The 72,089-nt window shown below is 32.2% G+C and overlaps 3 protein-coding genes and 1 long non-coding RNA gene across 14 annotated transcripts in view; 1 reads left to right on the top strand and 3 right to left on the bottom strand.

Annotated features, from left to right (window-relative positions):
* The first annotated feature begins 22,715 nt into the window (after window positions 1–22,715).
* Window positions 22,716–32,079, top strand: LOC115722765 (probable monoterpene synthase MTS1, chloroplastic). The gene is made up of 8 exons (XM_030652072.2): window positions 22,716–22,835; window positions 23,562–23,677; window positions 23,747–24,014; window positions 24,096–24,510; window positions 26,032–26,250; window positions 27,121–27,259; window positions 30,881–31,129; window positions 31,540–32,079. Exons 1-8 carry the CDS (start codon window positions 22,823–22,825, stop codon window positions 31,840–31,842), a joined length of 1,722 nt encoding a protein of 573 aa, XP_030507932.2. The 5' UTR covers window positions 22,716–22,822; the 3' UTR covers window positions 31,843–32,079.
* LOC115722766 (uncharacterized) lies at window positions 28,466–30,071 on the bottom strand. Of its 2 annotated transcripts, none has more exons than XR_004012846.2 (2): window positions 29,611–30,071; window positions 28,466–29,274 (listed from the first exon to the last, which is right to left on the bottom strand). It is a non-coding gene; the product is annotated as an uncharacterized LOC115722766 (long non-coding RNA). The 2 variants fall into 2 exon arrangements; XR_004012845.2 differs by having other exon boundaries at window positions 29,624–30,071.
* Window positions 32,080–37,376: 5,297 nt separating the features above from the next.
* On the bottom strand, window positions 37,377–41,338 carry LOC115723258 (delta(24)-sterol reductase). 8 transcript variants are annotated; one of them, XM_030652700.2, is made up of 3 exons: window positions 41,224–41,338; window positions 38,177–39,449; window positions 37,377–38,071 (listed from the first exon to the last, which is right to left on the bottom strand). In XM_030652700.2, exons 2-3 carry the CDS (start codon window positions 39,422–39,424, stop codon window positions 37,616–37,618), a joined length of 1,704 nt encoding a protein of 567 aa, XP_030508560.2. In that variant the 5' UTR covers window positions 39,425–39,449; window positions 41,224–41,338; the 3' UTR covers window positions 37,377–37,615. The 8 variants fall into 8 exon arrangements, with proteins under 8 accessions (XP_030508560.2, XP_060960124.1, XP_060960122.1 ...); XM_061104141.1 differs by lacking the exon at window positions 41,224–41,338 and adding an exon at window positions 41,102–41,206; XM_061104139.1 differs by lacking the exon at window positions 41,224–41,338 and adding an exon at window positions 41,041–41,198.
* Window positions 41,339–70,028: 28,690 nt separating this feature from the next.
* Window positions 70,029–72,089, bottom strand: part of LOC115722536 (uncharacterized) — a 7,856-nt gene continuing 5,795 nt past the window's right edge. For 2 of the 3 annotated variants that reach the window (XM_030651772.2, XM_030651771.2), the window contains exons 6-8: window positions 71,049–71,110; window positions 70,829–70,925; window positions 70,029–70,446 (exon numbers count right to left, since the gene is read on the bottom strand). In XM_030651772.2, the coding sequence (XP_030507632.2) occupies window positions 70,829–70,925; window positions 71,049–71,110 (159 nt within the window). In that variant the 3' untranslated portion in view covers window positions 70,029–70,446. Of the gene's footprint in view, window positions 70,926–71,048; window positions 71,111–72,089 lie in introns of all 3 variants that reach the window. The other variant, XM_030651770.2, reaches the window with a different exon arrangement.

The following is a 72,089-nucleotide window of genomic DNA, read 5'->3' as shown; positions in this document are numbered from 1 at the left end:
GGGTTCGGCCAAAGATAGGGAGAGAGAGAGAGGCTCAGTTTTTTTTTTTCTGAATCAGAAGTGTAGAAATTTAAGTGTAATTTTTCTGAAGCTTTCACTATCTATTTATAGCATTCCACTAGGGTTAGGTTTGAATTATTTGGCATTAAAATAATGAAAATATCAGTTTAAATTGCCTACAAAAGTGGCCGGCCCTATACAAGTGGATTTGGGCCTCACTTTTTGCAATTTTGCAGTTTTATCTTTTCTGCATCTAATTTTCTCAAAAACGCCAATTTTCAAATTCAACCATTTAAATGCCAATTCTAACTATTTAATAACTATAAATAATTATTAAATAATATTGTCATTTATCATATTTATTAATTGAACCATAAAAAGTATCATAATAAACAAATATGCCCCTAAAACTCTTTTTTTTACAATTTCGCCCTTACTTAGTGAAAAATTCACAAATAGACATAGTCTAATTTGAGAATTATAATTGATTAATCAAAACCAATTATATGAGTCTTACAAGCAATATTATCTCAACTAGTGCGGGGACCATGGGTCTATATAACCGAGCTTCCAATAAGTAGATCAAGAATTTATTACTAAAATTCACTAACTTATTAATTCTTCGTTGAATCCACGCATAGAACTTAGAATTGCACTCTCAGTTATATAGAATGCTCTATATGTTCCACCATATAGACACATCATTAGTTATCCATTGTTATAATCCTAATGTGATCAATGATCCTCTATATGAATGATCTACACTGTAAAGGGATTAGATTACCGTAACACCCTACTATGTATTTTATCCTTAAAACCCTTGACCCCGTATAAATGATATTTCAGCTTATGTGAAATGAGTACTCCACCATTTATGTTCGTTTGGTCAAGCTCGAAGGAGATCATCCTTTGCTTACTATTCGCCAGATAGAAGCTATAGATTCCATGTTTATGCTAGCGCTCCCACTCAATTGTACTACCGTGTTCCCAAAATGTACGTATCACCCTGACCTAAAAGTAGGCTTAACTAACAAATCAAAGAACACGAATAGCCTTTCAATATTGAGCCTAATCATAACAGGATTAAGAACATTTGATCTAGGATCAACTAGGCGATATTGACTTGAATAGATATTACGGTAAGTTTAATAAATCTAAGTCAAAGTTCAATATCGGTCCCTTCCGATGCATACTCCATGAATCCAACCTGAGCTTTACTTTAACCAATGCTCTGGAAAGAACATAGCATTTCTCCAAATGTAAGTAAACTCTTGTTGTAGATTATCATATCAGTAAAACCCTGTGTTTGATAAATCTAGGAAACTTTATTCACATAGTCATGTTTACTTTCCAATGTGTTGACAGCACAATAAACAAGATCAAGTATGTGAAAAGGGTTTCAGATGAATTCATACATTATGTACGTATAATCATGAAATAAATCATGTGAACCATGCAACATTAAATGTTTTTTCTGGTCTATATTAATAAGTAAATCTGATTATATTGAAATGAGTTTTATTTAGGGCATAAAACCCAACAGTTCCTGCAATTCCCTCAGCAAGTTCTCGACCCGTGGGCTGGGCCATCAGCTTCGAATCCAGAGGACTCCGAGTAGAGGGAGTTTCCTAATACCTAAGCTAATTTCTATTTTTCTGTTATGTGTCGTTTTTAGTTTGTATTGTGCTAATTGTGTGTTGTCTTTTGTGTTTGAAACTTTTATTTTATGTCATTTATGTGGTTGTTAGTTTGACATTGAGAGATTTAAGAGTTGTTATGTGGCCTAGTGTTCTGCTCGATGATGATATTTTTCGCTCATTCCATTCATGTTGTTGCCTAATTTTATATGTTGCATTTGCATGTTGAAATTGTTAGATATCATGGATGTTTCTCCTTAGTCTCTGCTCAATAGTGCATACTTTTATTTTCCCACCATGCTTTGTATTTTTCATACGATTGCTGCATATATACTTTTAGCATCTAGAATTGGTTAGTGCATCTCCTTGAAGCGAAATCCTAGTTAGACTTGTCCCTCAGACATGATTTAGGCCATTTTTGGACGTTTGAGCTTTTCTAACCTTCCCTATAAAATAAATTTTTCTCTAGTCACCCAAGTTTGAGCCGTTTAGCCTATTCTTGTTGTGCAACCCGATCATACATATCACATCAATCCTAATTTGCATTCCACACATGTCCTAACTTAAATGCTCACTTGTCAAGAGCCAAGTTTCACATTAAGTTTGGGGTGAGTGCGGTGAGTGTAACTTCTGGCGAGCTAATTCAAGATTATACTTTTAGCCACATTGGGGACAATGTTGGGTTGTAAGTTTGGGGTGGGGGAATTAGCTCACAAAGTATTTTAGTATGCACTTTCAATTAACCTTCTCTTGCTATCTATTATATAAGTATACTATAGTAATAAATTTCTTTCTAATATATATATATATATATATATAAAAAAGTGTGCTTGCAACTAAGTTTGGGGTGTTACCCCCATTTTAGTTCAAAAAAAAAAAGAATAAACATAGCAAGAGAAGTTTATTCCAATACCAAGTACTTGTGAGTATAATGAATTAGGGAAGTGAGTCCAAAAAAAAAAAATCTTAAGGAAGAGGCTTGGTTTTTGACAAGTGAAGTGGATAGGTGTTGAGCTAGCTTAAATACGTCATTTACCATACCCTAACCCAAGCCTAACATTACAAGCCTAGTAAGTCCTATTGATCAAGGGGATAAGTTTAGACTACATTAGTGGAGAGGAGTTCACTAATCCAACTTATGGAGCTGAAATGAATGAAAAAAAAAGTTTAAGGTAGTTGTAGGAAAGTTCAAAGTTTTGGTGGGACATACTTGTATAAATTGTTGAGTAGGTGACTTTGGGGAAGTACTAATGTTATCCAATGAGAAAACTTTACAGGGGCAGCTTATAAAGTTACGGCAAACACATCTTTTCCATTCCATTTTTTCTGAGAGCATCAATGTTCGCTAGGCCAACTTGAATTTCTATGGAATCTCTCATTTGTCTTGTGTGTGAGACTTTATGTAAAATTTGTTGTTGTGTTTTATTTTGTTTATTTTCTATTGTCATTGCTCGAGGACGAGCAAGATTCTAAGTTTGGGGTGTTGATAACTCTAAGATTTAGAGTTATTTTGATATCTTTAAACTTGAATTTCAAGTTATATAATAGAGTAATTAGTGTCTATATTATGTAATTGTGTTTAGTTTGTTGTGTCTTTGTAATAAATGGAAGTGTGTGTGTTAGTAAGTGTTAAATAGACTTATGTTGTTGTTTTTATGTGTATTAAGCAGAACAAAAATGCAAGAATAGGTATTTGGAAATGTTTGGGAAAGGAGGAAAAGGAGCTGAAAAAGGCTTATTGCTGACTGGCATTGCTATAGCAATCCTCGCGTAGCAATTGCCAGCCCAGTAATTGTATTTTGGCAGAAAGTCCAGCTGGCGTTAATGAAGGAAAAAAGGAGCTAAGGTGGCGAAAATGTGACCAATGACTCAACTAATAGTTGGAAAATGAAGGGCAAGTGGACCATGACTTGGATTTCCAATTAGGGTAAACTTTAGTACCCTAATTGGGGAGCAAAAGAGGAAGAGAGATTATGTAATACCCGGAATTAAGAAAAGGATTAGCAAAACCCTAATTAGATAATTATGAGTTAATTGAGGAATTATATTATTATATAATTCAATATATGTGAAATTATATGAAATTTAACATGTTAAAGACCCCGTTGGTGAGTCAGGGGCATTTTGGTAATTATGACCTGAGAAGGGTAAATTGTTGAGATTAATTTAATTACGTGCTTAATAGAACTATATTATTATATAGTATGCCTGTGTTGTCTTTTCAGGTGTGTTCTGATAGGCTGGCGCGGTATAGTCACACCCGAGAATTTCGAGCCGAACCGGGTTCGGGTTCGGGCCCGAAATGTAGATTGGATTGATTATTTGGCATGTTATTTGACATGTGATAATCTGAAATTCTTTTGGCAATATTTGAGTGTGAAATGGCATTTATCCCCTTGAAATTGAGTATGTATGTTATTTAGCCCTAAGGGCAAAATGGTCATTTGACCATAAGGGATTTACTTTGAATTAAATGATTTTTGAAAGGAAAAAGGAATTATTTTTCTGGATTTATCTCTCTCTCACCCGAACCCTCCCTTTCCCTAAAGCCTTTTGATTTTCAAAGTTGATTGTTGAGAATTGCTTGGAGTTGGGTGTGAATTGGAGCTTTGGAATTGTGGATTCTTGAGCTTGGAGTTTAGGTAACTTCTTGCTGAGTTTTTGTAGAATTTTAATGGTGGTATCTTGCTGAAATTATTATGGAAAAGCATGATTTTAATGGTATCTTGCTCTTATGATTGCATGTTCTTAGGTGTTGCTATAATCTTAATGAATTGAGTGTGTTAATCTTTGGATTTGAGTTCTTGAGCATGGATTTTGATTATAGGGTATTTTCTAGTATTGAATTATGTGTTACAGTGATGTTTTCATGGCTGGAAAATTGTATAAATGGTTGAAGGTGATGCTCTTGTTCAAAGAGTTGGATGTGCCATGTTTATGCTTGATTTTGAGATGGCTTTTGCAATCTGAATTCTGGAATTTTAATGCATGTAATATGTTAAAATAAGTATCTATTATGTGTTAATAATTCTATAGGTCAATTTGTGATTTGGTTGAGAATTGTGAGTGAAAAGATTGGGTTTTGGGCTGAAAATTCAAAGAAGGGCTGCTGGTTTTCTGGGTTCTGCACCCAGATGCCGCGACATGCTCTAAGCATGCCGCGGCCCGCCCCTTGTTGGTGGAACATGGGTTTTGTCCCAGGTGGCGCGGCATGGTTTGGGCATGCCGCGGCCCGCCCTCGTGTTTTGGGCAGTTTTCAGTTGATTTTCGAAAGTTCGTAACTTTTGATTTCGAACTCCGATTTGGGAGTTCTTTATATCGTTGGAAAGCTTGTTCCAAGCTCTGTATGATTACCTGAATTGTAAATGCCATGCTTGAATTTTATTGAGTTAAAAGTTAGGGGTTAACCCTAAGTATGAATTATCCCGAATTTGTGTGATTAGGATTACCGGCACCTGATCAGGAGCACCCGGGGATTCAGATTCTCCTTCTATTGCTGGACAACAGGTAAGACAGTAGTTTGCACGTAGAGTATGCGCAGTGGCGCTTATGTTGAATATGATATATGTGAGTTATTGTAACCGGGATTAGGGTTATTACCCTAATGGGAACAGTTTGTTAGCCTAGGGTTATTACCCTAGTGAAATATGTGTATAAATGTCATGCCATGCTAATTGAAATGATTTTTATGGATTATGCGCTCAAGGCATAATCAGGTGTGACTCGGTACACATAACCGAGATGAACCACTTCTAAGGCCTTAATGTATTTAGACGTGTGAGAGCAACGCGTGGGTCTACGACACGTAGATTTAATTGGATGTGTGAGCGCAACACATAGGTCTACGCCACGTAGACATAAATGGGCATGCTGATATAGTGATCAGGTCTGTGCTATACAGACATATATGTGAATGAGCATATTATATTTGTTATGATTTATATACTGTTTTGATGTGCTTGGCTCACGGGTGCTCTACTGTGCAGGAAAGGGTAAGGCATTAGCTGATCAGCCATGAGTTTTAGGAGCAGGACGAAGAATGTACATGTTCATGCCACTTCAGACCAAGCGGGTTATGGGTCTAACAGTGTTGACTTTCATATTTTGTTTTGCCGCTTAGGTCAGCTAGTAAGAAAGAACTTGTAATAAGTTTGTAAATATTTTTGGGATCCCAACTATTTTGAAAAGTTTAAGTATATTACAAGTTTATTTTCAGTCTGTTTAATATAAAAGTTTAAATTCTATGCTATTTTAATTAGTAATCCCGATTAGGGGATTAGGGTTTCATAAGTATTTTTGGATAGCGTGCCTAATTATTTAGGGCGTTACAATTTGGTATCAGAGCGCCAAGGTTTTTTTTTAAACTTCCTGTAGACCGGCTGAACATGTACATTTGTCGTCAGAAATAAGCTCAACTCATGGTGCAGTAAGTATTGAGAGTAAATACTTGACTGTATGTGTGGTCATCTGTTTACCGCTTTCCATTTTAGACAGTATGCAAGCATCTAGAGTGTGTATGTGTTATGTGATGCCATGCTATAAATGTTAATTGTTTATGTAAATATGTATGAGGTAAATAGATGAGTTAGGGTTTAAGGCAATAGGTGCGTAAGTGTGGTATTGGTTCTTAACTCGCTGGGGTTGTTGATTACAGGGGTACTAGTAATGGACCCTCCGCAATCATCCAGACCACAGGGCAAGCAAGTAGAGCCCGGGGCTACCCGAACTGATCCACCAGCACCGCCTCCACCTCCGCAAAATCCGGGGGATAATGCGGGGGTTGATAATGCTAATCCTCCTGTTGACTGGCATCAGATGTTTCATGAAATGCGGAGTGTCATACTTCGTCAAGAAGAAGAGTTGCAACGTTTGAGGCAACAAGCTGTCCCAGCTAACTGAGGGTTACCACCAGCTCCTGTGCCAGTGGTGGGTAACCAAGGGTATGTTTTGGCGCATCGGGACTGTGTTCGAGCGGTTTGTGAAGCTGCAACCTCCAGTTTTTCTGGGAGGTATTGACATTATTAAGGCCAATCAGTGGATGAGCATTGTTACCCGTATCCTCAATAATATGGGGGTGACGGGAACTGAGAGGGTAAATTGTGCGACCTTTATGTTTCAAGATCATGCCCGCGTCTGGTGGGACATAGTGAATCAAACTCGGGATGTCAGTATGATGACATGGGATGAGTTTAAGAAACTTTTTGAGGAAAAATTCTATAATGTGGCTGTAAGAACTTCACATCAGAAAGAATTTGTAAAATTGACTCAAGGGAAGATGTCTGTGGCTGAATATACTCTGGAGTTTGATCGGTTATCTAAATTTTCTGGTGATTTGGTGGCTACTGATTTTACCAGAAAATAGATGTATGTTCGAGGACTGAATGCTACAATCAGTCGAGACTTGAAAATTACCACATCCCATGACACTCTGTATAAGAGAGTGGTAGACTTGGCCTTAATTGCCGAAGAGGCCGAGCAGCAAGTGATGAAAGAGCAGGTCGCAAAGGATGTTGCCATGGCATCAAATCCTCCTGCTGGTGGTAATGTCAGTAATGGGATCGACAGTAGCAACCCTGAGCACAAGCGGAAGGCTGAAGCTTCCGGAGCTTCAGGAGGAAATAGAAAGTTTCGGGGAAACAAAGGTGGCCGTCAAGGTCGCGGGTCCTCATTCCGGTCATACCTCGAGTGCCCTAAATGTAAGAAGCATCATCCTGGTGAGTGCCGAGCCAAGGCATGTTTCCAATGTGGCGTGGTGGGCCACTTTATCAGGGATTGTCCCCAAGCTAAGAAAGCAGAGCCGAAGAAGAATGTTGCTCAGAACCCGGGGCGACTTTTTACTATAACTCAGGCAGATGCTGATGCTAGTCCGTCAGTTGTGACAGGTCAGTTATCTATTAATGGTTGTGCTTATACTGTGTTATTTGATTCGGGAGCTACTCATTCATATGTATCGAGTAAAGTGATAGAAAGTTTACATAAGCCATGTGATATTTATGCTTCGGGGTTCGGAACACTGTTACCCTCGGGAGACCTGATAGTATCCGCAAGATGGATTCGGTCCTTGTCTTTTTGGATTGACGGTTGTGAGTTGGCCGTCAATTTAATTGAACTACAATTGTCTGATTTTGACATAATCATGGGAATGGATTTTTCTGTCTAAGTATGGAGCGATGATTGACTGTAAACGGAAGATGGTGGTGTTTGAGCCCGATAGTGCTAACCAAGCAGTGTTCTTGGGTAAAGTTCAGGGGGCACGCATACCAAGAATATCATTGTTGAAAGCTAAAGACCTGATGGGTAGAGGTTGTCTAGGGTTCATAGTTACCACAGTGGACACTAGCCAACCCGTGACATCAGGGCCTGAGAATACGAGATTGGTGTGTGAGTTCCTCGATGTCTTTCCAGAAGATTTGCCGGGATTTCCACCTGTTTGGGAAATTGAATTTGTTATTGAACTGGCCTCGGGAGTGGATCCAGTATCTAAGGCACCGTACCGAATGGCTCCAGCTGAGTTGAAGGAATTGAAGATACAGTTGCAAGAGTTACTGAATCTGGGATTCATTAGACCGAGCTACTCACCTTGGGGTGCTCCGGTTCTATTTGTGAAGAAGAAAGATGGAACCCTGCGAATGTGTATTGACTACCGAGAGTTGAACAAGCTTACCATTAAAAACAAGTATCCTTTACCTCGAATAGATGATCTGTTTGATCAATTGAAGGGGAAGACGGTCTTCTCTAAGATCGATCTTCGTTCAGGCTATCATCAGCTGAGAATTCAAGAGGAAGATATCCCGAAAACTGCGTTCCGTACTCGGTATGGGCACTATGAATTTCTTGTGATGTCTTTTGGACTCACTAATGCCCGGCGGCATTCATGGATTTGATGAACTGAGTGTTTAAGGATTATCTGTATAGGTTCGTGATTGTATTTATTGATGATATTTTAGTGTACTCTGAGACGGAAGAAGAGCACGAGTTGCATCTCAGAGCGGTTTTACAAAGGTTACGGGATCACAAGATTTATGCCAAGTTTAAAAAGTGTGAGTTCTCGTTATCTCGTGTCTCATTTTTGGGGCACATAGTGGATAAAGATGGGATCATAGTGGATCCAGCCAAAATTGAAGCTGTTCGGGATTGGCCAGCACTGAAATCAGCTACAGAGGTTAGAAGTTTTCTGGGTTTGGCTGGTTATTATCGTCGGTTCGTTGAGGGTTTTTCAAAGATTGTTGTACCCTTAACGGAGCTGACTCGAAAGAACCAAAAGTTTGTTTGGACTGATCGGTGTGAGAAAAGTTTCCTGGAGTTAAAGCAACGCTTGATTACTGCTCTTGTACTAACTCTTCCTTCAGATAAGGAAAAGTTTGTGGTATATTGTGATGCCTCGAGGCAGGGTCTCGGCTGTGTGCTTATGTAGGCTGGGAGGGTAATCGCTTATGCTTCTCGGCAGTTAAAGGAGTACGAGCAGAGGTACCCTACTCACGATTTAGAACTCGCAATAGTGGTATTTGCGCTAAAGATTTGGCGGCATTACCTTTATGGCGAGAAATGTGAGATATACACTGATCATAAAAGTCTGAAATATTTTTTTCACCCAGAAAGACTTGAATATGAGGCAGAGGCGTTGGCTAGAATTGGTGAAGGATTATGATTGTGAGATCCTTTATCACCCTGGTAAAGCCAACGTGGTTTCTGATGCCCTGAGTAGAAAAGGTCAGAGTCAGTTGAATTCTATGAAGCAAATCTCCCAACAGTTGGCAAATGAAATGACTCGAGCTCAGATTGAGTTGGTTGTGGGGCAATTGGCTAATATTACCCTGCAATCCACTCTTCTTGAGAGAATTAAAGAAGCACAAAAGCAAGATTCGGAATTGATAAAGACCCAAGCTACGGTTTCGGCTGGGAAGGCTAGTGATTTCTCAGTGGATGAAACGGGAATGTTGAGATTTGGGAATCAAATTTGTGTGCCTATGGATGAGAATATCAAGAAAGAGATCATGGATGAGTCTCACACGACTCCTTATTCAATCCATCCAGGGTCGACAAAGATGTATCAAGACCTGAAAGCCATGTTTTGGTGGCCAGGCATGAAGAATGACATTGCTGGATATGTTGCGAAGTGCCTTACGTGTCAGCAAGTGAAAGCTGAGCACCAGCGACCTGCAGGGTTGCTACAACCACTAAAAATACCAGAATGGAAATGGGAAGATATAGCTATGGACTTCGTGGTAGGTATGCCTAGAACCACGGGACAGTTTGACTCTGTGTGGGTCATAGTGGACAGGTTTACAAAGTCTGCTCACTTTTTACCTGTTCGGACGAATTTCTCCATTGATCAGTATGCTGAGTTGTATGTTAGAGAAATGGTTCGTCTGCATGGTGTCCCAAAGTCCATTGTGTCGCATAGGGATCCGAAGTTTACATCAAGATTCTGGGAAAGTTTGCATCGAGCTATGGGAACTCAGTTAAAGTTCAGCACAGCTTTTCATCCTCAGACGGATCGACAATCCGAGAGAACTATTCAGATTTTAGAGGACATGCTACAGGCATGTGTGCTTGACTTTGAAGGATCATGGGTAAAGTACCTTCCCCTGATCGAGTTTTTTTATAATAACAGCTATCAGGCAACAATCGGGATGGCTCCTTATGAACTTTTGTATGGAAGGAAATGTAGATCGCCCATTCACTGGGATGAAGTGGGTGAAAGAAATTTCTTGGGTCCTGAAGCTGTTCAGAAAACAAGTGAGGCAGTCGACAAAATTAAAGCGCGAATGCTTGCGGCTCAGAGTAGGCAGAAGAGTTATGCCGATCCAAAGCGTCGAGATATTGATTTTCAGGTCGGGGACATGGTATTTCTCCGAATATCTCCGATGAAAGGTATAAAACGCTTTGGGAAGAAAGGGAAACTTAGCTCGAGGTTCATTGGACCTTTTGAAATCCTAGAAAGGATAGGGCAAGTAGCGTACAGGTTGGCTATGCCCCCAGCGCTGGCAGCTGTACATAATGTGTTTCATGTTTCAATGCTTCGGAAGTATGTCTCAGACTCGTCCCATGTTCTGAGTTATGAAGCGTTGGAACTTCAGCCGGACTTATCATACAAGGAGCAACCAGTGTAGATACTTGATAGAAGAGAGAAAGTCTTGAGAAGCAAGACTGTGGCACTGGTGAAAGTACTCTGGAGGAACAGTAAAATAGAAGAGGCAACTTGGGAGCTCGAGACGGATATGCAGCACAAATATCCAGAGTTGTTTAGGTAAATTTCGGGACGAAATTTCTATAAGGAGGGGGTAATTGTAATACCCGGAATTAAGAAAAGGATTAGCAAAACCCTACTTAGATAATTATGAGTTAATTGAGGAATTATATTATTATATAATTCAATATATGTGAAATTATATGAAATTTAACATGTTAAAGACCCCGTTGGTGAGCTAGGGGCATTTTGGTAATTATGACCCGAGAAGGGTAAATTGTTGAGATTAATTTAATTATGTGCTTAATAGAACTATATTATTATATAGTATGCTTGTGTTGTCTTTTCAGGTGTGTTCTGAGAGGTTGGCGCGGTATAGTCACAACCGGGAATTTCTGGCCGAACCGGGTTCAAGCCCGAAATGTAGATTGAATTGATTATTTGGCATGTTATTTGACATGTGATAATCTGAAATTTATTTGGCAATATTTGAGTGTGAAATGGCATTTATGCCCTTGAAATTGAGTATGTATGTTATTTAGCCCTAAGGGAAAAATGGTCATTTGACCATAAGGGATTTACTTTGAATTAAATGATTTTCGAAAGGAAAAAGGAATTATTTTTCTAGTTTTATCTCTCTCTCACCCGAACCCTCTCTTTCCCTAAAGCCTTTTGACTTTCAAAGTTGATTGTTGAGAATTGCTTGGAGTTGGGTGTGAATTGGAGCTTTTGAATTGTGGATTCTTGAGCTTCGCGTTTAGGTAACTTCTTGCTGAGTTTTTGTAGAATTTTCATGGTGGTATCTTGCTGAAATTATTATGGAAAAGCATGATTCAAATGGTATCTTGATCTTATGATTGCACGTTATTAAGTGTTAATATAATCTTAATGAATTGAGTGTGTTAATCTTTGGATTTGAGTTCTTGAGCATGGATTTTGATTATAGGGTATTTTCTAGTATTGAATTATGTGTTACTGTGATGTTTTCATGGCTGGAAAATTGTATAAATGGTTGAAGGTGATGCTCTTGTTCAAAGAGTTGGATGTGCCATGTTTATGCTTGATTTTGAGATGGCTTTTGCAATCTGAATTCTGGAATTTTAATGCATGTAATATGTTAAAATAAGTATCTATTATGTGTTAATATTTCTATAGGTCAATTTGTGATTTGGTTGAGAATTGTGAGTGAAAAGATTGGATTTTGGGCTGAAAATTCGAAGAAGGGCTGCTGGTTTTCTGTGTTCTGCACCCAGATGTCGCGTCATGCTCTGAGCATGCCGCGGCCCGCCCCTTGTTGGTGGAACCTGGGTTTTGTCCCAGGTGCCGCGGCATGCCCGCCTCGTGTTTTGGGCAGTTTTGAGTTAATTTTTGAAAGTTTGTAACTTTTAATTTCGAACTCCGATTTGGGAGTTCTTTATATCGTTGGAAAGCTCGTTCTGAGCTCTGTATGATTACCTGAATTGTAAATGCCATGCTTGAATTTTATTGAGTTAAAATTTAGGGGTTAACCCTAAGTATGAATTATCCCGGATTTTTGTGATTAGGATTACCGGCACCTAATCAGGAGCACCTGGGGATTCGGAATCTCCTTCTATTGCTGGACAACAGGTAAGACAGTAGTTTGCACGTAGAGTATGCGCAGTGGCGCTTATGTTGAATATGATATATGTGAGTTATTGTAACCGGGATTAGGGTTATTACCCTAATAGGAATGGTTTGTTAGCCTAGGGTTATTACCCTAGTGAAATATGTGTATAAATGTCATTCCATGCTAATTGAAATAAAATTTATGGATTATGCGCTCAATGCATAATCAGGTTGGAATCGGTACACATAACCGAGATGAACCACTTCTAAGGCCTTAATGTATTTAGACGTGTGAAAGCAACACGTGGGTCTACGACACGTAGATTTAATTGGATGTGTGAGCGCAACACATAGGTCTACGCCACGTAGACATAAATGGGCATGCTGATATAGTGATCAGGTCTGTGCTATACAGAAATATATGTGAATGAGCATATTATATTTGTTATGATTTATACTGTCTTGCTGGACTTGGCTCACGGGTGCTCTACTGTGCAGGAAAGGGTAAGGCATTAGCTGATCAGCCATGAGTTTCAGGAGCTGGACGAAGAATGTACATGTTCATGCCACTTCAGACCAAGCAGGTTATGGGTCTAACTTTGTTGACTTTTGTATTCTGTTTTGCCGCTTAGGTCAGCTAGTAAGAAAGAACTTGTAATAAGTTTGTAAATATTTTTGGGATCCCAACTATTTTGAAAAGTTTAAATATATTACAAGTTTATTTTCAGTCTGTTTAATATAAAAGTTTAAATTCTGCGGTATTTTAATTAGTAATCCCAATTAGGGGATTAGGGTTTCATAAGTATTTTTGGATAGCATGCCTAATTATTTAAGGCGTTACAGATTAGAAAATGGTGGTTGCACTTTGAAGAAGAGGGAGGTACGAATTTTTCAGAAAAAAAGTACAGAGAAAGAAAGGAAAAGAAGAGAGTACAAAGAGTAGAAGAAGAAGATTGAGAAGAAGGAGAAGAAGGCAACCTCCAAAGAAAGGATTTGAGCTCACCACTCATCTCTCTTGCTCTCCTCTTCCATTTTGTATCATTTTCTAATCTTTAATACTCTCTTAAACTCCATGAACATTTCATTTTCTGGTTTTGAGTTTTTAATTTCAGCTATGAACTAAACTCTTGAGATTTGGGTGGTTATGAACCCTTGTATGGACTAGTATTTCTATTTTGCAATGATTAAGTAATCTTGTCTTAGTTCAATTAGCTGTGATGAAATGTTGATTGAATGTTAATTTTTGGGCATCTTAAACATTTAGCAAGCTAGATCTTACCTTGAAAAGTAAGACCTAGTTGAACCCCTCTAATTGATGCATGATTTTTTACCTTTTTCTTTAGGTATTAATTAGTAGTAAAATAGGCATATTTTACTACCATGCATAACTAAGGATTTGATGCTTTATTGGACTGTTTGTGATCTAATCTGATGTAGGAATGCATTGTTGAGATTATGAATGGTTTATTACAAGTTTTGGAAAAAGCTTGCTGGTTTTTTTTTTAAATCTGTTAACTCTGCCAGGATTGTTGGGTCATTGCTGTATCAACTGGGACATACAAGTGGAATTAATCACCCAAGTCTATTTTCTAAATCTGAAATTATCACCACTTTAATCACTTTTAGCTTCTTATTTTTAGTTTATTTAGTTTAAAAAATTGTTTCTCAAGTTTAGAATTAAGATTATAACTTTTTCTCTTGAATTAATTTGTTACTTTGTTTTATTTTTATTTGAAATTCTTGGAATTTCTCTTAGTTGATTTTGCATTATTTAGTAAAAAGTCCCTGTGGAGACGAACTTTGATTACTTATCATTGTATTACTTGTTTATGATTGCGTACACTTGCGCAATTATAAATCAATATAAATTTTCACAACAGGATGTAATTGGCTCGGTTTGATTAATAGAAATTATCTTTTTTGATAAAAAAAAAATTAATAAAGTAAATTACTTTAAAAAATAGATTTTTTTTTTTTATTTTTACACTTCAAATCAATTTTTTTTTTTTGTTTGTATTTTTACGGAAATCCTTATAGCAACCTATAAATCAACTAACGGAGCAACCAAAATCCACATAGCAACCCACATAGGAACCACCACAGCAACTCAAATCTTAAATTTGAAAAAAAAAATAGTATATGGGGTAATTTTTCTTTAAAAAATAATTATAGTAGAACTATCTATGTAAACAAATTAGTGGCAAAAGTACTTAAATAATCAATGTATTAGTATAAAAAAAATGATAGCAAAATTTGTAAGTAAATTATTTTTTAAAAATAAATACCTATATAAAAACAATTTTAATTCACTGTTTTTAAAAAAATAATAATAATTCAAATAAAAAATTAATATTTTTTAATTATTAATATTATTTTATTTTTTAAATAAAATATATAATTAAATATTATTATAATATGTATAAAATTTTCATTAAATATCTTAATGACCACATGATTTAAAATTAATAGTCAAAAAAAACTTTGCTAATTCTAGGGAACTTATAATAAGTCCTATCACAATTTTACCTCATACATATATAGAAATATCAAATATGCATGAAAATATTACTTATTAGAATGTGGAAGTTTGTTATTGAGATAGGTTGAAGAGAGTGTTTGTAGGATAAGATGTGTAAGATTCTATCTCAAAATAATTAATTATGAGAAAAATAGTTTAAATATTTTATAGAAATTTTTACATCAAAAATACAAAATGTAATCTTTATTACACTAATACCTCTACACGGCTATATCAACTTTTTCACTCTTCTTTTTTATTTCATTACTATTTTACCACATGCACACTCATTCCATGCATGAGTATACGTGCTTGACTTATGACCCCTATCAATCAACCATCCATCATTTCCCTTTCTTTTTTTCTTCTTTTTCCTTTTATTTTCTATTTCTTTTTCAGTTTTTTTTTTTTAAATTTAGTAACCTCCATTGCTGAACATTCCCTCTCCACATTCCCACCATTTTCCCTCCTCTTTGTGTTCTTCATTTTTTTTTTAAATCCCAGTAACCGAATCTCATAACCGTTTTCCATCTTTCTATTTCTTTCTGAATCCATATATATATGGCTATTACCTGTTCTTCATCATCTCCTTCCCCCATTCAAAAGAAAAACTCTAAAATGGGTTTGAAATCCTTAGCTAATAAGAACAAGGGTAAACAACCTGTTATGGAGGAGGATGACTCTGATTTTGCTTCTCCATTATCTAAGCGTAGTTGAGCTCCTCCTAAGAAGAAATCGAAGGTGGGTGCCCAAGAAAAAATGGCTCAAGATGTTGTTGAAAAAAAACGATAATATTGGTAGTGGTCTTTGAACTGAGGTTTGTTTACCGTTTATTTTTAGTTTTCCCCTTTTTCTAGATTTTGTTGTATTTTGCATTTTTCTCGGTTTTGTGTATTTGGTTTGTGTTATTCTAGGTTTTCTATTTTAGCATTTCGTTTGGTTTTGTTTGGATTTTTAGGGCTTCAATTTGTCTTGATCAATTTTATTTTGTTCTTTTGTTGGGTTTTGCATTTTAGTTTGTTTAGTCTTAATTTTGTTGCATTTTGTTGTCTTTTTTGTTCTGTTTGTGTTTTCTAGTTTTTTAAATATTTTGTAATTTCAATTTCGTTTTAATGTTTCTTCTCATTTTGTTTTAGTTTTTTCATAGTTTTTTAATAGTGTAATACGTTTATGTATGTTGTTTTTTTGGGAATATTATTTGGTCTAGTTGTTCCCTATTCATTTTTAGGTAATCAATGGGTAACAACTTGATTTTAGATCATTGTAGTTTATGTTCATAGAGTTGTTTCTATTTTTCAATTTGTTTTAAGTTTTTTTATAGTTTTATTATAGTTTAGATACTTGTTGGTGGATTGTTGATGACATTCAGACACAATGGGTATGTTGTGAAGTCGGGTTCCTTTAGTTTTAGTTGTATGTAGAAATGCAGGCTTTGATCTTCCTTTATCCTCAACGGTTGGTATCCTTCTTTGACTTGATATTTCAGTTGCAAAATAGTGTTTTCTTGGTTGCATTCCAGGACCTCTTTCAACTTCCGTTGTAATTCTTCATACTTACAATTGACTGAAATGTAATGTTCACTAGCTTCATAATTTTCATAATTCATTCGCTCATCAAATTGTCCATTGCAAAAGACTAGGAATGGAATGTCTTATTTATCCTGTGATTTTGAAATTATTATTAGCGCAAGGCAACGATTTTGAAACTGTTTTGATTCTGTTATTGCTAATGTTAGTATTGTAAACGAACATTTTTTACACTGATTTTTATAACAAAAAAAATATATTTATGAAATAGAATAGAAACTTACTTCTATTTCCTTTCCTCTGTTCAAGTATTGTATTTCCAGTTCTGAACCCTATTTTTGTCATTTTTTGTTTTATTGTTGTTATTAAACTATAATAAAACTGAAATGAAACTATTAAGAAACGCTTAAATTTATTTCGCAAATTAACCATTTGTCCAAGTGTTTTCTCTTTTCCTTCTGTCCAAAATAAATTCCTGCAAAAATTGAATTAAACTATTATCAAATGATGATGCAACTGTAAATCAACTTGAAACAATATGGTACTTAACTCCAATTAACATAGTTGTTGCTTGATTTTATTTTGAAATCATAACAAAATGACTATGCAGCTGAATATAACTTATATGTATTGGTTATACCTTGTTGACCGAGGTTTTCGGCAACCAATAAAATAATATAAGATTAGAGAACTGTAAGAAATTAAGAGAAGGATTTTTACGTGGTTGGGGCGTTAATGAGCCTTAGTCCACGAGTCTGTGTATTTATGAGTGTATTAAATACAGAGAATGTTCTTGGTGAGTATTTACTCTTCTTGCACTTATGCAACCCAAAATTCTCGACCCCATTTAATGAGCTTTGAGGGGGTATTTATAGTATTTTTGGTGGGGTGATTCCCAGGATTATAGTACATGTATTTCTGCAAATATCCATAAAGTTGGGTATTCCCAATGAATATACCATGGATAATGCATGGTCAAATCCCTAGGTGCTGTAGGGCTTTTATGTGGAATGTCCTTATTGCCTTTTGACTGACGTGACTCTTCGCAGTGTCGCCGTCAATATACTTAAGTGATCATAGCTTCGTAGGTGCAAATTGGGGGTTGTGTCGTCAGACTATATTGCGTGTGGCAGTCGCAACACGTTTCCTCCCATGCGGCATTAAATGCGAGATGACTGCTCAGGGGAAGCCTAACACCTCGCGGAGATGCTTTGATGTTACTTAGGCCTCCGGGAGCATAGGGGGCTCCGTATGCCTTCTCCGGGAGGCAGGTCCCGGATGCTGCCTTTCTTCATAAAGACTTAGCAAATAATTCAAATGTTAAGATCTTTTGATCCACGTGTCCTTGTCCGGTTGGTCCACGTATATTGGGCAAAATCAGGGGCAACATACCTGATTTGGATTGATTGGGAGCTCCTGATCTTTTTGTTATTTCAATTCAGTTCGTACTATTTGTGATCCCTATGCTTTTCATCAGTTTTATTTGAATCAGATCAATTTTTAACTATTATAAAACTAATTTGCAGCTATTTACATAAATCTTACTTTGTATAATTGCTATTTGTTGGTACTCGTTAATTGAAATTCCTGCATAATTTATAAACTATTTTAAAACGATAATACAACTATAAGGCAACCACAAAAAATAATAAACGGACTTATATGTAACATGTCGTTCCTTAATTCGAATTAGATCTTGTTATTGTGTTTTAAAGAAATAAATTTCACATTGTAAACCAGAAATCAACCAGAATGCAACTGTATATAACGTAGATTTAGTATTTTAAAAAATTTCATATCATACCTTGTTTTGGATTCGAGGGGAAGCTCCAGATCTGTTTAATACAGATTTACATTGCATGAATCTGGATTTTTAATTGTAGAGGGAGTTGTTTTGAACGATTAAAACCAAAATCAAATGTTTAATTTCAGTTTCTTCCCAGTTTTTTTGGTTTTTTCACAGTTTTTCTGGGTTTTTTTTTCGTAATTTCTGTTTAGATCATCGCAGTTTTTCTTTTCCAGTTAATTTTTGCCGGAATTGATGGTTGCATTACCCTCATTTTAGTTTCATTTTGGTTGTGGTCTTGATTTGAACGATAGAGGTATGTTCATCTTCTTCGTCCATTCCCTGTGGCTTAAGGTATAGACCAGGTGGTATTTTTGTAATTTTTTAATTTTGGACTGTATAAATGTTGAATAGGCTGGCCCATAGTAATAATGTAATTTTTTATCCTTTTATGTATTTTCTTGTTTTTTTCCCTATTTTATATATAATGTTATATCTTCAAACATAATAATAATAATAATAACAGAAAAATTTACACCAAATACTATTTTTTTCTAAACTTTATATTTATACTTTGATAAGGAAATTTTTACATTTTATATTTTTTTTACTTAATTTTTTTCTTTTTCTTTTTTACTGATTTTTACTTATTAAAGCTTAAGAAAAACTTTTTTTTTCTCTTCTTTATATTTTTTTAGTCATTTTTGGCCGACTTTTTTTAAGTCAGTTTTTTACTTTTTTTTTTCTTTCTTTCACTTTTCTCTCTCTCTATTTCTTTTTTTTTTTTTCCAATTCTCTTTCTCTCTCCTTGTGTACATTTTTTTTATCTCTTTTTTAACACTCTTTTTCTCTTTTACAAAAAAAATTAAAAGTACTCTCCCTATAGTTTTCTTAATAAAAGTACGTAGTAAATTCTTTTTTTTTTTATGTTCTATACTTTAATTTATGAATGCTTTGCATATTTTAACAAGATTGTTGTCTTGTTATTTCTATTAATTTATAGTTGTCTTTTTGTTATTTTATAGTTATTTTTATGTTGTTGTTTTGGTGTTCTATAGTTATTTTTTCTGTTATTTTTATGTATTGTTTTGTACAGTTACTGCTTAGTTTATGTGCATTTTTTATCGTGTATATTATTAGTTCATTTCAGACAATATTTTTATTGTATATATGTGCATTTGTTTTATTATTTTATTTTGTTTTTCAATTTATAGTTATTTTTAACTATCACTAACTCAAAAAAAAAAGATGAAAGAACAAAGTTGTAACAACAAATTTCATGAAAAAAAAAAACAATGTAATAGTACAAAAATATAAATCAAATTGTCAAAACTAAGTAAAAAAAAATTCATAATACAAATATATATGGAGGAGATGATATTATTTTATTTATTGCAATTAGATCAATATTTTGTTATTTTCCTATTTCTTTGTAGTTATATTTTTGTTTTTTTATAGTTATTTTCATGTTATTTGTTAAGTTGTTCTAAGGTTATTTTTGAATTATTTTTTTATTTTACTGGAACACAATATTTTTATAATTTTGAAACTTAACACATTATTTTTAAAAAGTTAGTACAGTAAAAATAAAAAAAAAATAAATAAATAAAAAAATCTTACTACAATATTTGTAAACTTTCTTTCATTTATAGTACTTTTATAAGTTTTTTATACACGGATTCTACGGTTGTTCATTCATGGATTACTTTTCCTAATAGTACTTTTAAGTACAAACCTATTGTTGAGGAGATTATTTCTCTCTTAGCTGCTGTTGGTGGTGGTTCTTGTTGCACCATTCCGCGTGTTGCGAATGGTGTGGCCCACGCACTAGCAAAGTCTGTTACTAGTTCTGTTGGGGTCGATTTGTGGACAGATATTTGTCCTTGATTTATTAGTACTCCTGTAACAGCTGATTTAATTTAGGGGATTTTTTATATATATATATATACGTGATTGTATTATTATTTATAAGAAAAACAAAAGTAATTTTAATTATTAAAACTAACGCCGAGCAATACCGAAATATAAATATATATTTTATTACTTATTATTTTTTCATTGAATCGTTATATCACATGTCAGCGCCAACTTTTTTTTTACTTCAATGGATGGTCCATTTCATTCTTTTGTTTTTTTATACCAATCTATTGTTTTTTTTCCTTTTCTAATATTACTTTTATCCTTTTAAAAAAATCTAACTACACCATTAGTTCAGAGTTAAAAATAGTAAATACCTGTGATTATTTTCATATGTAAAAAAGATATATTCAAAATCAAAACATAACCTTTAGTTTTATTTTAATTGTTGTTGAAAAAAATATATATATTTAAAAGTTATAAACTAAGATACTAATTAGTTTGTGAGATAATATTTTTATATATATTTTTATTATTTATTTGAGTTGATTAACTTTGAAAATTATAATTTTATATTGATCAAGTTATTATATATTGTTGATTAAGATACACTTATGTTATTTTTTTATTTATTTATTTTTATAGCAATTTTTATGTTACCTTTAAATATATTTTAAATTTAGTAAGGTAAAATAAAATACAAAAATTACCAAGTAGCTTATATTAGTAAAATAAGTATAACTTTTTTTTATTAGAAAAAAAATATAATTATTGTATGATGTTATTGAAATAACTCTATAAAATAATTTTATATAGAATATATACTGTATGGTAACTTTTATATATGTAATATAAAATTAGAATTTTGTTTAAGTTATGGTTACTTTTTTTATAGCTTTATTATTTATTTGAGTTGATTAACTTTTAAAATTATAATTTTATTTTGATCAAGTTATTATATATTGTTGATTAAGATACACTTACGTTACTTTTTTATTTATTTATTTTTATAGCAATTTTTATGTTACCTTTAAATATATTTTAAATTTAGTAAGGTAAAATAAAATACAAAAATTACTAAGTAGCTTATATTAGTAAAATAAGTATAGCTTTTTTTTTTATTGGAGAAAAAATATAATTATTTTTGATGTTATTGAAATAACTCTATAAAATAATATTATATAGAATATATACTATATGGTAACTTTTATATATGTAATATAAAATTTGAATTTTGTTTAAGTTATTGGTTACTTTTTTTTATTAAAAAATTATAATAGAAACTATAAGGTTACTTTTAATTCTAAAAAATTTATTCAGTAAAAAAACTTATTGTTCCCACATATCAAAATGATCATCTCAAAAAAATAGATTTTAAAAATCTATGGTACCATTAGTAAGCTCAAACGAATAGTGGTGTAGCTAGATTTATTTTTTAAGGGTTTCTTTATAAGTTATTTTAAAAATCTATAAATATTGTTTTATAAAAGAACTTTGTGAGAATACAATTAGTAACTAAAATGTTACCTATTTAATATTGTTCTTCTTCTTTAAGGTGAACAAACATATCTTTTTCTCACGTATTAAAATGATCACTTTTAGAGTAGATTGTAATGATTCAATTCTTAAGCATAAATAATTGTTGGTGTGGCTAAAAAAATATTTTAAAAATTGATCAATATTGCTTCATAAAGTATAAACTTATATAGCATACAATTTAATAACTTTTAAATATTAATAACAAAATATATATATTTGAAAGAACAAAATAAATTTTTTTGATAACTAATGAAATTGGTTGGTATATTTTATTTTGTTTAAACTTAATAAATTTTTAATGTTTTTGTATTAATTAAACCTAAAGAAACTAAGATGTTACTTTTAATTTTGATTACCATTTGATAAAGAAATATATACTTCCCACATATTAAATTAATCACAGCAAAAAGTAGGTTGTGATGGTACAATTCTTGAAACCAAATCATTACCAAACCAATATATAGTTGGAAAATATTTTTAGAATTATTTTAAAAAAATATATAAAGAAAGAAAGAGAGAAAATTTGATAAGTATCTATCAATTTAAAAAAGAATATTGTTATTAAAAAAATTATATATATATAGCTTGAAAATATATCAGTGAGATAAATAAAAAATAAGAAGAAGGAGATAGATAAATTGTTTAGGAAAAAGATGAAAGAGAAAGAAACAAAAAAAACGGATCAAAAAAAAAGGAAGAAAAAAAACAAAAACTAACGTATATGTAAAAGAGGAAGAAAAGAACAAAACAATATACTAAAAATCTGAAGCAAAATAATAGGCAGCCGCAGACGTATATACGTGTTTAAGAAAATAAGAAAATTAACGTTATATTTCACAATTAAATTACTAGTGTGGTAGTTGTGATATTTATTTCAAATTTTCGGTAACTGGCCGTAAATTTCTCTTTAATTTAGTGTGATACATCCTTTTTTTTTAAAAAAATCAAAAAAAAAAAAAACTATAGGGCCTAGTACCTGGTTGCCCACCCTTGGGCCAACTATGTAGCATGTTTGATATAACGCACATGTTTTTTTGTTCTTTGAATAAGTAAGTACACCATAAACAATATTATTATTACTATATATAATTATTTGTATGGTATACGTTTAACTAATAAAGTTGTGAGTTGTGGTTTAGGATATACCAAAATTTGTTTGTGTTTCATATATCGATCTCAGCCATGTCACTATCAGGTTTTATCATTTTCATAAATTCATACTCCAATTAATTGGCTGGTGATATCAATTATTTCATGCACAAATATTGGATAAATAATTTTAGATATATGAAAAGAAATTTATTTTAATATTCTTACCTTTATTTATATAAAGATATAGAAAATACTTTTATATTTTTCTTTCTTTTTTTTACCTGTACTCTCATCTCATCTTAAAAAATTTTATTTTTTGTTACTTAGAATATCTTTCATAAAATAAAAATTTGTTCTACATTTCAAATATATTTCATATATATCCAACTATTGTGTGGTATATATAGTGATAAAAATGTCTTTGCTGATAATTATATTCGAATCCCACCATAATAGAAAGATTTATATATGATTAGTTCCCAAAATTGTTTATGCTTATTATTTCATATATATATAGAGAGAGAGAGAGAAATGTTGTTATTAAAATTACATTACTACTACATCCCTTTCCTTTCTTGTCCTCTTTCTCTCTTAAAAAAATATATTAACTACAACTTATTATACATAAACAGTAGTCCATAAATATCTTTTTGTTTCTTAGTGACTTTGGTGTTCATAAGCATAATACTTTTATATAAAATTATTAATATGGAAACATCTAATAAATATATTGCAAAGGCAGGCACTTAGCTAATAACCCACTATTGTCATTTGAGGTTAAGTGGGAGGCATATATATAACACATATATATGATCATCGATGATTACAGGACTAATCTCCACTACTACTTTCAAAGAACAACCAGCAATAGTCCGTCGATCAGGAAACTACAAACCCCCATTGTGGGATGCTCATTTTATCCAATCACTCCAAGTCATATATACGGTATATATATATAGATACATTATATTAATTAATGCATACATTATAAATAATGATGATTTATATATATAGGAGGAAAGCTATGGGAAAAGAATCAATGAGCTGAAAGAAGATGTGAGAAGAATTCTTGAGAAGGAGGCTGAAAATCCTTTAGTTAAGCTTGAACAGATTAATGATTTGAGCAGACTTGGAATATCTTATCACTTTGAAGATCAAATTAAGGCAATATTAAACCTTACATATAATAATAATAATGCATTGTGGAAGAAAGATAATCTGTATGCCACTGCTCTTCATTTCAAACTCCTTAGACAATATGGATTCAATCCTGTATCTTCAGGTATATATAAATATATTTTTATATAGTGATTTATAAGAAAGCTATAATTTATGTAATTTTCATATATTTTCTATTTTACAGAGATTTTCAATGCTTTCAAAGACGAGAAAAAGGAGTTCAAGGAGAGTTTGAGTAAAGATGTGAAAGGAATGGTATGTCTATATGAGGCTTCATTCTATTCATTTAGGGGTGAACCCATATTAGATGAAGCAAGAGATTTCACAACCAAACATCTCAAACAATACTTGATGATGACGAGGCAAGGTCAAAATGTTGACCATGATGATGATAATGATTTAATGGTGAAATTAGTGGAGCATGCTTTGGAGCTTCCAGTGCATTGGAGAATGAAAAGGTTGGAGGCAAGGTGGTTTATTGATATGTATGCTGAAATGTCTCATCATCATCATATGAATTCAACTTTTCTTCAACTTGCTAAACTAGATTTTAACGTTGTACAATCAACATACCAAGAAGACCTTAAACATGTTGTAAGGTACGTAATATTAGAATTACTTATTAAATATAAATCAAATTAATTGTATTATTATTATTATTATTATTATTATTATTATTATTATATAAGAGATATTGACAATTAAACTAATTGAACTATTTGTAACATTTAATTCTACAAAATTATTTTTTGGGGCAAAATTCTCTCAACATCACTCTTATGTTATTTAGTTCCATTATTTATTGTTAAATGCTAAAGTGTACCGATATGTACATACGTATACAGTGATAAAATTTAAGTGATTTATATCATTTTAAAATATAAAATAATATAAAAAAAATAAATAAATAATTAGTATTTTGGCCCCATAAACTTTCGATACTATCTTATCCCTTAAAATATATGGCTTATTAAAAATTTCTCTTAAAATATAAACAATTATATAATAATAATAAAAAAAGTATTTTAACATTGTTGGGATGTTATTTCGACAAACATTTAATATATCGCAACAATGATCTTGTAACGGGTTGTAATACAAGGATCATGTACCTGGTCATAATACAAAGGTCTTGTATTTTCTCATAATACACACTCATCAGTTATGCATCTGTTTGTATTACACGCTCAACTATGCGTATACTCATAATACATGCATTAGCTCGTATCACACTCAGTTATGCATCTGCTTATATTACACACTCAGCTATATATCTGCTTGTATTACACACTCATTTATGAATTTGCTTGTATTTCACACTCAGCTATGCATCTCCTCGTATTACACACTCAGTTATACACTGTCTCGTATTATACACTCAGCTATACATCTTCTTGTATTACACACTCAATTATGCATCTCATCATATTACACACTCAACTATGCATCTCCTCGTATTACACACTCAGCTATGTCTCTCCTCATATTATACACTTAGTTATACATCTTCTCGTATTATACACACTCAACTATGCATCTCCTCGTATTACACACTCATTAGCATCTTGTACTACACATTAATTATGCATTTACTTGTATTACATAATTAGGTATGCATCTCCTCCTCCCAAACAACATGATCTAACAAAATCAAAGACCACTTCCTTGTATTTTAAATATAAACAATTATTTATACTTATTCAAATGTTCAACCGTATGTGAACATAAACATTAACCACCTATCACTTGTAATTTCCCACTCAAAGAGGATTAACCACAATTAAATTCTAAACACAACTAAAACTCATAAATAATATTAATTCGTGAATTATGTATATTTAATTATAAAATTACGCAAAAATATGTAGTATTTTTATATTATTTTGATCTTTACTTTTTTTTGAATTTGTTATTTAACTAATTATTTTTTTAGATTAAATTTACAAAAAATTGCTTTTTTATTATTATTATTATTATTATTATTATTATTATTATTATTATTATTATTATTATTATTATTATTATTATTATTATTATTATTATGTATGTTTTCGTTTGCATATTATGCAGTACACATGAGATGTATTATGATGTATTTTTTTATGTATATACATGTATAGGTGGTGGAAAACTACTAGTCTAGGAGAGAGGTTACCCTTTGCAAGAGATAGGATAGTTGAAACGTTCTTATGGACTGTGGGAGTTAAATTTGAGCCACAGTTTAGATATTGCCGAAAAATGCTCACAAAGATTGGTCAATTGGTAACGACAATGGACGATATATTTGACGTGTATGGTACGCTTGATGAGCTAAGCCTCTTTCAAGACGCATTGGAAAGGTAGTTTGGTTAATTAATAATTAGTGTGTACATATGAGTAAGAGGATTATTATAGGATACCAGTACTTTTTACAGGTAGCAACTTACAATTAATTAATGATATTTCTCTAAAAGTAAGTTATGAGTAAATATTATTTTGCATACTGTGTTTTACAAAAGTTATTAATTGAACCGAGTATAATTTTTCAAATTTAATTTTTTAATATAACTAACGTTAAGACAATTTCTAACATGAACAGATACAGAAAATATAACTAGTTTTGTCATAACATCTTTACATTAGATTATTATTAAGTTTTATTTTGACAAAAAATCAGTTCAGGGTCCTATTTGTACAATTTTGAAAAATACAAGATCTATTTTGTCATTTAACAAAACAGATGGTTTAATTGGTAACTTTTGCAAAACACAGGGTCCAAAATGTATTTACTCAAAAGTTATCTTCTTAAGTCATTTCTAGAGGTGTATTTTAGCAATTCTCTATAAAAAAAAAAAAAAAAAAAAAAGTACTAAAAAGTACCAATAGTACATAACACTTTTCTCGTTGTCATATAGTTGGTGCAATTTTGATCGGGTCTTATATAATTAAATATGATAACTTTTAAGTAAATCGCTAATCAATAAAAAGATGTCACCTTTAAAAAGTAGTAAACACTACTAATACTGGTATTATATAATATATATTGGATGTTATTTTATCAAACAATCATATCCCTATTACAAAACAACAATTTTTCATTTTATTTATTTATTTATTGAACAGTATAAATTAGATTTTGAATGATGTATAGTAAATGGTAATGCTTACATTTATAAGATGCACTAAGGTTAATCATATTTTGTTATGCTTTTATGTGTTGTAATTATAAGGTGGGATATAAATACGATCGACCAACTTCCAGATTACATGAAGATATTTTTTTTGGCTACTTATAATGTGGTGAATGAAATGGCGTATGACGTGCTAAAACAAAATGGCATTCTCATTATCAAATATTTAAAGAAAACGGTAAGATTAATTAATAATTATACATAAATATATATGAGTTCACCTTAATGAGTATTAATCATCATCTATGCATATATATATAATAGTTTAAAGTTACGCGCAACACGTATATTTAGTTATATATTAGTTAGATATTTTTGTTTAGTGTTAGAGAAAGAGGCAAAGACGACAATTTTTTCAATATACAGTAATTTTATAAAAAAAAAAAAATAACAAAAACAAAGAAAAAAAATTATTATCAAAATTCAAATAATGGACAATTCTAGAATTTAAAATAAAAAATAGTGAAACTAACTATTTTTATATTACTGGTTCAAGATAGTCTCGTAAATGAAGTGAATTACATGAATTTTTAAAATAAAATTATTAGGATAATTGATAAAGTGGTTTGGGAATATCCATTTTTTAATTTATTGAAAGAAAAGAATATTGAAAATTGTCACTTAACCATTTAGAGAGTCTCATATTATTAATCGGTTTTGAAAGCCGAAAAAAATCATAACAATACTATGGCACAATAAAGAAATTACTAATCTCATAAATAAAAAGAAAAAATGCATTTCAACTTATTTAATAACTATCAGTTTAAATATGTCATAATTAATTACAAACATAACAATTAATATACTGCTACTATCAAATAAGAAAAACCTGGTACATAATGTTTCTTTCAACAAGTTGATGTTATTAGCTAATCTAAATAAGAGAGTACAAGTTTATGTGAGAGCTAAGGAATTTAATTTCTTCTATTGATATTGAGACATATACTCAAAAGTAAGTGTTTAATTAATTAAAAGAACATAAAATAATATAAAATTAAGTGTTGTACCGACCCAAAAAAAATAGCAGTAAAACCAATAAGACAAACATATATATATGAACAACATAATAACCAACAAAAAGTCAACCTCAATCTTGCCTAATCACCATTACCAACTACAATTAATTATATTGATTTACATGACATATATTTAATTAGTTTCTTGAGTGTATATGCATAAATCTTGTAAATCACTGTCCACGAACAAAACAAAATTCTCATGAATCATCATAGCTGAACAGATTTGATTCACATGTCTTACAATATAAAATATATGAGCTCTAAATTACTTTTTACTTAACACAAGGAAAAGTGACATGAGGGAATATAGAACATGTATAGCCTTCCAAAAAATAAGTTTATAGTGTGATTAATTGTGTGGAGGATGCATTATATTTCTTTGATGTTATAATAGTGAAAGAATGCTTGATCTGTGGGGCTCATGAAGAAAGTCGTGATCAGAGCTCGGAACAGAATCTTTTGAGAAACCATAAATGCAACTATCTCTAGAATCAAAGATGAGATTTTCACAAAATCATTTTCTTTGTGCAAAAAATTATATCTGTAAATTGAATAAAAAATTATACTTGAGACTTTTGATTCAAAGTAACACAAACTTCCTTATTTAATTAAAAAAAAAAAAAAAAAAAAACATTATCACTGTTCCTAGTTCATTGTCCATAGTAATATACTATGGGCACAAAAATTGGACTCTTGAAATATAAAATATGGTTTGAAATTACTGCCAACAAAATTGAAATAAGACAAATAACAAAATTTCAACTAAAGATGAACAATATTATGCATTGTAGGCAGGTTCTGATGAAATTATAAAGTTCAACCAGCCTTTAATATTAACTCAAGAAAAAAAAAATCCACCATATTAGAACAATCTCCAAAATCACACATCTTTAATATTAACTCAAGAAAAAAAAATCCACCATATTAGAACAATCTCCAAAATCACACATCATATGTTGCACTGTAGATCTATAAAAACAACACTAAAATAATTAGATATTGATTCGGGGAATATGCAGCGATTATATCTTTCATTCATAACTTACATTCTTTTTTAAAGACTCGTCGTTTGTGTTTAGACGAAGTTTCAGGAGACTGCCAAACTCCAACATTCTGCTTTGAAGAACCTCCAGTGATGAGTTCATCTTCTACCCAACAATTCACACCCTAATCTCTGTCCATGAGCAAATTAAAATATTGAACCCAAAACCCAAAAATTATATTTTACATATCAAATCAAATATGTGAAAGTGATACCTTTAATATATTTTTCTTTCTTTAACAGGAATATATATTTAATAAAACAGTCGACTTCTAAATCAAAAAGAGGCCAGCCAACTACTATAATTTGAAGGCTTATAAAAAATCATCCAAATAGTGGCAATTATCTCATAAACGATAACCTATTTTCTAAATTTAAAGAATTAGAAGGATTACACAAAGATCATTTCATCCCAATACAACAATGCATATTTATAATAAAAGAGAATGCAACAAAGTTGAAATTTACTCAATGCAACAACCATTCCAGCTGGTTTCGCTGCCTGTGGTTGAACAAAATCAACTCCATTTTGATAAAATTTTCTCGCCGGAGATACCTTTTCTTCTCTTCTCTGATTATAGGTATTGCTTAAACACGATATCTTCATTTTATCGGTCATTGTGCGAGCCTCATTAGATCCTTCAAGATGTTATCTGCTCCATAAAATTTAACCAATTTATTTATTTGATTAAAACTCCATCAATCTCAAAGTTTGGCAAAGACTAATTAATCTTTCTCATAATTGTTGCGAAGGAGAAGCTTTGGAATATTTGACTAATTAAACTCTGATTTTTCACAAGATCCCATAGTTTGAGTAAATCGGTTAGGGTTAAGGAAATAGGTTTTGTTTTCTTTAAGTTAACGGTTCCGTTAACTTCACGTTAACTTTTCAACTTTCAAAATAATAAAAAAAAATCGTTAAACCAACAAATAACGTTAAATAGACACTTTTTATATATAAAGATATATTTCTTTTCTTTTTGTACATTTGTTAATTTTTTTGAACAATTGTATATTTGTTAATTTAATTACCTTTTATTCACATAATTAGGATACATTACAAGGCTTTGTTTGGATTAAGGAATTATGAATTTTTTTACGAAGGTGTGCTTAGTTAGAATTCTATTAGGTAAGAGTAAGCATAAATCGATAATTTATAGTGATAACCAACCGCTATATAAACATTAAATATCTAATTGTGATTGAGTCAGATCAGATACTATTTTTTTAGTGATCGGATGTTGAATGAGGTGTCTAAAAATCCAATACTTTAATATTCAATTAAAGTAATTAGTATTTTCATTTAGTTTGGATGAGTAATTAGATTTTATGTTATTATACATAAATAGATATTTTTATATGAAAATTAAAATTAAAATTTTACTTTTTTTTTTTTGTTTTTGTATTGGATCTTGAATGTATCTGATCTGATTCAAAAAAAAAAAATATTAACTCTAAAATACATCTATAATGGATAAAACCGATCAAATTCAATATCCAATAGATAATAGATCGATTGGATTATTAAAATTAATTGGATCGGAAAGTATGGTAGAAAATCTAAGATATTGTTAAGTTGTTAGGTGTGTTAGCTAGGCTTGTTAGTTAGTAACACTGAGTGAACTGTTTTAGTAACTAATTGGTTACTGAATTGTTTCTTCATTTTTTATTAATGATAATACATTTCTACCATTCTTACATTCTCTTAAAAAAAAAAAAGTGGCTTTTGATTGTGTAGTGGACGGATTTATGTAAATGTTACATGTTGGAGGCAAATTGGTATCATAGTGGATACACACCAAGCTTGGAAGAATACATTAAAAATGGATGGATATCAATTGCAGAACCCTTAATTCTAGTCAATCTTTATTGCCTTATAACCAATCCAATAAAAGAAGATGACATAGACTGCTTGCTTCAATATCCCACCTTTATTCGTATCTCAGGAATCATTGCTCGACTTGTTGATGATTTAGGAACTTCATCGGTAAGTTAGTAACTATATACTCTTATCTTTTTTTTTCTTTTTAATATATAACAACATAAATCTTTTGTGATTAAATATGACTTTTAGTCACAATAAAAAATTACTTGTGACTGAAACATACTATTTAGACACAAGTTAGTTAATAAATTAGTTTTAGTCGCAATAAGTATTGTAATTAAAAACACATTTAGTATAACAAATTGTACTTTTTGTGACTAATATTTTTAGTCACGGATCTTTTAGTCACAAATAATAATTTATAATTAGTCACAAATTTTTTACTTTTACTCAAGAATTTTATTGTGATTAACAATAATATTTTTTATACTAATTATTTTTAAAATACAAAATTTAAAAATGATATTTATCTTTTAATTAGTTTACTTATTGTTGGTAATTTACTTTGTTAGGATGAACTGAAAAGAGGAGACAATCCTAAATCGATTCAATGCTATATGAAAGAAAATGGTATTTGTGATGAAAAGAATGGCCGTGAACACATAAGGAATTTAATCAGTGAAACATGGAAGGAAATGAATGAAGCTCGAGTGGGTGAGTCTCCATTTTCTCAAGCTTTTATTGAAACTGCCATAGATTTCGTTAGGACAGCAATGATGATATACCAAAAGGAGCAAGATGGGGTTGGTACTAATTTTGATCATTACACAAAAGATGGAATCATTTCCTTGTTCTTCACTTCCATTCCCATTTGAACCATATTAATCATATATATATATATGATGATTATGATGGGCTATTATAGATAATTAGTTTATGTTGTTGAGAATAATATTTTGCTGGATTAATTGATTGTAAAATCTCAATCCTAGCTAAATGAAATTACATTAAATGTTTGTAATACGAATGATAATTTTGTGTGTAAGGTTCTGTATCCAATAGCAATTAATAAATGTAATAATATTAAATGAGTAGTAGGTAACTTGATATCATTTTTATACATTCATAAGTTAGTCATTAGTAAATCGTTTCTCAATTTTATATTTTAGATCAAAAATATGAAATTTAATATGCATAAATGGGGGATTTTAAATTTTACAATTGTAGAGTTACTAATTTGTGTCAACAATAAATAAATAATCATCTCGCGATGCATCTCATCCAACTTGCCAGAAAAATAATTCAGTATGCTTTTTACCAAATATAATAAAAAATGTATAACTTAATTTTTTTAATAAGAGAATAATCACATAAAACAAATTATGTTAGGGTAAGTCTATAATACACATTTTAAAGTATTGTTTCGGTAGACCCTTATCTATTTCGGCATTCGGAAAAACTTTTGAGCTTAATTTTTTTTTTCATGATCATGTACATTGTAGCTGTATAAGATCACATGTAAACTTTTAAAAAAAAATAAAAAAAATTACAGTACCCAAAACAAAGTTTAATTATTTTGCTGCATGCGTGACTATAAATTCTTACATATGTATAAGCAGCTGTTAAACTTTTATTTTATGCATTGTAAACTATTCATAATTTTATAAAACTTTACAGAAAATCTTAAATAGTTACAACTTGTATGATCATAAAAAAAAAAAATTAAAAAACTCTCGTAAAGACCGAAAGAAATAAAAAAGGCAGCCTTGAATCTCTTACCAGCCCCTGCTTTGTGAATGTCTTCTCGAGTGAATTTGTCCCTTAGAGAACATAGTTTCCTCCAATACCAACTAGTGTCATTCTTAAGTTCATATTCCTACCAATTCTTGCCTTTTAGATAAATGTTGTTGACCCATTTCACCCAAAGGAAGTCCCTTTTGGTAGAAATGGCCCAAACATATTTTGCAAGAATAGCTCGATTCCACTTGATACCATCCTTGAAGCCAAGGCCACATGAAGTTTACTTCTATTCCCATTCCATCCCCAAAGAAATCTCCAACAAAGTTTCTCAACCTCCTTAGTGACACTATGCGGAAGAATGAATATGCTCATCCAATAATTTCTTAACCCAAGAAGAACATAATGTATGAGTTGAGCCCTACCGGCAAACGAGAGATGTCTAGTTGCCCATGTGTGGAGCCTTTGCTTAATTTTCTTGATTATCACACCGCAATCCTCCGCTTTCCATTTAGTTAGTCTTAAGGGGACTCCCAAGTACTTGAGAGGGAATTCTCCTTCTTGGAGGGACAGCTCTTTCACCATTTTTTGCTTTTCTTCCTCTTTCACTCCCCCAAAATAGAGATGGGACTTATTAATATTGATAGTAAGTCCCGAGGTAGCACTGAATTCATCTAGAATCTGTTTAATAATCTGAATCGGGCCAAACTCTCCTTTGCAAAATATCATCAAATCATCTGCGAAACTCAGATTAATTATCTTTAGGTTCTTACAGAGAGGGTGATACCTGAATTTGGATTGATCAGCAGCTAGAAGAAGCCTCCTGGTTAGATACTCCATTATGAGGACAAACAAGAGCGGAGAAAGAGGATCACCTTGTCTCAGCCCCTTCTTGCCTTGGAAACTCCCTTGAACTCTCCCATTCATCAAAACTGAGTAAGATGTCGATTTTAAGCATGTCATGATCCAATTGATGAATCTGCCCGGCAAGTTGAATTCCTTAAGAAGTTTCTCCAAAAACTCCCAATTAACTGTGTCATAAGCCTTACTTATATCCACCTTGATAGTGCATCTAGGAGATATGTTTTTCCTTTTGTAGTTCTTTAGGAGGTCTTAAAGAATCATAACATTATGAGCTAAAGATCTCCCTTGCACAAAAGCTCCTTGGTGTTGATTAACCAATCCTGGAAGAACTTGAGAGAGCCTCAAACAAAGTAGTTTAGATATGCACTTGTAGATTGTTGTACAACAAGCAATTGGCCTGAACTCCACAGCTTTAGTCGGGTTTTCTGTCTTAGGGATAAGAGTGATCATGGTTGCATGAAGTTCCCGTGGCATGATTCCTCTCAAGAAAAAGTTCTCCACCGCTTTAGTGAATTCAGCTCCAATTTCAGGCCACATTGTCTTGAAAAACCCAGCTCCATAGCCATTTGGACCAGGGGACTTGGTGTCCGGTATACTGAATAAAGCCTCCTTGACTTCCTTGGTAGTGAAAGGTTTGATTAAAGCCAATTGTTGCTCTCTATTTAGCTTGTTCCCCATCTCCATACACTCTACTTTTAGGTCTTGAGTAGGCATTGTGCTTGTCCCCATATAGCCCTGAAAGTGCTTTATGAAGTGCTTGACAACCTCACTGAAATTATCTACAACCTCTCCATAGTCATTGGTATAAGTAACTATGCTATTTTTCATTCTTCTTTTTTTCAGGAAAGAATGAAAAAAAACATTGTTCTCATCCCCTTTACTTAACCAAGTTACTTTGCTCCTCTGTCTCAAGAAGTTGTGGTACATCTTCTCATGGGTATTAAAGTTTAAGGCAGCCTCTTTTTCTTTCTGTTGAATAGTGGTGTCATGCGGTTGATCTTGAGCTTGAGTTCTAGCTTTAATGTACAGGTTCCTCGCTTCTTGATAATTTCTACCAATATCCCCAACTCTTTCTCTATTACACCTCTTGATGGAGTGGTTTAATCTCATAAGTTTTAAATACATGCCTATCATACCCTCACTTCTCATCGGTTTCTGCCAGCTATCAATAACTACATCTTTAAATTCTGAGTGATCAGCCCAAAAATTGTAGTATTTAAAAGGTTTGAACCCAATCTCCACATTAGTCGTAGTTGACACCACACATAAACTATGGTCAGAGATAGTCTCCCACCTATAGTGAGCTTTTGTCTTAGGAAAGTTGTCTGTCCACTCCTCATTCACAAAGGTGTGATCAATTTTAGAATATATCCTTTTGTCCCCATCTTGATTATTAGTCCAAGTATAACCCGAACCAGTCTTAAGGAGTCTGTCCATATGACTTTGAGCCAGCCACTCAGTGGAGTCTTTTAGATCATTCAAAGTGACTTCCTTGCCTCCCTTCCTATCCTCCAAGTCAAACAAAGAATTAAAGTCCCCTGTAATTAACCAAGGCATAGAAGTGACCTTAAGATTGATTATTCCCTCCCAAAGACTTTTTCTCTCCTCTCCTGTATTAAAGCCATATACAAAAGTGATGTTCATTGCTTCAGTATAGCCTGCCATCTTCACATAACAATGAAGAAACTGCGGGTCTTCTCTAAAAACAATAACTCGAGTAAAACTTCTCCTCCAAATCACCAAGATCCTATTTTCAACAGTTGTGCTAGTATAGTAATCCCAGTTAGTGAACTTCCTAACCATCATCTCACTAACTTTATTATTCTTGAGCTTAGTCTCCAACAAACAACAAACTCCTAACTTATTCATGCAACACAATTCAAAGACAGTATTCTGCTTCTCCATTTTATTCAACCCCCTCACATTCCAACACCTTATATTATTGTTATCCATTAACTGCATCAGGAAAAATAATCACATTGTGTTCAGTAGATACCTGCTGTTCTACCCTGCTCTCAGTTTGTTGCAGCAAATGAAACGTATTGTTGCTGCTCTCTGCAACTTCCTTCAAGTCCCCTGGTTGTTTTGCAGCTACCATAGAGACTGTATTCTTTGGAACCACCCAGTCTTGATGTGGCTTGTTTGCTGCCTTTTCCTTCCCTTCTTTTTTCTGTTGCTGTTTGTTTTTCTCCTGCTGGTGCTGCTATTTTTCGACCCTTTGCTGCACAATTTCATCATGCCGGCAGTTTGCTTTCGTGTGTCCAAATTTAGAGCACTAGGAACACTTAGCAGGTAGCCATTCATATTCTACTTTCTGGTCTTGAAGCTGCCCAAATTCATTGAAATAAGGAATAAACCGAGGTGGTTCATCCATAATTTCCATTTCAACTAAGACTCTAGCATACTGTAACCGAGTTCGGTCCTTTGTGTGTTGATCCACCATAATCGGCTTCCCTATGGTGCTAACAAGAGCACTTAAGCTTTTGGTACCCCAGTATTGCAGACCTAAATCTTGAAGCCTGATCCACAATGGAACAGTACGAACCAAGTTCAAAGCATTTAAATCTGCAGACCAGGGGCGAACGATCACTGATTTTCGATCAAATTGTACAATCCCTGCCTCCACCACTTGATCACGAGTAGCCTCATCATTGAACCTCACCATTATCATTCCAATTGACAACTTGCTGACTTGAACCACACCTAAATGACCCCAAACTCTTTTGATAAACCCTACAAAAATTGAAACAGGGGGATTAGCACCTAGTACCTTGCATATGACTGTTGTGTTCCAGTTCTTCTCCTCTTCTTGAACCTCTTCCAAATCAACTTGCGCCATCTTAATTCCATCTCTGATTAGAGGCTCAGTGAACAGCAGTCGTTGATCCCGATTCAGTGATTTCTCCTTCGTAAACGCCTCCCAAGTTTGCTTAGCATATCTCGGGGTTTGTTGTTTCTCCTCATTCATCTTCATTGCATCCTCAACTTCCTCCGCCCAACTATGTGTTCGAACACTGCCCGATCTGCTCAATTTTTCTGCTTCAAGGATATCCTGAGATCGAACCATCTCTGCTATCAGATTTAACCCCTCGGCTGAACGAACTTCATCGTTGTCCTCTGTTTCTTCCTCTCTATCAGTGAAAATTTCTTCAATAGGAACACGAGTGACGGGTTTTCTTTCTACTTTTTTCTTCCTCGCCATGGAAGGAGAAAGAAGAGAGAACGAAAACTATATTTCCATTATCTTATTTTCACATTTTTGTTGAAAATGGTAAAATGTGTGACTATGAAAGATGAGGGTACCTAGATTTAGCTCGGCAGTACTTAATCTTTTTTACATAAATATATGGTTCTAATACCAGGGTATAGCAGCAGCAGCAAAGTACTTTACATTTTGGCCAAAAATATACCCTGTTATTTTCTTCAAATTTTAAAGAATATCATTGTAGGCCCCTTATTAGAATCAATGAATTATTCAATCTCACCTCACCACCACACACATCTACTCAATCCCAAAGTCAATCTAATCTCATAACGGGCATAGCTCTTCTTCATTTATTTTGGGGGACCAGACTTGCTGCTACTTTTTCTTTTTCTATACTTTTGCTAATTTTGCTCTTTTTGGCAATAATTTTATCATTTTCATAAGCATTAAAATACATGTTAATGCGTTTATAGCCTTTGAAGGATGTGATTGAATCCAAAATTGAATCCAAAGCTCCCCCAGTTGTTGAACATTATTTTCAGGCTATCCTCAGAATTGGGGAGAATTGAGTTGTCACCTTAAATAAATTTGGTACGAGGAAGATGCCCGAGAAATTAAAAGGACTAATAACATAACTAGTTGAAACATCAGATTCTAATCTGGTTTGAAAGACAAATCTCAAAGTAGTACTAAACAACAGTCAGCATCAAATTACCCTATCCAAATAGCTTAGATACTAAAAGTTCAAAGACAAACCTGAAAACCAAACGAAAAAATAAGGGGGCGAAATATAACAAGAAATTCCTCATAGTTTTAACCATACTGGAGTTATAGTAATATGATCAGTCCGCAGGTTGATCAACCTCGGCATAGGCAGTATCAAGTTGGGCTTGCTCGGCTTCCTGCACCTCCTTCTCGGTCTTCCTACCCTTCTTTGACTTGTAGTACACACTCATGAAGGTTCCAACGGCTCCATACTTCCTCCTGCAGTGCTCGTAGAGGCCAGCATCAAACATCCTCCAGAAGTTTTTCTCATCAAGCTCAGACACTGCATACTGTGGCTGGAATCCGTGATTCTCGATCAACCATTTCTCCATCCTACGAACGGCCTCTATCCCATCAAAAAGCTCACCCCTTAAAACAGGTCCTGGGGAGTAGTATACCCCAACATCAGTGTACATTTGTGCATACTGTGTGTCTCCCTGCCTGCGGTGTAGCTCAAAGCCTGGTTCGGGGTACACCATAGTTTTCATTGGCAGCTTGTACAGTCTATGAGGGCAAAGCCAGATAGGGTATACCTATAGACATGACAATAACCATAAATCATGTCAGTGTTAAAAACAGAGATCCTACATATGTTGAACTACATAGCAATCACAAACAAAAGGATTAAAAGGTGTTACCTCCATCTCGCGATCAACCCACTCTAGAGCATCTCCGACCTTGTACAAAGGCACAAGCATATCCTGAATAACATGCATCTCGTGATAATAGTTCCTAATGGCTTCACCTTGAGTAGCCTTTAGCAAAGAAACCTTGGGAGGCATCAACCAGCCAAAAAGAAACCTAAACCACCATTGATCTCCGAAAGGAAGAATAAGCTTTCCCTCCCAATACAAACACCTAGTGTGTCTGTGGTAATACTCTCTTGTTGGAATATACTCAACAAATTCTCCTTTCTTTAGTGCCTTCTGGGCATGCTGATAGAACCATGGTTTAAACCACCATCCAACATTGTTGATCACATTTCCTTTCTTCTTGGCCTCTTCTTTCGATGCATAAACACCTGTCATGCAAACACCCTCTGTTGGAGAATAAATCATGGTCTCAACAAAATCTGGAACCTTGTCGGGGTTATCCTGATCACCGTCTCTTGGTGCAAAAGAATCCACATATCCCTGTGCCAGATCTTGAATGTTGCCAATCACAGGTTTGTATGTCAACTTCATGTATTCTTTGATGGGGATAAGTTTGATTTCTGCAGACACAAGAAGTCCTAGTGTTCCCTGTGACCATGGAATAGCATAGAAAAGATCAGAGTACTCATTATCCTTTGTAGCTCTAACAACACTGCCATCAGCTAGAACAATCTCATAAGCCACAACAGTGTCGGAGAAGAGGCCATAAATGTGAGAGCTTCCTTCAATCCCATAGCCATTAATGAGGCCACCAACTGTAAGGTCATCAAGCTCAGCAACCACAGCAAGGGAAAGATTCATGGGAACTGTCACCCTAGAAATCTGTCCCATGTTAACTAATGGCTCAACTTTTGCAATCATCCTATCCCTGTCAATTTCAAGGACATTACGAAAAGCAGACAAATCAACCTCAAAGTGTCGAGCACGTTTGTAGTCAACATTTCGCATCCCAACAGCAATCCAGGGTTTACGTGCTGTGCAGACAAGACCATCCTTTGATGGATTCCTCTGTTTGAGACGCTTTACAACTTTCTGGACATTTTCATCATGTTCCTTCTGGCGCTGCTTGTAGGACTTCCTCTCTGATTTAACATCTCCCAGATACGTCAAGAAGTAAAGAGTGCAGGAGATTGGGAGGACAATAAATATAACAATAATCCAACGGAATTGAACAAAATAGTCCACCCAAATCTTCTTCCTCTTCGGACGCAAGGGGGCCTCAAGGTCCGACATATTGAGAGAACTAAAGCTTCCCTAGCTGCAATGGAGACAACAAAAAAATGCAATCAATTGGCTGATCTAAAAGAGCTATAAAAAGTCCCACTTGATCCAATATCAAACACATGTGTGTATGTCAAGACTAACAAACAGGTTGAACATCATACAGCTTAAGTATTAGCTAAACATTTTCAAATTGACAAAGTACTGTGATAATATTTTCTATTTTATTTCCGCAAGTTAATACAAGCACAAAAACTAAAAAATAAAATCCAGTAAGTTCTGCAACTTATATAAATGAGACAAATCTAACTACAAAATAATAAATGCTAGTGAACCCTCACTTTACTTTTAGCAACTGCAACCTAAAACAAAGAAACGAATTTACCAAGTAATGCCAGACAACATTACTTATCAAGTTCTTGTAAGAAAAACAACACTATTAACATAGATTCCAACATATCAATATCAATCAATACAAAATACATTTGCATAGAATGCCAGTTTCCTTTTAGCAACTGCAACCTCAAACCAAGAAAAGAATTTACCAAGTGAATTAGCAAATTCTAGTAAGAAAAACAACACTTTTAACAGAGATTTCAACAGATCAATATCATCAATACAAAATACATTTGCATAGAATGCATGATATCCATGTAGAGTTCCCATATGCCTTGAGCAACTAGATCCGTCCAACACAGAAAAAAATACATAATACGTAAGGCCATTGACAGGTGAAGAATTTCCATACACATACATATATGTATGTGTTCATGTGTTTGTTCCCCAACCACTAAAAATCACAATGATTAAAAATACAATATTTACTATACAGCTACTTACTCAACTAAGACCCAAAAAGATTCCAAAATCGCAATCAAGGATCTAATCATAGATAAATTCCCAGAAAGAGCATAGTAATACTAATATGGCATCAGCCTACAAGAAATCCAAAATAAAAATAAAATCTTTCCAAGAAAACCAATCCACTTTCAGAGGAAGGAAAACCCATACAGATCTAAATAATTTGAGCAGAACTACTCATGACTAAACCCACAAAAAGCAAAATTTCTCACAAAAGGTTATCAAAGAATTCCAACTACAGCCATAAAGGCAGCTTTAAATAATATCATTCTTTTTAAAAAAAAAAAATAAGTATATGACACTAAAAGCAGGAGAAAATCGAAGTGAAAGTAAATCGACAGAGAAGACATTTCTCAAGAGTAATCCTTCAAAGATCTAGTTGACAACACCGAAGTGAACTCAGTTGCTAAAATCTGAAAGGAAAACCCAACAAAAATCTGTTTGGATAACAAGAAAAAAAAAAAGTCCCAAGAACCAATGTGAGAACAGTAAATTAAAAAAAAAAAATGAAACTACGAAATGCAGACCCATCTCCAGATTCTACATATCGAGATCCACAACTTAGCCACACACCAAAAAAGAAAACGAAGATTTTGACTAGTGTAATTTTAAGAAAAAGGACACAAAAAGGACAACATATCAATGTTGTCTCAGTCCTATTTATTAATTAATTGAAACCAACTCAAACTCAACAACACTGAAAAAACCTTTCTCCTTTCCTTCATTTTCTCACTAACCAAACAGCATGGTACATGGACACTCAGTACCTCTAAGAAAAAAAAAACAGCAGGAGATAATCAGAAAATAACAGTATTTCGTTTAACGCACATCATATTCTTGGGAAACAAACAAGGAAAATGGAGATAGGGGATTAATGTGAGAAAAAGATGAGAGTGAAAACCCAGAAGAATGAAAAGGAATAGGTAGAGTGATAGAGTGAGAGAAAGTACCTGAATATGAGGAACGGTAAAATGAGAAACGTTGATGAAGCATTTAAAGAGAAAGCAAAACTCCTACGTGTGGACACTCACAATGGTTTTTCTGTCATTTCCTCCCATAAAAAAAAAAAGGGAAATTTTATTTACACCCCAAAAAGTTCTAAAGGCACCCCATTTTGATATTTTTTTATTTTATATAAAATTTATATTTTTAATTGTACTAATTTCTTTTAACTTTTTTCTTTCAATTCATATTCTTAAAAAATATACCTATCTAACAAAAATAAAGTGCATTTTAAATATTATGACAAAAAAATTAAAATAAAAAATTATGTGAAATTTTTTAAGAAAAAAATAAAAAAAAAAATACACAGGAGTTAGAAAAAATTATAAAAATGAAATCAAAATAAGTATTGAAATTAACATAAAATAATGTGAAGAAAAAATTTTAAAAAAATATTAAGATTAATTTTAAAAAATTATTTAAGTTTATATTTTTCTTAATAATGGGGTGTATTTATAAGTTTAAGGGGTGCAAATATCAGTCCCCAAAAAAAATTCTAAAAGGCACTCTATTTTAATAATTTTTATTTTATATAAAATTTATATTTTTAATTGTACTAATTTTTTTTTTAACTTCTTTCTTTAAATTCATATTCTTAAAAAAATATACATATCCAACAAAAATAAAGTGTATTTTAAATATTATGATAAAAAAATTAAAATAAAAAATTATGTGAAATTTTTTAAGAAAAAAATAAAAAAAATACACATGAGTTAGAAAAAATTATGAAAATAAAATCAAAATAAGTATTAAAATTAACATAAAATAATGTGAAGAAAAAATTTTAAAAAATATTAAGAGTAATTTTTAAAAATTATTTAAGTTTATATTTTTTTTTAATAATGGGGTGTATTTATAAGTTTAAGGGGTGCAAATATAACTCCCTTATAAAAATTAGAGCAGAACGCAATTGCAATTAGAGCATCTTCAATAGTAACATTTTTATCATTGTCAAAAAATTTCACTTTACTTATTTTTTTTTATTTTGGGTAAATATTATTTTGGACCTTATATTTTGCAAAACTTATTAATTGGACCCTCTATTTTGTTAAATGACAAAATAGTACAAATATGACCCTGAACTGATTTTTTATCAAAATAAAATTTAATAATAATCCGATCTAAATGTGTTATGACAAAACTTTTTTGTATCTGTTCGTGTTAAAAATTGTCTATAAGTTGGTTATATTAAAAAAAAAGTTGTCAAAAATTAAGCTCAGTATCTTATTTTTACCATTTTGAAAAATATAAGGTCCATTTTGTCATTTAACAAAACAGAGAGTCCAATCTGTAACTTTTGCAAAACACATGATCCAAAATGATATTTACCCATCTTTCACATTATTTTTGACACTTTTTGTTATGAAATAATCTAATAGTAAACATCTTTAAAAATTATTAAAATAATACTATATTAATATTTAAAATATATTAAATAAATAAATTTTCTTATACAAAAAAAAATAAGAAAGAGAAGATATAAAGGATGGTATGGTATGGTATTCTTTTGTGGTATTCTTTTTCATTCTAATGGCAAATATCAATTAAAAATGCTAAAAATGCATTTATGGCATCTAGCATCCTTCATAGCATCTCCATTAGAAATGCTCTTTATATGGTGCTTATGATAAAGTCTCGATTTATAATTGGTTAGTCATTTTCTATAAAACTTATTAAAGTAAAGCAAGTAGGACTCAATGTTTAGTTACACCAATAACGATATTACTGTTGGGTTTTATGCCCTAAATAAAACTCATTTCAATATAATCAGATTTACTTATTAATATAGATCAGAAATAACATTTAATGTTGCATGGTTCACATGATTTATTTCATGATTATATGTACATAATGTATGAATTCATCTGAAACCCTTTTCACATACTTGATCCTGTTTATTGTGCTGTCAACACTTTGGAAAGTAAACATGACTATGTGAATAAAGTTTCCTAGAGTTATCAGACATAGGGTTTTACTGATATGATAATCTACAATAGAATTTACTTGCATTTGGAGAAATGCTATGTTCTTTCCAGAGCATTGGTTAAAGTAAAGCTCAGGTTGGATGCATGGAGTATGCATCGGAAGGGACCGATACTGACTTTGACTTAGATTTATTAAACTTACCGTAATATGTATTCAAGTCAATATCGCCTAGTTGATCCTAGATCAAATGATCTTAATCCTGTTATGATTAGGCTCAATCTCAAGAGGTTATTCGTGTTCTTTGATTTGTTAGTTAAGCCTACTTTTGGGTCAGGGTGATACGTACATTTTGGGAACACGGTAGTGCAATTGAGTGGGAGCGCTAACATAAACATGGAATCTATAGCTTCTATCTGGCGAATAGTAAGTAAAGGATGATCTCCTTCGAGCTTGACGAAACGAAAATAAATAGTGGAGTACTCATTTCACATAAGCTGAAATATCATTTATACGGGGTTAAGTGTTTTAAGGATAAAATACATTGTAGGGTGTAACGGTAATCTAAATCCCTTTACAGTGTAGATCATTCATATAGAGGATCATTGATCAAATTAGGATTATAACAATGGATAACTAATGATGTGTCTATATGGTGGAACATATAGAGCATTCTATATACTGAGAGTGCAATTCTAAGTTCTATGCGTGGATTCAACGAAGAATTAATAAGTCGGTGAATTCAGGTTATAAATTCTTGATCTGCTTATTGGAAGCTCGGCTATATAGACCCATGGTCCCCCCACTCGTTGAGATAATATTACTTGTAAGACTCATATAATTGGTTTTGATTAATCAATTATAATTCTCAAATTAGACTATGTCTATTTGTAAATTTTTCACTAAGTAAGGGCGAAATTGTAAAGAAAGAGTTTTAGGGGCATATTTGTTAATTATGATACTTTGTATGGTTCAATTAATAAATATGATAAATGACAATATTATTTAATAATTATTTATAGTTATTAAATAGTTAGAATTTGCATTTAAATGGTTGAATTAGAAAATTGGCGTTTTTGAGAAAATCAGATGCAGAAAAGATAAAACTGCAAAATTGCAAAAAGTGAGGCACAAATCCACATTGCATGGCTGGCCACTTTTATAGGAATTATCCTCTGATATTTTCATTATTTTAATGCCAAATAATTCAAACCTAACCCTAGTGGAATGCTATAAATAGATAGTGAAGGCTTCAGGAAAATTACACTTAATTTTTACACTTTTCATTCAGAAAAACCTGAGCCTCTCTCTCTATACTTGGCCGTCCACTATCTCTCTCTCTTCTTCCTTAAGATTTCGAAATACTTAGTGATTAGAGTAGTGCCCACACACAGCAAGTGATACCTCAATCATAGTGAGGAAGATCGTGAAGAAAGACATTCAACAAGAAGTAGTTTCAGCACTAAAGAAGGAGTGAAAGAGATCCAGGTTCAGATCTTGATAATACTCTGCGACAGAAAGGATACAAGGGTTAGAGATCTGAACGGAAGGAGACATTTAATTCCGCTGCATCCAATGTAAGGTTTCTAATATGTGTTTATTTCATAATCGTTTTAGAAGTTCATATTTAGGGTGTTAATCAACATACTTGTGAGTAGATCTAAGATCCTGGTAAAATAATTTCCAACAATTACAAATCACAATAGTACTAGGCACTATGGGTGCTCTTTAGTATTTCTCTAAAAATAATAATAATATAGAAGTTTTATTTGCAGAGCATAAAGTTATGGGTGGTTCTACAATGCACCCCACTAAAATAGGTTAACTGGTGCAATCCCTAAGTGTTTCGACATCCAGAAGAATTTTTTAGTTCAATTTTTTTGTAGTCGCGTACGTTATAGTTATTTAAGACATCTAATAAAATTTTAAGAAATTTAGAATAATTTACTATATAGAATTCAATACTCAAATCGTCTATTTCACACGTAAACAAAATAAAAAAGTCATGTGTGTAATAAAACTCTATTTTTGGTGTGTGAAATTTTTTTCGAATTTCTCAAAATTTGCAGGATGTCTTAAATAGCTACAACATATACAATCATAAAAAAAATTCAAACTAAATTTTTTTTCTATATAATGAAACAGATAAGAGTGTATCAGTACACCTTTTTCAAATGGTGCATTGTAGAATTTCCTTAAACTTATAAGTACACCCTTTTTAATAATTTTTTTATTTTATATAAACATAAGAAAATTGGCTAATTAGCAATTTTTCTCCCCGACTTTGACATGTACTAAATCGTGCCCCCTGAATTTTTTTGGCCGTTAAAAATTCTCCCTGAACTATTAAGATTGTTAAATTTAAGGACTTTTGTCTAATTTTAGTAAAAAAATTCTAACATGGATGAAAGTTCAGGGGGCATGATTTGGTAGATATCAAAGTCTGGGGAGCATGTTTTAGTACATAAACAATCACTGAAACAGTAAAATTGAATGAAATTAGACAAAAGTCCTTAAATTTAACAATCTCTATAGTTCAGGGTGAATTTTAACGACCAAAAAAGTTCAGGGGGTATAATTTGGTATTTGTCAAAGTTCGGGGGAAAAAATTGCTAATTAGTTAAGAAAATTTTACAATGTATCCCTTTAAAAGGGATGTACAGATGCACCCCATATGTTTTGGTATATGAAATAATTTTTTAGTCAAATTTTTTCTCATAGTCATGTACGTTATAGTTATTTAAGACACCCTGCAAATTTTAAGAAATTCGAAAAAATTTAACACGCTAAAAATATGGTTCAAACAACGTGTTGCACACATCAATATTTTATTTTATACGCGTGTGAAATAAATTGTTTGAACATTGCTTTCTATATCTTCAATAACTATAACGTACATGGATATGAAAAAAAAAAATAGACTAAAAAATTCTTCTAGATGCCGAAACAGGTAGAAGGTGCATCAATAAATCTCTTTTAAGAAGGTGCATTGTAGAACCACTAATATAGGAATTTTTAATCTGTACAAGTTTTTTTGTAATTTTTTTCCTTGTTATATTCTTAAAAAATATACCTACAAAATAAAAATAAAATATATTTTAAATATTAAGACAAAAAAAATTAAAAATAAAAAATTATATGAAATTTTATTTAAAAAAATCATACGTGATTTAAAAAAAATATGAAAATAAAATAAAACTAACTATTGATATTAAATGAAAATAATGTAAAAAAATAAAAAAAAAATATTAAAAGTGAGTTTTAAAAATTATGGCGTGCACTTATAATTTTATTGGGTACAGACAAATTTTTTCATAATAATATTATTCAAATAATAATAATAATAATAATAATAAAGATCCTCTTGATACACACCCTCTTATTTGAAGATAAGTTGAGGATTACTTTTTTTTTTTGTATTCATTAATCAAAAATATCTTCATATTGTATTTCATTAAAATCTACCCACTTTTGTGAGTGGGTTACCTAATATACTCTCACTATCCACTTAAATCCAGCACATAATTTACATTAACATAATGGGTATAATAGAGAAATCATCTATAAAAATAAATATATCTTAAAGAATATGAAAATAAAAGTAAAAAATAAAACAAATAAACTAAAATAGATATACAATGCAATTTCTTCTCTTATTTCGGCATCCACACAAGTTTTAAATTAATTTTTTAATATACTATGTAAGTTGTAGTTTTTTCTTTTCTTAAGGTGTAGTTTACGTATAACTTAGTGATTTTACTACTCTCATTATAATACTCTCTCACATATAAACAAAATAATTAAGTCTAAATTATCCAAACAAATAAAACATGTATTGAAAAAGGTTATTTGCCCTGTACTAAATAATAAAATGATAAAATAGATCTTGTATTTTTTAAAATTGTACAAATAGGACCCTGAATTAATTTTTATCAAAATAAAACTTAATAATAATCTGATCTAGAGATATTGTGACAAAACTAGTGACATTTTTTGTATCTGTTCATGTTAGAAATTATCATAAAGTTGGTTATATTAAAAAAAAAAAGTTATTAAAAATTGAGTTCAGTGTCCTATTTTTACTATTTTAGAAAATATAGAGTCCATTTTATCATTTAACAAAATAAAAAATCTAATTAGTAACTTTTGCAAAACACAGAATCTAAAATGATATTGTTATAAATATTAATAATTATGTGGATGTCCAAATCTTTTATTTATTACCATGAGTTGTAATCAACATTCCTCTTTTCCTTAGTTTCCCTTTTTCTTAGTTTCTTAATATCTCTGTAACGCCCTAATGCTAAGGCACGCTACAGTGCTTTTTCAATTATTGTGCAATCTTTGCTAATCAAAGAAATTCCTCGAAAAACGTGTCAAATTAAAACTTTTGCTTTAAATATTAAACTTTGTAATATAATATAATATTTACAAATCCCGGGATCCCGATTTCAAACTTCGTAAAATTTACTTTTTAAACTTTACATTTCAAAATACATAATTCACAGGTCGCACAGCGACTTTCAAAATATAACACCCAGATGTCCCGAGACCGAACACTCCAGGTCGCGCCGCTTGACATGTACAATCTCACCCGAGCTCAGGTTCATTCCTGTTCAGCCTTAGCCTTTCCTTTACCTACACATGGAAGCAGAAACTGTGAGTCAACAGACTCAGTAAGAAATGCATATAACATACCATATAATTTCCGACCTGTAAATAGGCGCCCATACACCTATTTACAGAGCTTAACAGATGAGTATGAACGTTCATTACCAGGGTACAACCACTATACCACATACACATCGTACCTCACTGTACGAGTGTTGGTAGGGTTTATCCCGATCACTGAGTATCACTGAGTGATGTACCACACACCTTAGCATTTTCCTATGCTCGTGTTGGTATCACTGTATCGTACTCACAATCACAACAATCACTGTACCAATACACTCTATAACTTATTCATATAAGTGTTGGTAGTGTTCAACATAATTCAAGCATGCATATATAAACACATATACACACATTCAGATAATCACATCATACATTATACACAGTTCTTACCTGTTTTCCGAATTCAAGTGTGCTGGCCGACCTGAACGGAATTCACGTGCTAGATGGATGCCCTAATCACAATAATAGTAATACAGATGAGTGACTCGCTAAATCACTTTCCGGGACTTAAAACTTGAAACTAAAAGTTTCCCTATCGATAAACCTCAAGACAATACCCTAAATATCCCAAAATTGGCCAAAACTAGGGTTCTGGAAAATCCCCCAACAAACAGGTAGACCGGTTCCCAACCGGCATCCCGGTTCTGGGTCACCAACCGGTCGACCGGTTGGTACAGACCACCCAGAACTGGAATTCCGGTTCTACTGCTGGGAACCAAAAATCATCCCCCTTGATTCAATTCAATCCCGAACTTTACCAAACTCTCCAGTATACCTATACAATGTATAAACATCCATTTCCAATCAACAAATCACAGAACAAACCAATAATTCAATTTATGCCATTAAAGCTCAAAGCTTGAGTTTCAAAACTCAAGCTTGCTTAAAACCAACATCAAGCAATAAAATCAGCTGCTAGGAACTTCAATCAACTCAAACTAACCCTAGAATTCGAATCCTAAACACATCAAACCTTAACAGCCCCTAAATTACAAAATCACCAATTCAACCTAACTTTAAAACTTGGAAATTAAGAAAGGTTTCTTTAGGGCTTACCTCAACTTGAATCTTCCAAGCTTCCTTTGCTGGAAACTCCAAGAATCAACAGCTCTTCCCCCCTTGATCAAGCCCCAGCCGAAAGAGAAAAGAGAGAAAGAGAGAGAGTTCTCTAGATTTTGATTTTTCTTTGATTTTTCCCTCAAATGAAATGGTTTTCCTTAATTAATTCATGGCTGAAAAGTCATGTGCTAGGTGTCAACTAGAGGGACAGCCACCTAATCACCATTAAACAAAATGTCTAAAATGCCCTTAGACTTAAACTAAGGTATTTCTTTGAAACTAGGGGTAAAATAGTCAATTTCCATAACCCCGCTCAATCCCGATAATTTATTTTCTCTAAAATATTCCCCACTATGAAATAGGGTTCTAAACTTACCCATGTGATCAATCTAGCCATCCATCGCATTTTCCGTTGTCTCCGAGCAAAAATTACAAAATTAACATATTTCTCATATAAGCTAAATAATACCCCTAGAGTTTAATAAAATCTCCGGAATTGAGAAATTATAACTCTAATATTTATTTCTAAATATTGGGGTCCACAAATAAATAAATTAATAAATAATAAAAAAATTATATAAATTAGTGCTAATTGCCTTTTCTAATCCACATTACTAGAGCGGTCATTACAATTATCCCCCCGTTAATAGGATTTCGTCCCTGAAATCTAACCTGAATAGCTCTGGATGTTGAGTCCTCATATCTGACTCCAATTCCCAGGTAGCTTCTTCTACCTTACTGTTCCTCCAGAGCACCTTAACCAGTGCAATAGTCTTGTTGCGAAGAACTTTTTCTTTCCTATCCAAAATCTGAACAGGTTGCTCTTCATAGGATAAGTCTGGTTGTAGTTCAAGGGCTTCATAACTCAAGACATGAGTCAGGTCTGACACGTATTTCCTTAACATAGAGATGTGAAATACGTCATGAACAGCTGATAATGCTGGTGGTAAGGCTAGCCGATACACTACCTACCCGACCTTCTCGAGTATCTGAAATGGCCCAATGAACCTAGGGCTTAACTTACCCTTCTTCCCGAAGCGCCTAATAACCTTCATGGGTGAAACTCGCAGGAAAACATGTTCCCCTGCCTGAAATGTGACATCTCTGCGCTTCGGATCAGCATAACTTTTCTGCTTGCTTTGAGAAGCAAGCATCCGAGCCTTGATCTTATCAATAGCTTCATTGGTCTTTTGCACCAACTCTGGACCTAGGTACTTCCTTTCTCCTGTCTCGTCCCAATGAATAGGAGAACGACATTTCCTACCATATAACATCTCATAGGGGGCCATCCCTATTGTACTTTGGTAGCTGTTGTTGTAGGAGAATTCAATTAAAGGCAAATACTTACTCCATGAACCCTCAAAGTCCATGACACAGGCTCGCAGTAGGTCTTCCAAAATCTGGATAGTTCTTTCTGACTGACCATCAGTCTGAGGGTGAAAGGCTGTACTAAACTTTAACTTGGTACCCATAGCCTTCTGAAGACTCACCCAAAATTTTGATGTGAACTTTGGATCCCTGTCTGACACAATAGATTTAGGGGCTCCATGGAGACGAACTATCTCCTTCACATACAATTCAGCATACTGATCCACTGAATAGGTAACTTTCACTGGTAGAAAGTGAGCCGACTTTGTAAATCTATCCACAATGACCCATACGAAATCATACATCCCTGTAGTTCTAGGTAAACCAGTTACAAAGTCCATTGCAATGTCCTCCCACTTCCATTCTGGAAGGACTAAAGGTTGCAATAACCCTGCCGGCCTCTGATGTTCAGCCTTAATCTGCTGGCAGGTTAAACACTTGGACACATAGTCCACCACATCTCTTTTCATCCCATACCACCAGAAGTAGGGTTTCAAATCCTGATACATCTTGGTGGTTCCCGGATGCAACGAATAAGGCGTGGTGTGAGCTTCATCAAGTATCTCTTTCTTAAGCTCATCAACACTAGGAACACAAACTCGAGCTTTATATAATAACATTCCACTGCTCGAGACTGAAAAACCTCTAGGCCGACCAGCCACTACTTCATCTCGAACTTTAACTAGCTCGGGATCTTCTAGTTGTGCCTTTCTGATTCTCTCCAACAGATCAGATTGAAGGGTTAAATTATGTAATTTCCCGACCACGAACTCAATTCCTGCATTAACCATTTCCGAGGCTAGTTGAGGAGCTATCATCACCGTAGTACACACTTGACCGGGACCTTTTCTGCTCAGAGCATCGGCCACAACATTGGCCTTCCCGGGGTGATACAGTATTTCACAATCGTAGTCTTTAACTAACTCCAGCCACCTTCTCTGCCTCATATTCAAATCTTTTTGGGTGAAAAAGTATTTAAGACTTTTATGATCAGTATAAATCTCACACTTTTCACCGTAAAGATAATGTCACCAAATCTTTTAAGCAAAAACCACAGCAGCGAGTTCCAAATCATGAGTTGGGTAACGCTGCTCATAATCCTTCAGTTGACGAGAGGCATAAGCTATGACTCTGTCAGCTTGCATCAGAACACATCCCAGACCCTGTCTGGATGCATCACAATAAACAACAAATTTCTCTTGATCTGATGGCAAAGCTAACACCGGAGCTGTAATCAAACGCTGCTTCAACTCCTGAAAGCTTGACTCACATTTATCTGACCACACAAATCTCTGATTTTTCTTGGTCAATTCGGTTAGGGGCATAGAAAGTTTAGAAAATCCTTCGACGAAACGTCGATAATACCCTGCTAACCCGAGAAAACTTCGAACTTCTGTCACAGACTTGGGCCTCGGCCAATTCTTCACTGATTCTATCTTGTTTGGATCAACCATAATTCCATTTTTCCCAACAATATGACCCAGAAAGGACACCTCGGACAACCAGAATTCACACTTTTTAAACTTGGCATAAAGCTTGTGATCCCTAAGTCGCTGTAACACCATTCGAAGATGATGCTCGTGCTCCTCTTCTGACTGAGAGTATACAAGAATATCATCGATAAACACTATAACGCAGTTATCGAGGAAATCCTTGAACACCCTATTCATAAGATCCATAAAGGCCGTAGGAGCATTGGTCAATCCGAATGACATTACCAGAAACTCATAGTGCCCATATCTGGTTCTAAAAGCAGTCTTCGGTATGTCCTCCTCCCGAATTCTGAGTTGATGATAACCCGACCGTAAATCAATCTTCGAAAACACTGTCTTTCCCTGAAGCTGATCGAACAGATCATCGATCCTGGGCAACGGGTACTTGTTCTTAATCGTCAACTTGTTTAGTTCCCGATAATCAATACACATTCTGAGGGAACCATCTTTCTTTTTCACAAAAAGAACCGGAGCTCCCCAGGGCGATACACTGGGTCGAATAAACCCAATATCAAGCATCCCCTGAAGTTGTAACTTAAGCTCCTTGAGTTCTGCTGGAGCCATCCTATATGGAGCTTTAGAAACAGGTTCGACTCCAGGTGCCAAATCAATTACAAAGTCAATCTCTCGCTGTGGCGGCAATCCCGGCAATTCCTCGGGAAACACATCAAGAAAATCTTTTACCACCCGGACTACCTCAGGCCCAAATGTTTCAGGTCTGCTGGAGTCAAAAACTACCGCTAGAAATCCTACACAACCATTGCATAGTATATCCCTAGCTCTCAACACAGAAATAACCGGGATCCGAGACCCCTGAACCGATCCAACATAAACAAATGGATCTTCACCTTCCGGCTGAAAAGTCACCATTTTACGCCTACAATCTATACTGGCCGAATACTTGGATAGAAAATCCATTCCCAGTATAATATCAAACTCAGTTAATTTCAATTCTATAAGGTCAGTACTCAATTCCCTATCTTCGATCCTAATCGGCATAGACCTAATGCGCCTATTAGAGATAACCAATTCCCCGCTAGGCATTAGGGTTCCAAACCCTCTTTCTAAAATATCACAAGGCCTACCCAAAAGATCAATCACTCTTGTAGCCACATATGAACGTGTAGCTCCCGAGTCAAATAATACTGTAAATAACAAGTTGTTGACGGGAAGCTGACCTGTCACAACAGAAGGACTGGCTGCAGCATCAGCTTGGGTAATGGCAAACACACGAGCAGGAACCGGTTTCACCTCAGCTTTCGGCTCCTCTTTCTTTGCCTGGGGGCAATCTTTCTTGAAATGCCCCACCATGCCACACAGGAAGCATGTCTTCCGGTTACACTCTCCCGGATGATGTTTCTTGCACCTTGGACACTCAGGATAAGAATAACCCTGGCGTCCACCTCTGCCTTGGTTCCCACGGAACCGCTTGCTTTGCCCCGAGCCACCAGAAGCTGGAACAACTTTTCTTTTCTGCCCAATGGTGGAGTCACCACCATCCCTACCATAAACAGGAGTAGGAACAGTGGGGGTTCCACCAACACTTGGAGTCACCCGGGGCTCCTGAAGAAATTTTACTGCACCCTCGGCTCTCAAAGCCTTCTCAACCATATCTGCATACGTGGTTGCTTCAGTAGTGGTAATAACCAGATCATGCCGGATCTTTGCACTCAAACCCGCTAAATATTTTTCTTTCTTACTGAAGTCCGTGGGCACAATTCCTGCCGCCAACTTAGCCAACCGATCGAATTTCGTTGTGTACTCAGTGACCGACATTCCCTCAGTCTGAACTAGATCAGTGAACTCTTTCCGCTTTGCACTGCGGACTGCTTCGTTGTAATACTTGGAGTTGAATAACTCCCTAAATTCTTCCCAGGTCATCAGCGTGACGTCCCGAGTGAGGGTTATCAATTCCCACCACACAAGAGCATCTTCCTGAAACTGGAAAGTGGCGCAGGTCACCCGGTCATTTCCAACCACTCCCATGAAATTAAGGATGCGTTCAATCATTGAAAGCCACTGCTCGGCCTTCATCACATCAGGGCCTCCCAGAAACACTAGAGGTGCCTGTTTTCGAAATCTTTCGTACAACGGTTCCATACGGTTGCCAACAACAGGTTGTTCTGCTGGCACCGCAGGAACTGCAACGGCCTGAACTTCTTGAGGAGGCACGGCAGGAGGACCCTGCTGCCTCAATCTTTGGATCTCTTCGTCTTGCTGACGGATTCTATCTTGCATTTCAGCAAATCTTTGCTCCCAGTCAGAAGGAGCTTGAGGTGGATTTACAGGGCGACCACCCTGAGCTCTGCCACGGCCACGGCCGCGACCACGAGGATTTTGAGGATTCCCCTGACCGCCTCCGGTCTCAACCATGCCACCCTGACTTCTTGTATTTCGCGGGGCGTCCATTTAATAGGACTTAGCCTGCGAATCCATAAGCCAGGCAGGTTAGACAGCGATCAAAATTAACACCGCTCTTAATAACTTAAAGGCAACACACTTTCTTTTCTTTTTAAGGAAATATATTTAATTTAAATCTAATATGCTTCCTAACATGCTTTCTCATTCACATTTATTTAAAATACTAAACAAGTACGGGCTTACTGAACCGTGAACCGAGCTTTCTCTGATGAAGATTGTACATGTCATAGCAAGCTTCGGTAGACAAACCTGGCGGCTCTGATACCAAAATTGTAACGCCCTAATGCTAAGGCACGCTACAGTGCTTTTTCAATTATTGTGCAATCTTTGCTAATCAAAGAAATTTCTCGAAAAACGTGTCAAATTAAAACTTTTGCTTTAAATATTAAACTTTGTAATATAATATAATATTTACAAATCCCGGGATCCCGATTTCAAACTTCGTAAAATTTACTTTTTAAACTTTACATTTCAAAATACATAATTCACAGGTCGCACAGCGACTTTCAAAATATAACACCCAGATGTCCCGAGACCGAACACTCCAGGTCGCGCCGCTTGACATGTACAATCTCACCCGAGCTCAGGTTCATTCCTGTTCAGCCTTCGCCTTTCCTTTACCTACACATGGAAGCAGAAACTGTGAGTCAACAGACTCAGTAAGAAATGCATATAACATACCATATAATTTCCGACCTGTAAATAGGCGCCCATACACCTATTTACAGAGCTTAACAGATGAGTATGAACGTTCATTACCAGGGTACAACCACTATACCACATACACATCGTACCTCACTGTACGAGTGTTGGTAGGGTTTATCCCGATCACTGAGTATCACTGAGTGATGTACCACACACCTTAGCATTTTCCTATGCTCGTGTTGGTATCACTGTATCGTACTCACAATCACAACAATCACTGTACCAATACACTCTATAACTTATTCATATAAGTGTTGGTAGTGTTCAACATAATTCAAGCATGCATATATAAACACATATACACACATTCAGATAATCACATCATACATTATACACAGTTCTTACCTGTTTTCCGAATTCAAGTGTGCTGGCCGACCTGAACGGAATTCACGTGCTAGATGGATGCCCTAATCACAATAATAGTAATACAGATGAGTGACTCGCTAAATCACTTTCCGGGACTTAAAACTTGAAACTAAAAGTTTCCCTATCGATAAACCTCAAGACAATACCCTAAATATCCCAAAATTGGCCAAAACTAGGGTTCTGGAAAATCCCCCAACAAACAGGTAGACCGGTTCCCAACCGGCATCCCGGTTCTGGGTCACCAACCGGTCGACCGGTTGGTACAGACCACCCACAACCGGAATTCCGGTTCTACTGCTGGGAACCAAAAATCAGCCCCCTTGATTCAATTCAATCCCGAACTTTACCAAACTCTCCAGTTTACCTATACAATGTATAAACATCAATTTCCAATCAACAAATCACAGAACAAACCAATAATTCAATTTATGCCATTAAAGCTCAAAGCTTGAGTTTCAAAACTCAAGCTTGCTTAAAACCAACATCAAGCAATAAAATCAGCTGCTAGGAACTTCAATCAACTCAAACTAACCCTAGAATTCGAATCCTAAACACATCAAACCTTAACAGCCCCTAAATTACAAAATCACCAATTCAACCTAACTTTAAAACTTGGAAATTAAGAAAGGTTTCTTTAGGGCTTACCTCAACTTGAATCTTCCAAGCTTCCTTTGCTGGAAACTCCAAGAATCAACAGCCCTTCCCCCCTTGATCAAGCCCCAGCCGAAAGAGAAAAGAGAGAAAGAGAGAGAGTTCTCTAGATTTTGATTTTTCTTTGATTTTTTCCCTCAAATGAAATGGTTTTCCTTAATTAATTCATGGCTGAAAAGTCATGTGCTAGGTGTCAACTAGAGGGACAGCCACCTAATCACCATTAAACAAAATGTCTAAAATGCCCTTAGACTTAAACTAAGGTATTTCTTTGAAACTAGGGGTAAAATGGTTAATTTCCATAACCCTGCTCAATCCCGATAATTTATTTTCTCTAAAATATTCCCCACTATGAAATAGGGTTCTAAACTTACCCATGTGATCAATCTAGCCATCCATCGCATTTTCCGTTGTCGCCGAGCAAAAATTACAAAATTAACATATTTCTCATATAAGCTAAATAATACCCCTAGAGTTTAATAAAATATCCGGAATTGAGAAATTATAACTCTAATATTTATTTCTAAATATTGGGGTCCACAAATAAATAAATTAATAAATAATAATAAAATAATATAAATTAGTGCTAATTGCCTTTTCTAATCCACATTACTAGAGCGGTCATTACAATCTCACTCTTGTATTTGTATAAATAGGGGTTCACCCCATTGGAATAAACAACTCAGAAATTCTCATTCACTTTCTCTTTCTCTCTTCATCTTCTTCTTCTTTCTTCTCATCTACTTTATATTATTTTATAACACGTTATCAGCACGAGTCTCTGCCCAAGCTTCAAGCATGAGTCTCTGCCCAAGTCCCAATGTAAGTATTTTGTTAAAGTTCTTGAATTGTTTCAAAGTCACGATACACTAAATATATATTTATATATATACTTATCTGACTGAAATAATTTCAAGAATCCCTTTTCTTTTTATCTATATATCTATATATTATATATGTATGTATATGTTTTTATATATTTACTATTAATTTCATATATATATATACATATTATATTCTTATCATTCATAATATTTACAATATATATTTGCCTATGATATTATAGAGAAAATCTATATAAATTATACATATATCCTGAAGATTATGTATCCTCGATAAAATATTGCATATATCTTAAAGATTATGCATCATCGATAAAATATTGCATATATCCTGAAGATTATGCATCCTCGATAAAATATTGCATGTATCTTAAAGATTATGCATCATCGATAAAAAATTGTATATATCCTGAAGATTATGCATCCTCGATAAAATATTGCATATATCCTGATGATTATGCGTCCTCAATAAAATCTTGCATATATCCTGAAGATTATGCAAACGTAATATTCATTATATAGTTGATGGATATATAATGAAAGAGATGAATACATATTTATATATATGTTCTTGTATTCTTTGAGGACAATGAAAAGTAATCTAATATCGATATAGATTTTGACAAACATTTCCTGAAGTAAATGTTTTATATTTGTCAAAAAAAAAATGATTGTATTTATGTGAATACAACTAAAGAATCATTAAAAATGATTATTATTGATGCAATTTTATAGTGGGTTTTGAATACCTAAAAAGAATATTAAGAAAATTGCATTGAAACATCAAAGTATAAGAATAACAGTGAGCATGACTAATGTTATTTAAATACATGAGACATGTATTTATTGTTCATCATTCCCTGCAGAGAATGATACGAATTGAATTCAACTACTTTTAAAGATTGTTTGTATTAGTCATGTTACTATACATTGTTATTACTTGCAATGTTGGAAATTATTACATGTGACATATATTAAAGATTATGCAAAAATTGTATTCATATATTCTTTGAAATATTGTTAAAGAAATTGCTGAGTAATTTCTTTTTATATATGAACAAGTAATAAATTTTTAAGAAATTTATAATAATGTTATACTTGTTCAACGTCATTCCCCGAAGTGAATGAAATGATTTTAAATAATCAATGACATTGTTTGCTACTCAAATATTTCCAGAAGAAATTGGAAACAACCAAAAGATGAAATACCACACACAATCAAAGTGCATGAAATCTATATATCATGTGTGAGATTGAATAATAGTAGTCACGTACCTGTAGTACGGACACACTTATAATCAAGATAAAAGTATATTTGATTATTGAATAAGTGTGAATTGTACAAATTGATTGTACATTTAGAATATTTAAATATCATTCCCTGAAGAGAATGAATAGACATGAAATTTTATTTCAAAGAATACAGATTTCACATATATTGGCAATATGCCAGAAGTAAATTTATATATACATATTTTATTATTTCTTGAAATCAATAGTTTCAAACTATTGTTAGTACATGATGTATATATATAGTTACTATATAATTCAGTTTGCATATTCCCAAAAGTGGATATATAATTTACTAATATTTGTTAGTGATCCAATATAATCAAAGTGATAAAGAATCACAAAATGATTATTTGAAAAGCTTCCTGAAGAAGTCTTACATACAATTGCTACTTTGAGTAGTAAAATATCTTTGTATGTACCTAGATGTATAACTTTTATCTAGTTATGAAAGTAATAAGAAATAACTTATTATATGTACTTATTGTACATTTAAATATATAATATATCAAGTCATGATAATTAGACTGATGAATAGTCTATTAATAAATTAGACGACTTGTTAAAAAGATACCAGGAAAAATGAATGATATATTACGGTTATATCTATTTGACAATTACAATAACATGATGAAGTTGTCATGTATTTTTCAAATTATACACATCATTGAATTGATGATAGTGATTCCTGAAGAAATATAAAGTTTGATAAACATAATAGTGACTCCTGAAGAGTGTATATGTTTTGGAGAATAATATAATTATATTATTCGTGTATATAAAAATAAAACTTGTAATGATTATGTTGTAATGAATTTACATTACCTTTTGAAAGTTTCATTGAAATACAAATTATAGTGAACCTGAAGTTCGTGAATTGAATTATTTTGACATGATCAATCATATGCAATAAATTGTCAAAAAATTTGACTAAATTTTGTTGAAGAACCAGAAGATTCTTCTCATTGTTATTTATAAGGCTCAAAAGAAGAATGTGCATATATTTGCACATAGAAAATATTTAAATTATATTTTCTTAACAATCTTGAGCCATTGTTAGATTTTTATTGCATAGTTTCTTATCGATGTGATAAGATTATATAATCATGCATTTACAAAATGTGTAAATTTATGTATTTCTAATTATACACGTATGACTCATTCTTAGAAATGAATTAAGTTCATAAGGATTGAACTTGAAACTGAAGTTTATTGAACCTGAAGTTCAATGTCATATAGTATATATGAGTTTAAACAAATATTGATTCATTGTGATATACTGAAATCCCTACAGGTATATTAATATTATTAGATATCACAATTTTTAAAAATTCTCTCGATCAGGGGGAGAGAAGTAGTTGGGATCGATGATAATTTTTGAAAAATGATCCTTGCACAAAGTATATAAGAACAATATAGTTCAAAATGATATATACTAACTGCAAATCAATATTATTCAAAGTTGAGATAGAATGAGTTGAAAACGCCTGAAGCGTAAATGAACAATGTAGAAATTATTAATAAATGTTCATTTGATTTGCCCTGAAGTTGTTAAATCTAGAGGTACTCATGAAGATACCTTAAAGTTATAAAGTATTGATGATTTAAAAATGATAACCGTGATGAAAACGGTACTCGAAAAAACTCCCAAAAGAAGTTAGACATAACACATTTGATCATAATTGAATCCCTGAAGTGATTCGTTATAGGTACCTATAAATGATAAACATATTTGAAAAATATGTAATTTAAAGAGATCTCTATAAGTTATGTCAATATGGGAGGAAATTATCATTTATTGAAATTTTTGTCGACAATAAATATTGAATGTTTGCATATGCAATAAACTAACATGAGATAGCAAGGATCATGGTATTAGATTTGTCGAGAATCATCGACATACATTTTGATTTTTGGCCAAAATATTATGACGCAATCCAGGCAAATTTACTCACATAAAGTGAAGTAAGACCTGTAGGGTGTGCAAATAAATATTTCTAATGAGAAATTTGCATATATGTATTTGTACATAATGAATTGTTGTACAAAGTTTGCATAGACATGAGATTGATTGAAGTAAGGCTTAAATATTGAGAAAATATAATCATTATTTGATTATAGCCTGGAATATATTTTATGAGGATTTATAAGCGTCACATAAATGTTGCAACAAAAGGTTATTTGTTTGGAGCTCCTAATATAGTGAGAATTTGAAATAAACCTTATCTAAAAATTCTAGAAGAATTTAATACATGTCTTAAGTGATATAAATTCTAAGTCGCGCGCACTATATGACAAAGATCTTTGTATGAAATAAAGACATGTAAGTAAATTATTGTTTGAAAAATACGTATGGTTGTCTATGCAGTATAAATACGTAAATTATACGTTGTGATAGACTCTTGAAGAGTTTTTGATTAATTGAAGAACAAACTTTTATTTCTTTTGTATTTCGAGAAATATTAATGTATAAAGTTTGTTCATTAGTATTGAAGTCCTGAAGTACTTCATATGTATCAAGAATTATAGATATATGATCATTTGATATGGAAATTAAGATCATAAAACAAGATGGAATAAATATATGGTCTTGGAGTACCATCATTGTCACAAATAAAAATTTGTAGTACCATTAATGTGTTATGTTCATATCTACTTGAAATTTTAAATTTTCGTATGAACAAAGTTGTGTACACACATGAATGATACAATTAGTTGGATAAAGACTAATGTTCCACGAACCCCTCATCTATAATTTAGAAGTCCATACATACTCTGAAAGAGTTATAGAAAATATATGATCAAAGATATATATGGTGATTTTAAAAGTGATAACAATAATCTTATAAGATATATTATCACCAAAAGAATTATGGATCATATGTGCATGAGGGGGAGACATATTCATGTTGCACTCTTTTTCCCTTAGTTCAGGTTTTGTCCCAATGGGTTTTCCTGGCAAGGTTTTTAACGAGGCAACTTGCAAATAATTATGAATATGAAATATATATTGTACTCTTTTTCCCTAGCTCAGATTTTGTCCCACTGGGTTTTTCTGGCAATGTTTTTAACGGGCAACTATAAATCATGTTAACATACTTGCATTTTATGAAGCAAGTAGAGAATGTGTGTGAGTGAGATCATTGACATAGCATATTCGGGAAACATATGGATTGCACTTAATAAAGAAGTATCAACCCAAACAATTCTCTATGGATAATACTGCTTGCGTCGCTCAACTAAAAGGATGGTACATTGAAGGAGATAGAGTCAGAACACATTTCACCAAATTCTTCTTTATACGCTTCAAGAAAATTCATATTGGTGTTCAACATATTCAATCAAGTGTCAATCTTGCAAACTTATTCACAAAGTTATTACCAACATCAACATTTGAGAAGACGGCAGATAAGATCGAAATTCGTCGATTAGAAGATCTCCACAAATGCCTAAATGAGGGGGAGTTAGTTTATACTATACTCTTTTTCTTTTGATCAAGTTTTCAGCAAGATTTTTAATAAGGCAGTTATTATGGACATCCAAGGGGGAGTGTTATAAATATTAATAATTATGTGGATGTCCAAATCTTTTATTTATTACCATGAGTTGTAATCAACATTCCTCTTTTCCTTAGTTTCCCTTTTTCTTAGTTTTTTAATACCTCACTCTTGTATTTGTATAAATAGGGGTTCACCCCATTGGAATAAACAACTCAAGAATTCTCATTCACTTTCTCTTTCTCTCTTCATCTTCTTCTTCTTTCTTCTCATCTACTTTATATTATTTTATATTATTTTATAACAGATATTTATTTTATTATTTTTTTAAAAGTTTTTTCCTTTCTTTTTTACACGTGTACACAACACACTCTCATTATGTTATTTTGGACATTAATGTGATGTTACACATAAAGAAATCCTACCACATATAACTCTATTTATCACCTTTAGCCAAAAAGTAATAATAAAACAAAAAAAAAAAATCTATTTTATCATACATTTATTTTCGTATGCAATAGAAAAAGTTTCTCGCACTATTAGGAAAAAATTCTATAATGTATCCGATTAAAGGAGTATTCTTTTTCCTTCCCTATCAATTTTGGTATTACAAAGTATGTTAACTTTTAATTTTTATAATTATATATATTATAATTATTTAAAATGTAAATTTTATTTTAATAATTTATTGTACTGATAATAAAATTCAAATATTTACCTTTTCTTTTTCTTATATATTTAAAGTTTTTTCTATATATTTCTTCTCTTTTACCTTCTTTTTCATGAATTAAACTCATTTGATAAGTTATGGAAGTATAATCATTTATATATGTCAATTTATTTTTTATTAAACGATCAACAAATCGGATTGTACACTATATTGCTAGAAACTCCCGTTTTAACACTAATTGTAGTATTTTTATTTTTCCTATTTCGGTTGAATTACAAAATCTTATGTACTCAAAATGCTAATTATTTCAATGAAGTTGATATTTTATTTAAAAAAAAAAATTGAATTATTCTATTTAATTATTATTTGTTACTAATCTTTTCTTGATCAATTTAGAAGCAATTCACAAAGCATTCATATTTACTCGGTAGAGTCAAACATAATCAAAGAAGTGGATTCAACAAGTATATCAACTACTTCATACTTCACAAGAGCAAAAGTTTCATTAAGAGATCAAGAATTTAAGACTCTATCCAAAAGAGGACTTCAAAAGCTTAAAGTCAAAAGTCAACCTGAAAGTTAAAGTCAACTCTAGGGAAAGCCAACTTTGGACCAAAACATGCAAACAAGCTAGGTTGCTTATCTACATCAATATTACACACAATCAAATGGTATAAGCTTACTTTAGTTTTCTTAAAGTGATTTGCATAGCACATTAGGGTTTATAAGTTTAAAGTTTGGCTCACTAACTTGTACGACAAGTTATTTTTTTAAAAGTGACATATAATTTTTCTAAATTGTATTTTAAGATTATTCATCTTTTAACTAAGAGAATGCAACTGGAATTTTTGAAATCGAATGAACAAGCTGGGAGTTATGCACATTTTTAAGTCGAAAATGGCCAAAATGCTCTCTACCCCGTATTCGGACCCCCACATGGGAACTGGACAACCGATTGGGGCAGATTCTCACTTTCGATTCCCAACTAGACTTTTGGATGGGTGCAGAAAGGCCTAAGTTTTCGTGCCCAAGTGCTAAAAATGGCTAGTTTTCTCCCATTCTCTATATAAACTCTATTTTCTCTCAAAAACTAAGGTTGGTTGAGTTAGTGTTGATCATATTACATCTCTAAAAGTGTTCTAAACTTACTTTGCATTATTCTTTCATAAACACACCAATCTTACACACTTCAGCCAAACTTTCTCTTATCTTCCCAGTGTGCTTACAATTCTCTCTAAGATTTCACATTGTATTTCATCTTATTAGAGAGAGTTTTCTTTGTATTTTAAAATGAAATATCAATTGTATTGAGAGGTGAGATTGGCACCGGTAGAAAAAAAACTTGGTTGTAGGTGAGGTTGAAATCAATTTTGTAAATAACTCAAGTGAGATTGTCAATACAAAAAATTCGAGAGTGAGATTGGTACTTCTACAATTCGAAGAGGTTGTTAGTCTTTTGGAAAACTATTGATTTAGATGAAGTTGGCACTGGTGGAAAAATAACTCAGTTTGTGAGATTGACACTTCGACTCTCCGGTGAGGTTGATAGTCATGGAAGAAAACTATTGTGAGAGGTTAAGAAAAAATCTTGGTGAAAAATTCTCCAATTGTAAGGGTTAGTCAAGCCCGTTAACTTGACTCGATAGTTGAACTCAAAATTAAGTCCATAGTTTTGAAGACCAAGGACGTAGGTGGTTTAGTTCTACTAAAACTTGTAAAAATCAAGAGTTTACAATTTCTATCCCCAAACTCTTTATATTTCAAGTTTATTATTTGTTTATACTTGTGTTATCTATGTGATTGCATTAAATTAAATATTTGTATAAATTGTCTTTGGAGTTTTCAAATTTTCAAAATTAGTTTAAATTTTTAATTCAACGCTCCTCTTGAAAACCTATCTTAGGTTAATATTTAATTTATTCAAAAATATAGTATGTATTTATATTCAAAATTAGAGAGAGTAAATAGGAAACTAACTAAAAATATAATAACATAGCTAATATATTCTAATATAAAGAAAATAACACTTTGTGTTATATAGTTACATTAATATAACATAGATATCTTTACTAAAATATATATTGTTATATTTTTACAATTTTTCTTACATATTCTTTTAGTTACATTTTTATAGAAAATAATATTATTGTCACATTGCGCTAACAAACAAATAAAAAAGCATATTTTTAACATTAAAAGGAACATCATCACCTTATAACACACGGTCAGAAATAAAATAAGATGTTCTTACTAAATTATGAGCAACCCCATTAGCAGTTTAATAAATAAACAAAGACACATGAGGTAGAATTTGTAACAACATCTTACAATCACCAACCAACACACCAAAATAAGAGGACATGCAACCCTCCTCCCTGATACACAAACGATGTTGAAGACTTTGCACCACCAAAAGGCAATCCATCTCAACAATTGTTGTTTGTAGCGGTCTCCGCTTAATTCAGCTCAAAGCTTCCTTATGCCTAATGGCTTCTGCAACTTCTGGACAAACAATCCCATACTGACATCTAGTATGAGCCTCAACTAACCTCCCTAATGAATCCTTGATAGCAAAAGCAAAAAATGTACCTCTTTAATTCAGCAAATAACGCAACATCAATATTTATCTTAGAAATTTTCTCAATTGGTAGCCCCTACTACATAATATTTTTACTAATAATCAGAGACGATCAGAGACAATTATATTTTTTTTTTTGAAAAATGCGTTTATAAATAAAATTTAAGTTAGATCTCATGGTCATTACAAAAGATATTATTAACAGGTATAGTAGATATCTCTACCATGCTCGTAATATTGTTAGCAAATGCCTATTTGGTCACATTATGAGCTGCATAGTTACAATTACATTGGTACGAGAGACGGGAGTTGTAGCCCCTATTACAAAATAACACTTAAAAAAATTAATATATTTTTTAATTAAATAATATACAATAAAATAGTAAAAAAATCCCAACATTATAATAAAAAAGGATTATACTATTTTTTCAGAACAAATATAAATAATTTTTTTATAACTGTTAAAGCTCCCACATAACTAAAAAAAAAATTCAAGTGTGTCATTGCTAATGGTGTTAGTAAATAAAATAGTATATTTGAAATCGAAAATGAAAGAGATTTAAATAATGAGAAAATAAGTAATTAAGCATTAAAGAATAAAAACAAAAGGTGGTGGTGGAGAAATCGAGAGGAGGAGTGTTTGTTTGGTAATGGTATGGGTTAAATAAACAGATTCCGGTGGCAGTTTTTGAAAACAACTGGGCTGGGCCTCTTCCATCTGTCTCCCCACCACGTGACCAAAAACTAATCATTATTCCAAAATCAATTCATGCATGCAATGCAATTGCAAGTGAAATGGGGCACCAGTAGTGGTTAACACCATCTTATGTATTAATATTACTATTAGTCTAATTAAGTATCGGGTCTTATATAATTTAATATAATAACTTTTAAAGAGTATCGTTAACCAATCGCGACACGACATGCTGAGAAATTGCTAGGTACTACTAGTGTCTAAAAACAATACTCTACTCAAATACATACATTTATATTATTGGTCCGACTCCTTTTTATTTTATTGTTTGTATATTACCACTTCAAAATATTTTGAGTAATTTCTTTTTTATTCTCCAACTATAATGACTTTGTCTTCTCACCATAAAAAATTTCTTTGAATTATAAAATTCGCTTGCAAATATTCCATATGTAATTGTATTCTAATTTATTTATATATTTAAATAATTTGTTTATATAATACTAACGTGATATTAATTTAGTAGAGTCTAAACAACTAAGAGACATATACATTTTCATTTTTAGTGGGATAATCTTACCAATTTATGTATGTCCGTTGAAGATTCTCCTACTGTAACTATATATATAACTAATAGCTACCTAGATGAGCAATGCAACCGAAAAAAAATATAAAAATAAAAAAATAAAATTCTACAGAGATCATAATTTAGAGGGAAAAAATCGTGTATATATATGGTCCCTTATAAAATTAAAAAGAATTTGGTAGCCAATTATGATAATAATATGCACATTGTTTGATTAAAAAAATGATGGAAAAATAAGTAGCTTTGCTTGATAAGTTAAATTTCAAGAGTAGCTTATTGTTTATTTTGCTTTTTCATCTCCAATTGCCTTAATTATGCATCGGGAATGATTTCTTATATATAGTTGAATGAGATTGTATTATAAGACATTATTGATTACTACAAATCTGTTTTCTTCTAAATTACATTGTTCATGGTGTTTATATTAGTTGCGTAAAATTTTGGTTAATTAGCAATTTTTTTCTCAAACTTTGACATGTACTAAATTATGCCCTTAAATTTTTTTGCCGTTAAAAATTCTTCCTGAACTATTAAGATTGTTAAATTTAAGACTTTTGTCTAATTTTAGTAAAAAAAATTCTAACATGTAAAAATTCAAGGGACATGATTTAGTACATATCAAAATTTGAGGGACATAATGTGGTAGATATCAAAGTCTGGAGAGTATGTTTTAGTACATAAACACACTGAAACAGTAAAATTGAATGAAATTAGACCAAAGTCTTTAAATTTATCAATCTCTATAGTTCAGGGGAATTTTAAACAGACAAAAAGATTTAGGGGATATAATTTGGTATATGTCAAAGTTTCGAAGGAAAAATTACTAATTAGCCTAAAATTTTATCAAATATAAAAAAAAAAAAGTTAAAATTATTTATTTATTATTATAAAGAGTTGAAATATCTTTTGGATATACTGTGGGCTCCGAAATCTGAAATTTTTTAATTTTTTGAAGTAGTGTTGTTTTGATGTTGCATGTGAATATATGAAAGAGAAATAGATGGAATAAATAATAATAAAGAAAGAGAGAAAGAAGGAGTGTGGGTGTGGGGTGGGGTGTTGGTCGAGGTGAGGTGGAAGAAGTCAAGGATGAAAAAGCTGGCTTGTTTAAGTTCACCCAATTATCATTAAATCCCACCTTTTTAAACAAACCTAGCTCCCCTCGTTAACTCCGTTCACTCTTAAAAAAATATCTTCATGTAAACTTAACTACCCAAATATGAAAAATAGCACATTCTTAAGTTATACCCTTTTAGATCCCTACCATTACCAATGCCATTCATCCAACTTTCTCACCTCTATTAACTTTATTTAAGAGTCTCACATTCTAAATAATAAGATTCATCGTACTAATATTTATATATAAGAAGCATATATAAGGTACTAAGGAACAAAATTTATCTTATTAGATATCTTATATTCAATTTTGGTCACATATTTTCAATGAGAATGGTTAAAAGATACCATAGTGTCTAGCACTCTGAAATTGTTAAAATGCTAATTTTCAATATAACTAACACTAATATATTGTTCAAAGGTCTGAAAGTATCAATTGGAATTGGATAATCACTCCTACAAACACACAATATATCTAAATTATTATTTAATAAAATATAGTATAAATGGAGTTTTATCACTTATACTTTTATAATTAATTTTTTTTATTTAATTTTAAAAATAAAAATAACATTGTTTAGAAATAAAAATAATTTTTATAAAATAGAAACAACATAAAATCGAAATGCAAACAACTAACATAAAAATAAAAGAAAATATAAAAAAGTAAAACTAAACAAAATAAAAAAATATTGCATATCCACAACAATTCTCCTAAAATATATGAGAGGCGCACAAAATTATAGTATTTTCTCTATATTTATTTTACTAAATTTAACAATCACATAACATTTTTTTTAGAAAAAAAAAATATTAATCACATCACAATTATTTTTCCGTACATTTATTGATTGAGATCTTAATAATGGTGGTGATATGGAATGGGATCCTTTACATTAATTAAAGTGCATTATTAGAAGAGAAAAGATATATGGAGTCTGTAATGCCTAGAAATGGACACTATAATTTGATTTGTATGATCACTAAATATAATAAAGTAATAATAGTATAGGAATACTGCAACTCTTTTCAAATTTAAGATTATTTTTTTTTTCTATTTTAATTGCACATGCTTGGTTTCAGAAACATGTTTTCTTTCTTTCCCCCCTTTTTATTTCATATAAATATATCATAAATATATTATACTTTCTACTCTTATAATCTTATTTAATCAACATTTGATGCGATCTACTTTTGATGATTTCTCACGTTTGTGGTAGGTCAACCCACATGTTTTTTTCTTCTTTCTTTTTTTTCATTTTTAATTTACTTTTTGAATGAAAACTACATATATAGTTCATTATTGAGACGAAAACTAAGGAAAAATATAAGGATATGGAGAGTGTAGGATAAAAAGGGATGGAAGGATAGCCAAAATTACTTCTTTGGCTAAAGAGAATTAGAGGAAAAGAAGAGATGAGTTTTTCTTCCAAATCTCAAAGAACAAGCCAAAAAATTATAAAAAAATTCTACCATGGAATGCCTTAAAAACGGTCCACTGATGTATCTCTATCATATTTGAGAGAATTTTTAAGTCCAATTTTTTTTTTCTTATTGTCTATGTTGTAGTTATTAAGAACATTCGTTAAAATTTTAAAAAAATTATAAAATTTAACACGCCGAAAATAAGATTAAAAAGCGTATAAATAAAAGTCTTGTGTGTAACAAATAGTTTGAGTTCTATTTTACGGCATGTTAAATTTTTTTGAATCCCCCAAATTCAAGTGCAAAACATGTCACGTTGAATCTCAATTCGTGATAGTAATTTTCAAGTCGATGCCTAACTACATCATTACACTAAAAAGTGCAGTGATCATTAGAAAACCACTTGAGAGCATATGTTTAAGTCTTAATTTCTTATAAATATTCACCAAGGCCAAAAGAAAGGCAAGTTTACACTTCAAACTTCACATGAATAAAGAAAGTCACAGAACAATTCTTTGTCCGATTCCTAACTCAAAAGTTAGTTCATTTATTTATTTTAGTGAGTAAAGTGCAGTGGGTATACAATGTAAATGTTTGGCAATTATTGAATTTAGCCTAATATTATTTTTATCTCTTTTCAAGCCCAACCCAAATGTTCTCTCTATTTGTTAGTTTAATTTAGGAAATTTTACAAAAATATTGAATTTTAAGTAAAAATTTACAATTTTACTATCACACAACTAAAACAAAACAGAACAATTAAAACAACAGTCGGACAATTAAAAAATAACCGTAGAACAACCATAAAAACATAACACAGTACACAGTATAAGTATTTTTAAAAAAATTCCACCCTACAGTTAAAAAAAATTAAAAATTTCTGTGGTCTAAAAACTCCTATAATTTATTATCAAATAATTTGAATTTTGACTTGTACCTACTTGTTTATGTAGATTCATATCCAAGTGAACTTAATCTTTTGATTATTATTTTTGTTGTATTATTATTGCTTTGTTGAAAGTATCTTAATTTATTATTATTGTTTATTGTTTTGTTTATATTAATTTTGGAAAGAAAAGAAAAAAAAATACTCTCCCAGCCTATTCCTACAATATTTGAAGGCCATAAACCTTATAACTGGTGTATGTTTAGCATATTATTTAACTATTTACTATAATTTAACCCCCAAAATTGTACTTCTACATATAATAACTTAAAAAGGACAAAAATATATAACTTAAGATTTTGGAGCAAAAAAAAATAAATAAATAAAGGCAATTATATACATCATTAAACCATGGAAACAACACATGTCACACCAACAATTTCCATTAGAATATATAATAAACAAGAAAAAGTGAAATAGAAACACAAAAACATGTTCATCACTCATTTTCTGCACAATATATTTTTATTTATATAACAAGAGTACATTTATCTTCAGAAACAGTACAAAAAACCCAGAAAACACCAACTCCAAAAGACTAATTTGATGCCCAAGATTTTATGGGAAGCAGTCAAAAGTCCATAATGTAAAATGTTTTCAAATTAAGCTATAATTAAAAGGCTCCTGAGTCCTCACCACAGACTCTTTTTCCTTTACTCCCTCAAAAGATTTAAACCATAAAAATAAATTAAAATTAAAAGAGATCTTACAAGTACACTGAGAGAAGCTCAACTATTAGGTACACTCCCATCAAGGTCATCCATTTGTCTTCTTGTATTGGTAATAAATCAATTCTTTACATCCAAATTTGTTGTGCATTATTATTCATATTCACCCAACATCACAAGAACCAATGAGAAGAACCTAAAGACAACCCAAATGCAAAATCAACCACAGAAAAGAAAAAATATATGCCGGCGGATCCGGACCTATGAATTTCTAGACAAAAGATTATTATTATTATTATTCACAAGGATAGATTTAACATCCAAAGAAATGCATATAATTGATGTTGCATTGCAACAACATAGGCGCGAGAGGCGCGCGATTATGAAAAGAAATACTTCGAATTTGTAGTTCAAAAATAAAGCCTACATGAAAAATGGCGAAAGACATCACCGAGTCTTTCCCCCTACTCACAACTCTCCCTTGACCCTTCGGTTTTCTTGATAAGCATTTAGTACTACTAGTGTGCGTTAACACGATATGAAGTGTTCGGTGTGAGTCATTCACAATGAGAACTTACCTAAATTGTATTAGGCAAAATACTATTTGCAAGATCCTCGTTAATCGATACAGGAAGCGGAGGCATCTGGCTCATTATGCCAGGCATATGTCTCATGCTGCAATAATAGAAAAGACAAGATTTTATAGAGATTATGCAAAAGAACAGATGTATAACAAAAGGGGTTCAGCATAATGTTATAATTTTGTTTAAGAAAATGTGTAAAAATTCAATTGCATACTCATTCAGGATGGAATTTAAGTTGTTCCTCGTACAACAGAAGAGATCAATGTTGTCCTGTAACTGTTTCAAAATTCAATAAGATGTCAGGCCTCAAAACAATGTCCACTATCAACATCTTTAATTTTACCCGAAAATATATTGTTTTTGGCATTGTTAGATTTCTATGTTAATAATCTTTTTCTCTTTTCAATCTTAACAATTTATCCTCTGAATTTGATATATTTTCGACAAAACTAATAATGGCTGTGCTTTTTTTCTTCATAGAATCAAACACATGCAGAACAACATAACATGGTAAAACAAACACCAACACAAGATTCATAACTAATAAATCAAGAAATCAGTACAAATGCATCCAACGAATCAATATTTTGACCCAATTTTCTATCTCTAATATCTTCCACTAACTAAAAATTGACAAGTACCTTCACTTGTTATGGAAAGGCAGTTTTTTCCAAAAAGAAGAAATTCTCCTCAATAAAGTCACTTGTCAATTTTTAATTATTGATATATGCTAGAGACAAAAATTTAAGAATATGAGAATTCTATGTTAGAATATTTTTGACATTTTATTCCCCAAGAGGAGTTTATTCAGTGAAGAAAATTATAGCCATCATCATCAATTTCGTCTCTTTTGTAAAGAAGTAGCATATTTGGGGACAAAAATGTTACAACTTAAATAAGGAAAATTTTTAAAAATACCCTTCTTTTATGTTTTATTTATAATTTTACAGCCTAAAATTTTTTATTACAAAAATAAACTTTGCTAGCAAAAAGTATAAAAACAACTAAAAAATAACGAAAAATCAACATCACGACAACTATAAATAAATTATAAAATAACCAGAAAAATAATATTACGAGAACTATAATACAACTACAAATAAGCTATAAAACAGCAAAAACAACGGTTTATTATTTTTACTGAAAATGTATTTTTGTAATAGAAAAATTCAAAGAGTAAAAATAAAAAAATTTCTGTGTTGATATATTTTTGTAATTTTTTTTTAAATTTTTGGTCCATTAGGTAAATTTTTCC

This window comes from Cannabis sativa, chromosome 9 (assembly GCF_029168945.1).
Source record: "Cannabis sativa cultivar Pink pepper isolate KNU-18-1 chromosome 9, ASM2916894v1, whole genome shotgun sequence".
Lineage (NCBI taxonomy): Eukaryota > Viridiplantae > Streptophyta > Magnoliopsida > Rosales > Cannabaceae > Cannabis > Cannabis sativa.
Note: the sequence above shows the minus strand (reverse complement) of the source record. Positions and strands in the feature narration are given on the sequence as shown.

Excerpts from the sequence above, each read along its gene's own strand:
- LOC115722765 (XM_030652072.2), top strand. Across the intron at positions 23,678-23,746 it reads CACTCCAAGTCATATATACG|GAGGAAAGCTATGGGAAAAG; the intron begins GTATATATATAT and ends TTATATATATAG. Across the intron at positions 24,015-24,095 it reads ATTCAATCCTGTATCTTCAG|AGATTTTCAATGCTTTCAAA; the intron begins GTATATATAAAT and ends TCTATTTTACAG.
- LOC115723258 (XM_030652700.2), bottom strand. The coding sequence starts at position 39,424 with ATGTCGGACCTTGAGGCCCCCTTGCGTCCGAAGAGGAAGAAGATTTGG. Across the intron at positions 38,072-38,176 it reads GGGTTGATCGCGAGATGGAG|GTATACCCTATCTGGCTTTG; the intron begins GTAACACCTTTT and ends TCATGTCTATAG.